The following is a 72,089-nucleotide window of genomic DNA, read 5'->3' as shown; positions in this document are numbered from 1 at the left end:
TGAGCTCTGCTGTACAGCGACTGCAAGAGGCCGATACCGGGTCACATGTAATGAGAGCTGCAAGAATGCGTCCTTTATCTGTGCCCAGAGCTCCCCTTTATATGAACACGGAAACGGCATGAAGGAAAGTGAGGGTCGTATTCCCATCACTGGAACCTGAACCAAGAAGCACCCCTCCCTTCAGAGCACCCCTCCCTTCAGAGCACCCCTATCCTCAGAGCACCCCTATCCTCAGAGCACCCCTCCCTTCGGAGCACCCCTCCCCGCATAGCACCCCTCCCCTCACAGCACCTTTATCCTCATAGCACCCCTCCCCACATAGCACCCCTCTACTCACAGCACCCCTCTACTCATAGCAACCCTCTACTCATAGCAACCCTCTACTCATAGCAACCCTCCCCTCATAGCACCCCTCTACTCACAGCACCCTTATCCTCATAGCACCTCACCCCACATAGCACCCCTATCCTCATAGCAACCCTCTCCTCATAGCACCCCTCTCTAAGAACTCCTCTCCTCATAGTACCACTCCCTATCACAGCACCCCTCCCTTCATAGTACCCCTTTCCACATAGCACCCCCTTCTCATAGTGTCTCTCTTTTTATAGCACCCTTCTCCCCATAGCACCCCTTTCTTCATGACACCCCTTTCCTTATAGTAGCCTTTCTCATCATATATGATGGGATCAGAGGGGACCAAATGCGATGGGATCAGAGGTAGACCACATACCATGGGATCAGAGGAGACCACATACCATGGGATCAGAGGAGACCACATACCATGGGATCAGAGGAGACCACATACCATGGGATCAGAGGAGACCACATACCATGGGATCAGAGGAGACCACATACCATGGGATCAGAGGAGACCACATACCATGGGATCAGAGGTGACCACATACCATGGGATCAGAGGTGACCACATACCATGGGATCAGAGGTGACCACATACCATGGGATCAGAGGTGACCACATACCATGGGATCAGAGGAGACCACATACCATGGGATCAGAGGTGACCACATATGATGGGATCAGAGGAGACCACAGAAGATGGGATCAGAGGAGACCACATACATCAGGAAGAGACGGGCGGTCACTATAGTCAATTACAGAAATATAGACAATCAGCCCGAGACCAAACCTGATGTGTCCATAGACCCAGTGTCACCTACCTGAGGAGCCAGAGATGACGAGGGTGGCCTCCTGCACCATTCCCGTCCAAGCACCCCTGGTGGTGGAGACGCAGGTGCCAGGAAGCTAGAGTAGTGAGCTGAAGCTTGGAGACACAGGAGTCCCCCTAGTGGTAGTATGGAGTCAAGGCCTTGTTGAGCAGTAGCCAGGCAGACAGGTCCAGAAATAGGCAAGGATCAGTAACATGGCGGCAGCGAGGTACCAAGTCAGGAGGCGGAGCCCTGGTCAGAAATCCAAGCCAAGGCCCAGAAACAGGCAGGGGTCAGTAACGTGTTGGCAGCGAGGTACCAAGTCAGGAGGCGGAGCCGTGGTCAGATATCCAAGCCAAGGTCCAGAAACAGGCAGGGGTCAGTAACGTGCCGGCAGCGAGGTACCAAGTCAGGAGGCGGAGTCGTGGTCAGAAATCCAAGCCAAGGTCCAGAAACAGGCAGGGGTCAGTAACGTGTCGGCAGCGAGGTACTAAGTCAGGAGGCGGAGCCGTGGTCAGAAATCCAAGCCAAGGTCCAGAAACAGGCAGGGGTCAGTAACGTGCCGGCAGCGAGGTACGAAGTCAGGAGGCGGAGACGTGGTCAGAAATCCAAGCCAAGGTCCAGAAACAGGCAGGGGTCAGTACCGTGTCGGCAGCGAGGTACCAAGTCAGGAGGCGGAGACGTGGTCAGAAATCCAAGCCAAGGTCCAGAAACAGGCAGGGGTCAGTAACGTGCCGGCAGCGAGGTACCAACCAGGAGGCGGAGCCGAGGTCAGAAATCCAAGCCAAGGTCGGTAATAGAAGCAAGCAGCAGACATAACAGACAGGGGTGATCCAAGAGCGGTGTCAGGTGTAGCTGGAGAAGGAACAAAGTAAGCAGACCAGGAACCAGAGCTGAAGACAATCCTGAGACCAGGCAGACTCAGTTTAAATAGGCTGCTGAGCTCCACGATCTGTGGACATATCTGCACGTGCGTGTCCAAAATGTCTTGGTATGCTGACGCTTTAGGAGTTCCCTTCACTGGAACTAAGGGGCCAAGCCCAACCCCTGAAAAACACCCCCACACCATAATCCCCCCTCCACCAAATTAAACAAATGCACAAAGCAAGGTCCATAAAGACATGGATGAGCGAGTTTGGGGTGAAGGAACTTGACTGACCTGCACAGAGTCCTGACCTCAACCCGATGGAACACCTTTGGGATGAATTAGAGTGGAGACTTCGAGCCAGACCCTCTCATCCAACATCAGTGCCTGACCTCACAAATGTGCTTTTGGAAGAATGGTGAAACATTCCCATAGACACTCCTAAACCTTGTGGAAAGCCTTCCCAGAAGAGTTAAAGCTGTTATAGCTGCAAAGGGTGGAGCCAACTCAATATTGAACCCTACGGACTAAGACTGGGGCGCCATTAAAGTTCATGTGTGTGTAAAGGCGTCCCAATACTTTTGACAATACTGGAAGAATGGTGAAACATTCCCATAGACACTCCTAAACCTTGTGGACGGCCTTTCCAGAAGAGTTGAAGCTGTTATATCTGCAAAGGGCGGAGCCAACTCAATATTGAACCCTATGGACTAAGACTGGGATGCCATTAACCACTTAAGCCCCGGAGGATTTGGCTGCTCAAAGACCAGGGCCTATTTTGCGATTCGGCACTGCGTTACTTTGACAATTGCGCGGTCGTGCGACGCTGTACCCAAATGGAATTGACGTCCTTTTTTTCCCCACAAATAGAGATTTCTTTTGGTGGTATTTTTACTTTTTGCGCTATAAAAAAAGAAGAGCGACAATTTTGAAAAAATAACTATTTTTCACATTTTTTTATAGGAAATTCCCCCCCAAAAAATGTAAAAATCAAAATTTTTTAACATTTTAGGCCAATTTGTTTTCTACTACATATGTTTGGTAAAAAAAAAAAAAAATCACAATAAGCGTATTTTGATTGGTTTGCGCAAAAGTTATTGCGTTTACTAAGGGAATGATTTATGTAATTTTTATTGTTTTTTTTTTTTTAACGAGTAATGGCGGCGATCTGCAATTTTTTTTGCAGGACTGTGACATTGCGGCGGACAGATCGGACCCTTGACTGACATTTTTGACACTTTTGGGGGTACCAGTGACATTACTACAGTAATCAGTGCTAAAAATATGCACTGTTACTGTAAAAATGACACTGGCAGGGAAGGGGTTAACTTTATTAGAGATACAGGGGTTAAGTGTGTCCCTAGGGGTGTGATTCTAACTGTGGGGGGGGGCGTGGCTAGTGATGTAACCACAGAGATATATGATCCTATATAGCAGGATGGTATGATCTCTGCAGTTACACCAGGGAGAATGACAGGCGGCTTTGTTTACATCACCGCCTGCCTTTCTCCCTCTCCAGCGGGAGATCGCGAGTGACCGGCGGGACATCGGAGCCACCAGTCACTCACGTGGGGATGTCCCTGAACGAGGGTGGGCAGGAGCACGCCTCCGGCGGCGCGCGCTCGCCCCCTACAGGCTTCTGGGTGAGTGACGTACCGGTACGTCGCTTTGCCCAGGAGGGGCTGACCGCCGCAGTAAATGTACTTGCAGCGGTCGGCAAGTGGTTAAAGATTATTCGATGAAATGTCTCCATAGAGCGGTACTGTGGACATTATTCGATCGATGTCAGGCTAGGATCAGAAACAGTTCAGATGTGTTGATATACAAAGAGTTCAATAAACAAGAGCACATACCATGAGCAGGTCTGAGCAGAGCAGGTCAGCTGGCACTTGTAGTTCACCGCTGCAGATGTAGGAGGTTGGTTGGTACTTGTGGTTCACCGCTGCAGATGTAGGAGGTTGGCTGGCACTTGTAGTTCACCGCTGCAGATGTAGGAGGTTGGCTGGTACTTGTGGTACACTGCTGCAGATGTAGGTTGGCTGGTACTTGTGGTACACCGCTGCAGATGTAGGAGGTTGGCTGGTACTTGTGGTACACTGCTGCAGATGTAGGTTGGCTGGTACTTGTGGTACACCGCTGCAGATGTAGGAGGTTGGCTGATACTTGTGGTACACTGCTGTAGATGTAGCAGGATGTTGGCTAGTACTTGTGGTTCACCGCTGCAGATGTAGGTTGGCTGGTACTTGTGGTACACTGCTGCAGATGTAGGAGGTTGGCTGGTACTTGTGGTACACTGCTGCAGATGTAGGTTGGCTGGTACTTGTGGTACACCGCTGCAGATGTAGGAGGTTGGCTGATACTTGTGGTACACTGCTGTAGATGTAGCAGGATGTTGGCTAGTACTTGTGGTTCACCGCTGCAGATGTAGGTTGGCTGGTACTTGTGGTACACCACTGTAGATGTAGGAGGTTGGCTGATACTTGTGGTACACCGCTGCAGATGTAGGAGGTTGGCTGATACTTGTGGTACACTGCTGTAGATGTAGCAGGATGTTGGCTAGTACTTGTGGTTCACCGCTGCAGATGTAGGTTGGCTGGTACTTGTGGTACACCACTGTAGATGTAGGAGGTTGGCTGATACTTGTGGTACACTGCTGTAGATGTAGCAGGATGTTGGCTAGTACTTGTGGTTCACCGCTGCAGATGTAGGTTGGCTGGTACACCACTGTAGATGTAGGAGGTTGGCTGGTACTTGTGGTACACCGCTGCAGATGTAGGAGGTTGGCTGGTACTTGTGGTACACTGCTGTAGATGTAGGTTGGCTGGTACACCACTGTAGATGTAGGAGGTTGGCTGGTACTTGTGGTACACCGCTGCAGATGTAGGAGGTTGGCTGGTACTTGTGGTACACCACTGCAGATGTAGGTTGGCTGGTACTTGTGGTACACCGCTGCAGATGTAGCAGGAGGTTGGCTGGTACTTGTGGTACACCGCTGCAGATGTAACATGAGGTTCAGGGCAGACAAGTAGTAATGCTGAGTCTGGCACTATAGTAGAATCAGGTGAAGCGTAGTCTAGACAAGCCGGGTCATACACAGGAAGATCCAAGTCCAAACAATACAGAATCAGAAGGGAGCAAAGCCGGGTCCAAACCAGCCGGGTCATACATGATATATACAGAGCAGATATTATCCGGGTCATACACCATATAGACAGAGCAGATATCAGTTGGGTCATACATGATATATACAGAGCAGATATTATCCGGGTCATACACCATATAGACAGAGCAGAGCTTAGCTGGGCCCAGCAGGTGCACACAAGGTAACGACCCTATCACTAGCACTGCAGGTGTGCTGATTCAGGTGATTTAAAGGTGAGCTGGCCAATCACAGGCAAAGGCTGTGTCAGGTGAGGTTCGCTGGGTCTTAACCACTTAAGGACTGGGCGGCTGGGCCTATTTCTGAAATTTGTGTTAAAATCATTTTTTTTTTGCTACAAAATTACTTGGAACCCCCAAACATTATATATTTCCCTAGAGAATAAAATGGAGATCATTGCGATATTTTTTTTTATCACACCGTATTTGCGCAGCGGTCTTCCAAACACAATTTTTTTGGAAAAAATTCACTTTTTTGAATTAGATACCCAACATGTCACGCTCTAAAATTCCGCACACTCGTGGAATGGCAACAAACTTTGTTACTTAAAAATCTCCATAGGCGACACTTTAACCGCTTGCCGACCGCCTACAGTGTATTAAATTGCGGCAGTCAGCCCTTCCTGGGCAAACCGACGTAGTACTACGTCGCTCGCCCTGGAGCCTGTAGGGGGCGAGTGCGCGCTCGTTCACTGACATCCCCGCGCGCTCCGATGTCCGCCGGTCACTCGCGATCTGCCGCAGGAGAGGGAGAAAGGCAGACGTCTGATGTAAACAAAGCCGTCTGTCATTCTCCCTGATGTAACTGCAGAGATCATACGGTCCTGCTATGTAGGATCGCATGTCTCTGTGGTTACATCACAAGCCACGCCCCTTGACAGTTAGAAGCACGCCCCTAGGGACACACTTAACCCCTTGATCACCAATAAAGTTAACCCCTTCCCTGCCAGTGTCATTTTTACAGTAACAGTGCATATATATATAGCACTGATTACTGCAGTAATGTCACTGGTAACCCCAAAAGTGTCAGAAATGTCAGTCAGGGGTCCGATCTGTCCGCCGCAATGTCGCAGTCCCGCAAAAAAAAAAAAAAAAATCGCAGATCGCCGCCATTACTCGTTAAAAAAAAAAAACACCAAAAATGACAAAAATCTTTCCCTTAGTTAGTAAACGCAATAACTTTTGCGCAAACCAATCAAAATACGCTTATCGTGATTTTTTTTTACCAAACATATGTAGCAGAAAACAAATTGGCCTAAAATGTAAAAAAAAACGGAAAATTGATATCAAATACTTACCGTAATTTTCCTTTCCTGATGGACTCCATGGCAGCATACGTTCGGGTAGGCCCCGCCTCCTCTCCTACCTCATAGGACCCCACTCCCATAAATCTTTGCTCCCTTTCAGCATCAGTGTTCTGTAACTAGCCTACTCAGGAATTGGGAGGGAACTCCGGCTGCCATGGACTCCATCAGGAAAGGAAAATTACGGTAAGTATTTGGTAACAATTTTCCGTTTTCCTGACAGACTCCATGGCAGCATGCGTACGGGAAATAACTCGCTATACACTCCCGGGTGGGAAGATGCTGAACAAAGAAAACTTTAATTGGCACTGTCAACTGACAAGACTTGAACGCCAAAATTAACGGAAGATAAAGCAGCAGGTTCAATACAATAATGGGAAAGGAAGGTATTGACGGATGACCAGGATGCTGCTTTGCAGATCACATCAGGCGCGACGTGTTTGGAAGCTGCCCAAGACGTAGCGATGCTTCTTGTAGAATGAGCCGTAATCGCCTCTGGAGGAGCCAAGCCCTTTGCTCTATACGCCTGGATAGCCTGGACGATCCACGCAGCCACCGCTCTAGAAGAGGCACGCATTCCTTTCTTTTTGCCATGGAGAAGAACAAAAAGGAAATCCGATTGGCGTAAGGAGGATGTGGACTCCAAGTATTGACTTAGAGTGTTGCCCACATCTAGAGGATGGACTGAAGATTCCTCATCAGTTCTGAAGGTGGGAAGGACTACCTCAGAGTTTTCGTGGAAGACAGAGGCCACTTTTGGATTTGACCGCAGCATAGGGATTAGGACCACTCTGTCCTGAAAGAAGGTCAGAAAAGGCTCTTTGCAACCTAAATTATGTATCTCAGAGACCCTCTTAGCGGAGGTAATGGCCACCAAAAACGCTGTCTTCAACGTAAGCTCCTTGATTGACATGGAGGCAACTTCCTTTGAAGTGAAAAAGTCAAAAACTAATGGAAGATCCCATTTTGGGAATCTCGGCCTTCTCTCAGGCCTGAGCCTGACTGCGCCCTTGAAAAATTGTTGAATCAGATGATGACTTGCCCACTGAATTCCGGTGAAGGCTGAGATGGCAGAGACTTGCACCCGGAGAGAACTAACCGAGAGGGACAGATCCAGACCAGATTGCAAGAAACTCAGAATTTGCTGAATAGTAGGTGTACCTACTGGACCTGACCTCTGGGCTTGATGACTCATGAACCTAGCCCAGATCCTTTCATATACCCTGTTGGTGCTAGCTCTTCTTGAACTCATAAGAGTCGGGATCACCTCTTCTGGGCATCCGAGAGCCTCCAACCTCCCCCTCTCAAGAACCAAGCCCTGAGGTGCAGACGCGCAGGGCATGGATGCAGAGTAGGACCCTGAGAAAGAAGGTCCGTCCTGAGAGGTAGAGGGATTGGATCCCTGAAGCTGAGAAGGGACAGCAGGGGAAACCAGGGCCTGTTGGGCCAGAAGGGAATTATTGCTATGATTTCTACTTCCTCCATCTTCAGTCTCCGCAGGAATTGGAGTACTATTGGTACTGGTGGAAAAGCATAAGCAGACTGGAAGTTACATCTGCCTGTGAGGGCATCCACTCCGAAGGCTCGAGGATCTCTGAACCTCGTGTAGTACTTCCGAAGCTTCTTGTTGCGTGGACTCGCAAACAGATCCTCTTCTGGCGAAATCCCCAGGGACAGGACCCAATTGAACACCTCCTGATGGAGGGACCACTCGTTGTTGTCTAGTTGGAATCGGGATAGGAAGTCTGCTTCCACATTCAACACTCCCGGAACAAAGACCGCTGAAAAATTGGCCAGATGATGCTGGGCCCATGTCATAATCGGCTCTGTTTCTTGGAGGAGAGACATACTGCGTGTACCTCCCTGCCTCTTGACGTATGCCACTGCCGTGGTGTTGTCCATCCTTAGCAGCACTGCGGCCCCTTGCGTTAGATGGTGAAAAGCCTGAAGGGCTTTGAGGGCAGCTCGTAGTTCTAGGATGTTGGACACCACTCCGTGACCGGGAAAATTCCATCTGCCTTGTGCCACTTCTGACAGACAGTGGGCTCCCCAACCGGTACCGCTGGCATCGGAGGTTATCGTAATCCAGGAGATTGGAGCAATTGAGTGGCAGTTGGTTAGATTCGCACGGCGTAACCACCAGGGAAGGCACCCCTTCATGAATGGGGTCAGGTGAATAACTTGTGACAAGTTCTCCGTCGTCCATTGTTGGAGAAAACCCTTCTGGAAGGGTCTCAGTTTCCACAGAGCCCACTTCACCATGGGTGAAGTAGCTACGAGCGTCCCTACTACCTTTAGACACTGACGAGCAGTGAGACGGGAGGCAGCGAGAGCGAGAGCCACCCTGCTCTGAACTACTGGGATTTTCTCTTCGGGCAGAGAAATGGTGCACTTCACCGTGTTGAATAGTGCTCCGAGAAACACCAGAGACTGCGTTGGCACCAGATGGCTCTTTTCTAGATTTAGAATCCACCCGAATTCCTGGAGCGTAGAGATCACCTGCTCCAGATGTGAGAGTAACTGAAGTCTGTCCTGGGACAGAAGAAGGAGATCGTCCAGGTAATGATGCAATCTGACACCTCTGGTCCTGATGAGAGCCACAACCGCCAACAAGGTCTTGGAGAATGTGCGAGGCGAAGTTGAGAGTCCGAAGGGAAGACACGTAAATTGCATGTGAGCATGACCTACAGCAAACCGGAGGAACTGATGGTACTCTTTTGCCACAGGAACGTGGAAGTACGCATCTTTTAGGTCTATCGATGCCAACCAGTCTCCTGGGAGAAACGAATGTTGTATTGTGACTAGGGACTCCATTTTGAATCTTTCTCGATGGATAGATCTGTTGAGATATGTGAGATCTATTACCGGGCGCCAGGTGCCGTTCTTTTTCTGGACAAGGAAGAGAGGTGAATAGACTCCCAAACCTCTTTCCGCTTCGGGAACTGGCACAACGGCTCGCTGAGCCAGTAAGGTGTCCACATAAGCGAGAAGAACCTTCTTTTTTTCTGCTGAAGGAGGAAGTGAGGTTGCGACGAACCTGGGTTTGGGAACGTTGTTGTCAGGAAAGGAATCACCATTCAACAGCAATAGATCGCCGGATGCAGAGCAGGTGTGTCACCACGCCCATCTCCCCAGCCCTGGCCCTATATAAGACGCTCTTCCGGTGTGCTCAGTGCTGGTTTATCGTCAGCTCCTGTACCCGTGACCTGTCCGTTTACCTGTGTTCCTGTTTTGACCCGGCTTGCTTCTTTGACCTGTCTGCATCTTCTCCCTTGATCGACCTTGGCTTACCTGACCACTCTTTGCTCTGACACCCCTGCTGGATCTCCTGTGTACCGACCTTGGCTTGGATCTCACGGACTCTCTCTTGTCTTGCCCCTTTGCTACCTTCCACTTGGCTCATTACTTCCGGACTGATTAACTGTGTATGACCCTCGGCCTGGCATTAACCTTGTGTCTTTTTCCACTGAGCACCTTTAGATCTCCTGGAAGCGGTCCTGGGTGTCCATACCATACCATCCATCCATCCGGATTTCACCAGCATCCAGTGCTCCTTGGGACGTGTCATCTCCTGTCTCACCTCCAGGGGTGATCCGCACCGAGCTGCAAGGGAAGCCCTCTCAGCACTTCGGCCTCAACCAAGGTACCTGACAGCATAAACCAGCCATGTCAGAGGCCGACAGAGGTGCTTCCCCGCTCGAGGCTTTATGCCAACAGGTTTCAGCCCTAACCCAAGCCGTACAAAGACTGCAAGATGGCTACTTCCAACTGGAAGGTCGGGTAGTAAACCTAGCCGGCTCATCTCTTCCGAATGATCCTAATCAGCCTGCCACTAGCTCTTTACCGGCTCCTTCTCAACCGGATCAAGCTAGCTCCGCCCATTCAGCTTCAGCTCCGCCACCAGAGCCACGGGTGCCCACGCCTGAACGCTTCCGTGGGGAGCGAAGGAAATTTAGGGCTTTCAAAAATGCCTGTTTATTATATTTGGCTCTTCAGCCCAGGACCTTCTCCTCGGAATCCATTAAAGTGGGGTTTATAATCTCCTTATTAGCTGAAGAACCCCAGACTTGGGCACACAACCTCCTTGAACAGAAGAGTCCTACCTTGAACTCAGTAAGCTCCTTTTTTGAGGCCATGGCCCAGCTATATGAAGATCCTCAGCGCACGGTCACAGCAGAGTCTGCTTTACATGCCTTACAGCAGAATAAACGCCCGGCCGAGGACTACACTGTAGACTTCCGTAGATGGGCAGCCGACACGGACTGGAATGAGGCGGCATTGAAATACCAGTACCGTCATGGCCTCTCTGAAGCTCTAAAAGATGAGCTTGCTCGGATAGAGACACCTGCATCCCTGGAAGACTTGATCTCTCTAGCCATCCAAATGGACAGGCGTCTGCGGGAACGACGCTCAGAACGCCTCCAGGGGGCCCGAGCTTCTTGGGTGATGCCTAAGGTCCCGTTTGCCGCCTCTCCTCCCCCTGCACCAGCTATGAATGCCTCTGCGGACGGTGAACCCATGCAGATTGGACTAATTCGTTCCTCCCTAACACCCGAAGAGAGACAACGTCGCCGCCAGGCTAACCTCTGTCTATACTGTGGAGCCTCCGGCCACTTCCTCCGCAACTGCCCCGTGAGGCCCAGTAAGTGCTATTCACGGTCTGTCTTGAACTGTCAGGTCTCTGAGCCATCCCCTGCTCACCTTATCCTTCCTATCTCCTTACAGGTAGCAGAAGAGAAGATCCAGCTCACGGCAATTGTTGACTCCGGAGCTTGCAGTTGTTTTCTGGATTGTACACTAGCAAGGAAACTGGGGGTCCCCCTACAAATTAAGGAGCAACGGCTTCAAGTCTTTCTGGCCGACGGGTCCCTGCCTAGTTCCGGACCTGTGACCAGAGAAACCTATCCGGTACTCACTACCACAAACTCGGGCCATCAAGAGCTCCTCCGCTTTGATGTCTTGTCCTCTCCCTTATTCCCGGTTATCCTAGGCCTTCCATGGCTCCAGGCTCATAACCCACAAATTGACTGGGTGAAGAAGAGGATTTCCTTCTCGTCCAAATATTGCCTGGACCATTGCTTTCCCCCTGGACCCAACGCTCCTGCCACATGTCTGGCCGTTCAGCCAGCCCTAGACCTTCCTGAAGACATTCCCGCAGCCTATCAGGACTTTAGGGATGTATTCGACAAAAAAAAGGCTGATGCTCTACCCCCTCACAGGCCGTACGACTGCCCCATTGAGCTTCTTCCAGGAGCCGAGATCCCTTTTGGAAGAATATTTCCCTTATCTGAGAAGGAATTAGAAACTCTTCGGACTTATGTCAACGAGAACCTGGAAAAGGGGTTCATCCGGCCCTCGTCCTCCCCAGCTGGCGCTGGAATCTTCTTTGTTGAGAAAAAAGATGGCACGTTAAGACCCTGTGTTGATTACCGGGAACTCAACAAAGTTACCATCAAAAATCGTTATCCTCTCCCCTTGATTCCAGAATTGTTCCAGCGCTTCCGGTCTGCCCGGGTCTTTACCAAATTAGACCTCCGAGGAGCGTACAACCTTATTCGCATCCGAGAAGGGGATGAGTGGAAAACGGCGTTTAGAACCCGTTTCGGCCACTTCGAATATCTGGTCATGCCCTTCGGGCTATGTAATGCCCCGGCCACATTTCAACATCTAGTCAATGACATTTTTCGAGAGTTCCTGGACAACTTCTTAATCGTGTACCTAGATGACATCTTGGTCTTCTCCTCCACTCTGGAACTCCACCGGATTCATGTCAAAAAAGTATTAACCACCTTAAGGAAACATGGGCTCTATGTGAAACTGGAAAAATGTGAATTTGAGAGGAAGTCCATCCAGTTCCTAGGGCTTATTATTTCAACTGAGGGTGTCTCTATGGATCCACAAAAAGTAAAAGCCATTTTGGAGTGGCCAGCCCCCACTGATAAGAAGGGAGTTCAGCGATTTGTGGGCTTCGCTAACTTCTACAGAAGATTCATAAAGGGATTCTCAACAATTATCGCACCCATCACCCAACTAACGCGCCAGCAGATTCGCTTCCGCTGGTCACCGGAGGCTCAGTCAGCTTTTGATAAATTAAAAAGCCTGTTTGTGACCGCACCTATTCTTCAACACCCCGACCCGGTCTTACCTTATATTCTCGAAGTGGATGCTTCGGAAGTAGCCACAGGGGCTATTCTGTCCCAGCGACAAGGCCCGAAGACCCTGCTACACCCAGTAGCTTTCTTCTCTCGGAAAATGTCACCCCCAGAGAAGAACTACGATGTGGGGGATCGGGAACTTCTGGCTATTAAATGTGCTCTAGAAGAATGGAGGTACCTGCTTGAAGGCGCGGCACACCCTATCATGATATTCACGGATCACAAGAATCTAGAGTATCTCAGGACTGCTAGACGCCTAAGACCTCGGCAAGCCCGGTGGGCTCTATTCTTTTCACGCTTTAATTTCCATATTACCTACAGACCAGGATCTAAGAATGGAAAGGCAGACGCCCTGTCCCGAATGTTTCCGGATACTCCCAGCACGACGGAGCCCAATACCATCCTATCAGCTCAAAACTTTTTTCTAATTCACACTGACCTACAGTCCACAATTCAGCAAGCCTCTACTCAATGTACTGAACTCGAAGCCGGTTCTCTAAATAAACGGGAAGGATTCCTCTGGCACCAGGGAAAAATTTTTGTTCCTACACAAGTGAGATTGTTGGTCCTTAAAACCTTTCACGACCACAAACTCGCTGGACATTTCGGGGTAAAAAAGACCTACGAACTTATCCAACGCCGCTTCTGGTGGCCTAAGCTACATCAGGACTGCAGAAGCTATGTAAATTCCTGCATCACGTGCCAACGTAACAAAGGGGCTAAAGTCAAATCATGGGGCCTGTTAAGACCATTGCCGATTCCCGAGCAGCCCTGGAAAGGTCTGTCTATGGACTTTATAGTTGAGCTACCACCCTCAGAGGGGTTTTCCACCATCTTGGTAGTCGTGGACCGACTCTCAAAAATGGCTCACTTCTTGCCCATGAGGGGCACTCCCTCCGCCCTGGAAACAGCCAACACATTTATCAAAGAGGTGGTCAGGCTACATGGACTTCCAAATAATATAGTGTCAGACCGAGGTGTTCAATTCACCTCTAGATTTTGGAAGGAGCTCTGCAAGTCCTTGTCGGTTGAAGTGTCCCTGTCATCTGCTTACCATCCACAAAGTAATGGGCAAACAGAGAGAACCAATCAAACCCTGGAACAGTACCTCCGATGTTTTTGCACCAGCTCTCAGGACGACTGGACCTCCCTGCTTCCATGCGCAGAATTTGCCTACAATAATTCCATACACGCCGCAACCAACCAAACCCCGTTTTGGGCTAATTATGGCTTTCATCCTTCTTTTTTGCCTAACTTGGATCAGGAAATAACGGTTCCCGCAGTCCATGATCGGCTAGCAGCCATTAAAACTAATTTCCAGTTGTTACGAGACAATATTCATAAAGCACAACAGGACTATAAGAAATTCTTTGACCTCAAACGGAGGGAGAACCCAGTGTACAAAGTTGGAGATCGAGTTTGGCTCTCTTCAATTAATTTGAAATTATCCTGCCCATCCAAGAAATTGGGGCCAAGATTCATCGGTCCTTTTCAGGTCAAGAGAGTGGTGAATCCTGTGGCCTTTGAATTGGCCTTGCCCGGCTCTTTCAAAATTCATCCAGTATTTCATGCCTCGCTACTTAAGCCAGCGGTACCAAGCCCCTTCCCGGGAAGAGAAGAGGTACCACCTCCTCCAGTTTCAGTAGAAGGGGAGCCTGAATTTGAGGTTGAGAATATCTTGGATTGTCGACAAAGAGGCAACCGTACTCAATACTTGATTAAATGGAAAGGATATCCTCCGGAGGACAATTCATGGGAACCATTGAGTAACATCCACGCCCCTAAACTTTTGAGAGAATTTCACAAAAAATTTCCAGAAAAACATGGTCGTTGGGCATCCAGAGGCTGCCCCTCAGGGGGGGGCACTGTCAGGAAAGGAATCACCATTCAACAGCAATAGATCGCCGGATGCAGAGCAGGTGTGTCACCACGCCCATCTCCCCAGCCCTGGCCCTATATAAGACGCTCTTCCGGTGTGCTCAGTGCTGGTTTATCGTCAGCTCCTGTACCCGTGACCTGTCCGTTTACCTGTGTTCCTGTTTTGACCCGGCTTGCTTCTTTGACCTGTCTGCATCTTCTCCCTTGATCGACCTTGGCTTACCTGACCACTCTTTGCTCTGACACCCCTGCTGGATCTCCTGTGTACCGACCTTGGCTTGGATCTCACGGACTCTCTCTTGTCTTGCCCCTTTGCTACCTTCCACTTGGCTCATTACTTCCGGACTGATTAACTGTGTATGACCCTCGGCCTGGCATTAACCTTGTGTCTTTTTCCACTGAGCACCTTTAGATCTCCTGGAAGCGGTCCTGGGTGTCCATACCATACCATCCATCCATCCGGATTTCACCAGCATCCAGTGCTCCTTGGGACGTGTCATCTCCTGTCTCACCTCCAGGGGTGATCCGCACCGAGCTGCAAGGGAAGCCCTCTCAGCACTTCGGCCTCAACCAAGGTACCTGACAGTTGTCGAATGCCCACGAGTGCCCCTGGGACACGATATTTAAAACCCAGGGATCCTGGATCGAGGCCGCCCAGACATCCCGAAATTGGAGCAACCTGGCCCCTACCGGGAAGGCCTGGACGGGCCCAACCTCAAAAGGATTTGGTGGCCTCCCGGTCACCAGACGAAGAGCCTTTTGAGCCTTTCTGGAAGGTGGATTGCCTTGACTTCCAACCTCTTCCGTAGGACTTGCCTGGTCTGTAGCTGCGCGCTTCCCTAGAACGATTAGTGTTTTGTCTTCTTGGGAAAGAGCGCTTCTGAGCGCCTGGGCGTTTATCCTGAGGGAGGAACCCAGATTTTCCACCCGTGGCCCGAGTTATGGCTGCATCCAATTTGTTCCCAAAGAGGGAAGAACCCTCAAAGGGAATCCGGCACCATGCCTGTTTGGAAGCAGCATCGGCAACCCGAGGACGAAGCCAAAGGGCAAGTTTAGCCGTAACAGAAGCCAGCATAACTCGGGCCAAAAGGCGAATGGTGTCTAAAGACGCCTCCCCCAAGAAGCCCGCGGCCATCTTCAGCTCCTGGATTGGGGAGCTCTGGAGCACTTCCTCCGAGACTCCTCCAAGAGTGCCCTCCAAGGCATTGATCCAGACTTCCATGGCTTTTGAAATTGTAGCCAAAGCCAAAGCTGGCTTACAGGCCATGCCGGCTGAAAGGTATGCTCGTTTAAGGTCAGCGTCGATCCTCCTATCCAACGGATCCCTAAAAGAGGCTGTAGCCTCCATTGGAAGGGTGACATGCTTAACCAAACGCATCACAGCTGCATCCACACTTGGGGAAGATTCCAGGCGCTTCACCTCTTCTTGTTTAAATGGATACAACTTCGCCATCTTTGTGGTCAGGGAATTTTTCCTTTCCACTTTGCTCCACTTTTCGGAAATTATATCTCCCAGCTCCCCTAGAAATGGAAAGTTCAAGCGTTCTTTGCATAACTGCTTGAAATATTTTCGTTGCTTCGGGGAGGAGACAGCCGGATCTTTCCAGTCAAGGGCTTCTCTCACCGCCTTCACTAGAGGGGAGACAAGGGTAAACTCAAACCCTGAACCGGAGTCATCTGAATCAGATTCGGACTCTGACGGAAGGATAGAAGGATGGCTGGGCTGGGAAAACTCAAAAGGATCCTGAACCAGAAGATCTCTTTCCGGAGAGCGGGATGGCCCTGCAGAAGTACTTGGCTTCTGTAACTTGGCTTCTGTAAGTCTTTGAGGACTCTGCGCACAACCTCCTCAATATGTTGGTCCGACTTCTCCCTTTCACCCGTGGCTTGGGCATAACAGGGTTTACACAGAGAGGAACCATCTGTTACTATGGTACCACATCCCCAGCATTTCTTTCCGTGCAGGTGCTCCGAACGGCCATGATGTGTTGAACTAGAAGATTTGCCATCACGTCCCCTATTATGGGGGGAGCTGCGTCTGGACCTAGATGAGGAGTGCCGGTGATGCGACTTTGAATGTCTGTCATCGCTGCGTGCGCTAGGCTGCTGATCAGACCTGGAAGAGCTGGAGAGAGACACATATAGCGATATATAAGAGAGAACACACAGACCTCCCCCCCCCCCCCTAAATGCCCAGCACATACCTGGTATGAGCGGGCTGGCCACTAGGGGGCGGAGATGCGTCCATGATCCTTACAACAGAAGGGGCAAAAAAACTCTTCTGCAGCTAAATATAAAAAAGTATATTGTGCTAAGCCTTTCCCCATGCAGAGCCCAAAAACCGCCAATATGTATTCTGAATAGAATCTTACCTTTAAAACGCCAGTCAGAGTCTGGGGGAGGCTGCATATACGTGCCGACCTTCCCACCAGCTCTGACATATCAAAGGCTTTAAATACGACGCCTCCCGCGCATGCGCACACGTCACCCCCGCGCATGCGCACTGAATCCTGTGCCCGGCGGCTACCGCGCATGCGCAGAAGCGCCGCGCAACCCGGAAGTGGCGGCCGCGGTCGCGGCCGCGGCCAGACCGGGAGCCGACCGGACAACTGCTAGCAAGACATCAACAATGGCGGACTTCTAGAGGGGAACCCGGCCACACAACAGTACCAAAACACACAGAGATGCAGTAAGTCAAAAGCCTAACAACACCCTGTCACATATGTTTAGCAGGTAAATAAAGCATTAAGGGAAAGAGAAAATAAAAAGGGTCCCATAACAGGGCTTACCACCCTGCCCAGAGCAGAGAAGGGTCCCAGAGGCGCACCACCGGTCTGTATCTTCGGGCAAAATTAGGCCACCCGCGGCAGCTGGGCTCTCTCGGCCAGACCACAGAGCTCCTGCTGAGGGTCTCTTCTATTGCCCCCTCCATACCCTGCTAATAGCCAGGGCTTAGCGGAGGCTCCACGACCCATTCTGCTTCAAGGTATAGGACCGAAATAGTAGGAACATAACACCGTATGTATGAGGAGGACGAAAAAGGAACACTGATGCTGAAAGGGAGCAAAGATTTATGGGAGTGGGGTCCTATGAGGTAGGAGAGGAGGCGGGCCTACCCGAACGTATGCTGCCATGGAGTCTGTCAGGAAATTTTGATTTTTACATTTTTATGGGGGGGGGGGGGGGGGAATTTCATATAAAAAAAATGTGAAAAATATTGTTATTTTTTCAGAATTGTCGCGCTTTTTTTGTTTATAGCGCATGAATAAAAAAATCGCAGAGGTGATCAAATACCAACAAAAGAAAGCTCTGTTTGTGGGAAAAAAAGGACGTCAAATTTGTTTAGGTACGGCGTCACACGACCGCGCAATTGTCCGTTAAAGTCACGCAGTGCCGAAACGCAAAATAGGCCCTGGTCAGGAAGGGGGTAAAATCTTCTGGGGCTTAAGTGGTTAAAGTTAATGTGCGTGTATATGCAGGCGTCCCAATACCTTTGGTAATAGAGTGTATGAGGGAAGGGGGTGAGCACAGTGATGATTGTCCTAATATGGCTGTGTGGTCATATTTAGGCAGTGATGTCACCCCCTGTCCCCGCCCCTTTGCTTACATTACTGAGGATTCCAGGCCATACAAACAAATGGCTTGGTGAGATCAGTGATTGGTATGGACACAGACACCCGCTGCTTCCTCAGCAACCATTGACAACAGCCTGTCATGTTTATCCATGCTGAAGAGTTGAAGCTGTTATAGCTGCAAAGGGTGGGCCAACTCAATATTGAACCCTAAGGACTAAGACTGGGATGCCATTAAAGATCATGTGTGTGTAAAGCAGGGGTCTTCTAACTATGGCCCTCCAGTTGTTCAGGAACTACAATTCCCATCATGCTCAGTCATGTCTGTGGAGTTTACAATGCCTCATGGGATGTGTAGTTCTGTCACAACCCACCTGGGGTCTTGCAGTGGAGAGGGAACCCAGTTGCAGTGGAACAGCACTCCCTTACAATCACGACCCTCAGGAGTCCCTGGAAGTGGGAACAGGGCCCCGTAGGGTCTGTGGTGGCACGGAGGCCTTTAATGAAGAGAAGGAGGTAAGGTCGACAACTCTGGAGTCAGGTCTGGCAGGCAATCAAGGAGTATCCACCTGAGGGAGAAAGGATCAGGAACCAGGAACACAGGCAATGCAATTAGCAGACACACAGGAGCAAGGAAAATAACCAAGCACTGACTGGAAGGTGTGCTTGGTTTATATAGGGAGCCAGGATCACATGACCTGACCACCTCCCACCAGTAGGTGGGGCTGCCAGGGGCTATAAAGGGAGGTCAGAGACCCAGCGCCATCTTGGTTTGCTTCATAGAACCTGATCTTACCAGATCTTCAACTCTCCTCTCTCCCTCTGTGTAAAACACTGTAACCGCATGGCGACCGCCATCTTGCCATGACAGTGTGCCGCTGCAGGTCTCAGAGGTGAGGGGAGGAGAAGGAGCCACCGCAGACCCAGAGGGGGTGTCTCTGCGACCGGCAAGCACCGAGACTCTGTTGCGAGAACGCCGCAGGCGCCCAGACGCAGGTGAGTACGCGGCAGTGCCGTGACAAGTTCCACAACAGCTGGAGGGCCGTAGTTTGAGGATCCCTGGTGTACTTTTTGGACGATTCTGGAAGAATGGTGAAACATTCCCATAGACACTCCTAAACCTTGGGGACGGCCTTCCCAGAAGAGTTGAAGCTGTTATAGCTGCAAAAGTTGGGCCAACTCAATATTGAACCCTACGGACTAAGACTGGGATGCCATTAATGTTCATGTGTGTGTAAAGGCAGGCGTCCCAATACTTTTGACAATACTTTTTGACTATTCTGGAAGAATGGTGAAACATTCCCATAAAAACACTCCTAAACCTTATGGACGGCCTTCCCAAGAGAGTTGAAGCTGTTATAGCTGCAAAGGGTGGGCCAACCCAATATTGAACCCTACGGACTAAGACTGGGATGCCATTAAAGTTCATGTGTGTGTAAAGCAGGGGTCTTCTAACTATGGCCCTCCAGTTGTTCAGGAACTACAATTCCCATCATGCTCAGTCATGTCTGTGGAGTTTACAATGCCTCATGGGATGTGTAGTTCCACAACAGCTGGAGGGCCGTAGTTTGAGGATCCCTGGTGTACTTTTTGGACAATTCTGGAAGAATGGTGAAACATTCCCATAGACACTCCTAAACCTTGTGGACGGCCTTCCCAGAAGAGTTGAAGCTGTTATAGCTGCAAAAGTTGGGCTAACTCAATATTGAACCCTACGGACTAAGACTGGGATGCCATTAATGTTCATGTGTGTGTAAAGGCAGGCGTCCCAATACTTTTGACAATACTTTTTGACTATTCTGGAAGAATGGTGAAACATTCCCATAAAAACACTCCTAAACCTTATGGACGGCCTTCCCAAGAGAGTTTAAGGTGTTATAGCTGCAAAGGGTGGGCCAACCCAATATTGAACCCTACGGACTAAGACTGGGATGCCTTTAAAGTTCATGTGTGTGTAAAGGCAGGCGTCCCAATACTTTCCACGATTTGGGAAGAATGGTCAAACATTCCCATAGACACTCTCCTAAACCTTGTGGACGGCCTTCCCAGAAGCTGTTATAGCTGCAAAGGGCGGGCCAACTCAATATAAAGGCAGGCGTCCCAATACTTTTGGTAATATAGTGTAATAGAGAAGTGTAAGAACTGGCCCGGTAGGCAAGTGGTTAAAACAAAACAATGGATTTAATAAAAGCCTTTGATGTCCTTAAAAAATTAAAAAAATATAACTTTAGTCAAGTTTTTTTTTAGCAAACTCCATGTGCGCAGCTCAAAAAAAGATTTGGCTCTGTAAGATAAAGTGAGCTTCACCAATAATAGGTTACATTTTTTTTTAAATTTTGGGTTTTCACTTTAATTTTTTTTTTTTTTATAAATTGTTTTTCAGGTTAATGGTCTGACGCTTGGCCTACTTTACACAGGAAACCCTCTGAGGGGCTCAGCGGCGCTCTCCACAGGAAGACGTGTGAGAATTAGAAAGGCGAGAGGGGTTAGACGTGAGTTCCTAACCATCACTCGCCATATTTCATGCTTCGCTGCCGCGTGTTCCAGGCCCAGCAGATATTCGCTTTCTATAATGCGTCTCTCAGAAGTCAGCCTGTGATGTTAAGAAGCGGTGATTTGCTATTTGCATTGGCCTCCGGCGCTCCTGTCATGTTCTCCACAATAAAAGGAGAGTATTAGGAGTATAAGATTAGCGAGACAGGTCAGAAATAAATAAAATACAATGTAATAGAATACGGAAGAGGCATCGAATGATTGGGAAGTGTTTGCCGGATGCACGCATTACGCCGGACTTCTCTACAAATTTTAGGAGCAAAATCCGGTAATGATTAACATAGAGAATCTGTCAGCTACGTCTTCATAACAACGCCACTGGCTGGAAGGCCGAAGGAAATTCATAACAATAGATATCCATTATTTACAAGTTAGCAAAATTTACAATTCAAAAACAGTGAATGTTCCATAAAATCACGTCCCGGAGAAATAAAGTGTAAGAATTGGGTGTGAATAAAAATTGTGAATTCTGCTGAGGATTTGCAGGTCTGGTGTTGGAAAACAATGAAATTCACAACTTTCATTTTCCAAATGTCTTCTATTGGGCTGCAAAATGTGAATACTTGATGAGGAACTAAACTCTACATCACTGTTCAGTAGCCCTGTGTCCTTCATCACCACCATCCAGTAGCCCTGTGTCCTTCACCACTACCATCCAGTAGCCCTGTGTCCTTCATCACCACCATCCAGTAGCCCTGTGTCCTTCACCACTACCATCCAGTAGCTCTGTGTCTTTCACCACTACCATCCAGTAGCCCTGTGTCCTTCACCACCACCATCCAGTAGCCCTGTGTCCTTCACCACTACCATCCAGTAGTCCTGTGTCCTTCACCACCACCATCCAGTAGCCCTGTGTCCTTCACCACTACCATCCAGTAGCTCTGTGTCCTTCACCACTACCATCCAGTAGCCCTGTGTCCTTCATCACCACCATCCAGTAGCCCTGTGTCCTTCACCACTACCATCCAGTAGCTCTGTGTCCTTCACCACTACCATCCAGTAGCCCTGTGTCCTTCATCACCACCATCCAGTAGCTCTGTGTCCTTCACCACTACCATCCAGTAGCCCTGTGTCCTTCACTACCACCATCCAGTAGCCCTGTGTCCTTCACCACCACCATCCAGTAGCCCTGTGTCCTTCACTACTACCATCCAGTAGTCCTGTGTCCTTCACCACCACCATCCAGTAGCCCTGTGTCCTTCACCACTACCATCCAGTAGCTCTGTGTCCTTCACCACTACCATTCAGTTGTCCTGTGTCCTTCACCACTACCATCCAGTAGCCCTGTGTCCTTCACCACCACCATCCAGTTGCCCTGTGTCCTTCACCACCACCATCCTGTTGCCCTGTGTCCTTCACCACCACCATCCAGTAGCCCTGTGTCCTTCACCACTACCATCCAGTAGCCCTGTGTCCTTCACCACTACCATCCAGTAGCCCTGTGTCCTTCACCACTACCATCCAGTAGCCCTGTGTCCTTCACCACCACCATCCAGTAGCCCTGTGTCCTTCACCACTACCATGCAGTAGCTCTATGTCCTTCACCACCACCATCCAGTAGCCCTGTGTCCTTCACCACTACCACCAAGTAGCCCTGTGTCCTTCACCACCGCCATTCAGTAGCCCTGTGTCCTTCACCACCACCATGCAGTAGCCCTGTGTCCTTTACTGTTACCATTCAGTGGCCCTGTGCCCTTCACTATCACCGTTCAGTAGCCCTATGTCCTTCACCATCACCATTCAGTAGCCCTGTGTCCTTCACAATCACAGTTAAGTATCCCTGTGTCCTTCACCATCACCGATCAGTAGCCCTGTGGCTTTCACCATCATCGTTCAGTAGCCCTGTGCCCTTCACCATCACAGTTCAGTAGCCCTGTGTCCTTCACCATTACCATTCAGTAGCTCTGTGTCCTTCACTATTACCGTTCAGTAGCCCTGTGTCCTTCACCATCACCATTCAGTAGCCTTGTGTCCTTCAGCATCACTGTTCAGTAGCCCTGTGTCCTTCAGCATCACTGTTCAGTAGCCCTGTGTCCTTCACCACCACGGTTCAGTAGTCCTGTGTCCTTCACCACCACGGTTCAGTAGTCCTGTGTTCTTCACCATCACTGTTCAGTAGCCCTGTGTCCTTCACCATCACTGTTCAGTAGCCCTGTGTCCTTCACCACCACGGTTCAGTAGTCCTGTGTCCTTCACCACCACCATCCAGTAGCCCTGTGTCCTTCACCGCCACGGTTCAGTAGTCCTCTGTCCTTCACCATCACTGTTCACTGTTCAGTAGTCCTCTGTCCTTCTCCACCACCTTTCAGTAGCCCTGCGTCTTTTACCATCAAAGTTCAGCAGCCCTGTGTCCTTCGCTAGCACCGTTCAGTAACCCTGTGTCTTTCACCATCAATGTTCAGTAGCCCTGTGTCCACCACCATTATTCAGTAGCCCTGTGTCCTTCACCATCACCTTTCAGTAGCCCTGTGTCCTTCACCATCACCTTTCAGTAGCCCTGTGTCTTTCATTATCAATGTTCAGTAGCCCTGTGTCCTTCGTTATCGCCGTTCAGTAACTGTGTCCTTCACCACCATTATTCAGTAGCCCTGTGTCCTTCACCACCACCATTGAGTAGCCCCGAGCCCTTCACCACAATTATCCAGTAGCCATGTGTCCTTCACCATTACTATTCAGCATCCTCTACTGTTCAGTTCCATCAAATGCTCCACTATCACCATTTAATAACCTTGTGCCCCCTGCTTTTTTTAAAAAAAAATGTAATAACACCATGACCTCCACCATCAATGTTCAACATCACCACCATGTCCCCTACCTTCTGCACAGTTTATTAGCACTATATCTATCACCATCACTGTTCAACCACAATGTGCCTGTACCCACTCAATGATTTAGTCTTGCCATGTCCTCCGCCTTCACTGTTTAACAACACCATATTACCTCCTCTATGATTTAGTAGTACCATGTCTTCCACCACCATCTTACAATGGCGCAGTCTCTACTGCCAGCTCTATGATTTAATAGTACCATGTCCTTCACCATCACTGCTCAACCACACTGTGTCCCTGCCTCCTCAATGATTTTGTAGCACCATGTCTTCCACCAGCTCTGTTCAACTTCACTGTCCCCCCCACATCTTCTTCCATTTTGTAGTACCGTGTCCTCCACCAACACTGTTCATCAACATCAAGTCCCTTGCCTATTCTACGGTTTAATAACACCATGTCCTCCACCACCACAATTCAACAACACCATGCTTCCCAACTTCTTTACATTTTATTAGCACCACCTCCAACATTTGTATTAGCATGTTCACCTCTCCTCTACATATCCTGTACAGAGCCTTGGCTTCAACCCTACTGAAGACCTTTAGAATGAATTGGAATGTCGGTGATGAACCAGGTCTTCTCATCCACCATCAGTACCTGACCTCACAAATGGGCACACATTCCCACAGTCACCCTCCAAAATCTTGTGGAAAGTCTTCCCAGAAGAGGATGTTATAGCCACAAAAGGGGACAACTCCATAATAATGGTTATGGGAGGAGGGGCCACCTCCATATTAATGGCTGGGATTTTGGAATGGGATATCCAACAAGCTGATATAGTTAGAGGAGCCTCAACCCTACAGAACACCTTTGGGATGAATTGGAACCCCGATTGTGAGCCAGGTCCTCTCATTCAACATCAGTACCTGACCTCAGAAATGGGTACAAATTCCCAAATCTTAAAGATGCCTTCCCAGACGAGCGGAGAATGGGAGCAACTCCACATAAATGGCCATGATTTTGGAATGGAATGTCCAAAAAGCTGTGTGATGGTCAGGTCAAAAGCTTCGTCCATATAATGTATTTTTAAAGTAAAACTGACCTAGATATTACCCCTCCCCCTGGGTCACTTACCATATGGCCCATTTAACCACTTGCCAACCGCCGCACGACTATTTACGGCGGCAGTCAGCCCCTCACAGGCAAAGTAAAGTAGGACTACGTCACTCGCCTGTGAGGCTCTAGGGGGTGAGCGCGCGCCGCCGGAGGTGCGCAAAAGCTTCGTCCATATAATGTATTTTTAAAGTAAAACTGACCTAGATATTACCCCTCCCCCTGGGTCACTTACCATATGGCCCATTTAACCACTTGCCAACCGCCGCACGACTATTTACGGCGGCAGTCAGCCCCTCACAGGCAAAGTAAAGTAGGACTACGTCACTCGCCTGTGAGGCTCTAGGGGGTGAGCGCGCGCCGCCGGAGGTGCGCAAAAGCTTCGTCCATATAATGTATTTTTAAAGTAAAACTGACCTAGATATTACCCCTCCCCCTGGGTCACTTACCATATGGCCCATTTAACCACTAGCTGACCGCCGCACGACTATTTACGGCGGCGGTCAGCCCCTCACAGGCAAAGTGATGTAATACTACGTCGCTCGCCTTTGAGGCTCTAGGGGGCGAGCGCGCCGCCGGAGGTGCGCTCCCGCCCCCGCTCGTTCTCTGACATCCACGCGCGAGTGACCAGCGGTTCCAATGTCCGCCAGCCACTCGCGATCTCCCGCTGGAGAGGGAAAAAGGCAGGCGGCTGATGTAAACACAACCAACTGTCATTCTCCCTGATGTAACTGCAGAGATCATACGATCCTGCTATGTAGGATCGTATGTCTCTGTGGTTACATCACAAGCCACGCCCCTTTACAGTTAGAAGCACGCCCCTAGGGACACACTTAACCCCTCCTTCCCCAATAAAGTTAGCCCCTTCCCTGTCAGTGTCATTAGTACAGTGACAGTGCATATTTTTAGCACTGATTACTGTAGTAATGTCACTGGTCCCCCCCAAAAGTGTCAAAAATGTCAGTCAGGGGTCCGATCTGTCCGCCGCAATGTCGCAGTCCCGCAAAAAAAAAAAATTGCAGATTGACGCCATTACTCTTACATTTACTAACCCTTAGTTAGTAAATACAATAACTTTTGCGCAAACCAATCAAAATACGCTTATTGCGATTTTTTTTTACCAAACATATGTAGCAGAAAACAAATTGGCCAAAAATGTTAAAAAATTTTGATTTTTACATTTTTTGGGGGGGGAATTTCATATAAAAAAAAATGTGAAAAATATTGTTATTTTTTCAGAATTGTCGCTCTTTTTTTGTTTATATCGCAAAAAGTAAAAATCGCAGAGGTGATCAAATACCACCAAAAGAAAGCTCTGTTTGTGGGGAAAAAAGGACGTCAAATTCATTTGGGTACAGAGTCGCACGACCGTGCAATTGTCCGTTAAAATAATGCAGTGCTGAATCGCAAAATAGAGCCTGGTCAGGAAGGGGGTAAAATCTTCCGGGGCTTAAGGGGTTAAAGTCACATGGCATTAAATCACAAACATATAACGTTACTGATGTGACATTCAATTTGCACAAATCAATACAAACGTAAAAAAGAAACATTTCAGCCACATAAAGCAGGTTTTGTGCGGACGATATCCCGGTGACACCCGGCCGATCTTTCATTCAGATCTTCCAGCACTTCTGATAAGCCAGACACTCTTTCCTCTCGATGTGCAGCGCATAGTAAGTGAGAGGTGGCACAAAAGCTGCAAAAACGGCTTCAGCGACGGATAAATCATGAGTGGCGGAGTTTTGTGTCTGGAAGAAAATTAGCTTCTGATGACAGCTCCTAATTAAAAACAATATATCTCCCAATGTCCCCATCGCCCAGCAGAAGGGAAAACACCCAGAAAAACCTCGGAGCAGTAAAAATCTGATTTATAAATGATCCCAGAATGCAAACATAAAAAAATATAAAGGGAACGGTGACATTGGGCATTTTCTCTTGACCAAAACACTAACCCTAATGGTAACCCCAGCACTAACCCTAATGGTAACTTTAGCACTAGTCAAAATAACAACCCCAACACTTTGCCTAATGGTAACCCTAGCACTAACCCTAATGGTAACCCTAGCACTAACCCTAATGGTAACCCCAGCACTAACCCTAATGGTAACCCTAGCACTAACCCTAATGGTAACCCCAGCACTAACCCTAATGGTAACCCTAGCACTAACCCTAATGGTAACCCCAGCACTAACCCTAATGGTAACCCCAGCACTAACCCTAATGGTAACCCTAGCACTAACCCTAATGGTAACCCTTGCACTAACCCTAATGGTAACCCTAGCACTAACCCTAATGGTAACCCTAGCACTAAAACCCTAATGGTAACTTTAGCACTAGTCATAATAATAACCCCAACACTTTGCCTAATGGTAACCCTAGCATTAACCCTAATGATAACCCTAGTGCTAAACCTAATGGTAACCCTAATAATAACCCTAACTTGATTGGTAACCCTAGCACTAATCCTAATGGTAAACCTAGCGCTAACCCTAATGATAACCCTAAACGGTAACCATAGCACTAACCCTAATGGTAACCTTAGTACTAGTCATAATAATAACCCTAACACTATACCTTATGATAACCCCAGCACTAACCTTAATGATAACCCTAAAACTAACCTTAATGGTAACCCTAGCACTAACCCTAATAACCCTAGCACTAACCCTAATGGTAACCCTAATGATAACCCAAGCACTAACTTGATTGGTAACCCTAGCACTAATCCTAATGGTAACCCCATCAGTAACCCTAATGGTAACCCTAGCACTAACCCTAATGGTAACCCTAGCAGTAACCCTAATGATAACCCTAAATCGTAACCCTAGCAGTAACCCTAATGGTAACCTTAGTACTAGTCATAATAATAACCCTAACACTATACCTTATGATAAACCTAGCACTAACCTTAATGGTAATCCTAATGGTAACCCTAATGATAACACTAGCACTAACTTGATTGGTAACCGTAGCACTAATCCTAATGGTAACCCTAGCAGTAACCCTAATGGTAACCCTAATGGTAATCCTTGCACTAAACCCTAATAATAACCTTAGTACTAGTCATAATATTAACCCTAACACTATGCCTAATGATAACCCTAGCACTAACCCTAATGGTAACCCTAGCACTAACTCAATTGGTAACCCTAGCACTTACCCTAATGGTAAACCTAATGATAACCCTAATGGTAACCCTAATGATAACTCTTGCACTAACTCGATTGGTAACCCTAGCACTAACTCGATTGGTGATCCTAGCGCTAACCCTAATTGTAACCCTAGCACTAAATCTAATAGTAACCCTAGCACTAACCCTAATGATAACCCTTATGATAACCCTAGCGCTAAACCTAATAGTAACCCTAGCGCTAACCCTTATGATAACCCTAGCACTAACTCGATTGGTAACCCTAGCGCTAATCCTAATGGTAAACCTAGTGCTAAACCTAATGATAATCTTAATGGTAACCCTAGCACTAACATTTATTGTAACCTTAGTACTAGTCATAATAATAACCATAACACTATGCCCAATGATAACCCCAGCACTAACCCTAATAGTAACCCTAGGACTAAACCTAATGATAACCCTAGCACTAACTTAATTGGTAACCCTAATCTTAACCCTAGCAGTAACCCTATTGATAAACCTATCACCAACCTTAATGGTAACCCTAGCACTAACCCTAATGATAACCCTAGCACTAACCCTAATGATAACCCTAGCACTAATCCTAATGGTAACCCTTGCACTAACCCTAATGATAACCCTAGCACTAATCCTAATGATAACCCTAGCACTAACCCTAATGATAACCCTAGCACTAATCCTAATGGTAACCCTTGCACTAACCCTAATGATAACCCTAGCACTAATCCTAATGATAACCCTAGCACTAATCCTAATGGTAACCCTTGCACTAACCCTAATGATAACCCCAGCACTAATCCTAATGATAACCCTAGCACTAACCCTAATGATAACCCTAGCACTAATCCTAATGGTAACCCTTGCACTAACCCTAATGATAACCCCAGCACTAACCCTAATGATAACCCTAGCACTAATCCTAATGATAACCCTAGCACTAATCCTAATGGTAACCCTTGCACTAACCCTAATGATAACCCTAGCACTAATCCTAATGGTAACCCTAGCACTAACCCTAATGATAACCCTAGCACTAACCCTAATGATAACCCTAGCACTCACCCTAATGATAACCCTAGCACTCACCCTAATGGTAACCCCAGCACTCACCCTAATGGTAACCCCAGCACTCACCCTAATGGTAACCCCAGCACTAACCCTTATGGTAACCCCAGCACTAACCCTAATGGTAACCCCAACCCTAACAGTATGCCTTGTGTTTTTCTCAATGAATTACAAGATGTTCTCTGATTGGATGAGGTGGAAAGGAGGGGCAGTGATGTCACGATCTCCACCTCTTCCCGTATACTTTACTCATATTTTCTGGCTCAGTCTATAACAACATTCTTTTGTCCTCTCATGGAGGAAGACAGAAATAATAAACTACCAAATAAAAATGAAGACAATTTTCTCCATCTGGTCCCATTTTTCCAACTCAAAGAAGGGGCCATCACCGTCCAAGCGTGTCCTTTCACCCTGAGGCCTGAGTGTGGTCATGTGTACACGGGGAAGGGTGTTCTTATTTTTGGGATATGTAATGGAATAAGACATGTGAGGTCCTTCTGTTGTAGGAAGAGATTATTGTGCTACAAAATAACATGCAAACTAAAGAGTGTGCTGCATTGCTCTGTACCAGGCTGCCATCCAGTGGTCGCATTGTAATATTACATCCTAGATAATAATGTACTTGTATTGTAATGTATTGTATATCCTGGAGGCCAGATTGTAATTTGAATTGCTGAACCGGCTTCTATTAGTCCAGTCACTGAACACACTGATAGCTTCTGCATAATGCAGTGCGCCTCCGTACTCCTATAATACTTGAGATATGCCTGGAGTTTATCTGTGGAGGTTCTTATTTATCCACAGCTAGTTCTAATCACAGTCACCTGGACTTGTTCTATAATGTAGAAGACGTTCATAGTTCATCTCAGTGTCTTCCTCGGTTCCAATGAGTGTCAGGAACATACCCCAGTATCTCTATCTGCAGTGGACCAGTTCCATAAAGACCTGGTTTGACCAGTTTGGACCAGTTCCATAAAGACATAGGTTGACCAGTTTGGACCAGTTCCAAAAAAGACATGGTTTGACCAGTTTGGTGTGGAGGACCTGACCTCATCCCTACTAAACACCTTTGGTATAATGTAAAACTCTGATTTCCAGCGCCCATTGTGGGGCCCAATATGTGAGCCAGGTCTTCCTATCCAGCATCAGTAACTGATCTCTCACATGGCCCCAAATTCCTACAGACACCCTCCAATGTCTTGTGGACCCCATACTATGGGTCATGGATAGGAGGGCAACTCCTTATTAATGGCCATGGGTGAGACAACTTGATATTAATAGCCATGATGGGGAAAACTCCATATTAATGGCCATAGTGGGGGACAATGCAATATTAATGGCCATGGTGGGGGACAATGCAATATTAATGGCCATGGTGGGGGACAACTCCATATTAATGGCCATAGTGGGGGACAATGCGATATTAATGGCCATGGTGGGGGACAACTCCATATTAATGGCCATAGTGGGGGACAATGCGATATTAATGGCAATGGTGGGGGACAATGCGATATTAATGGCAATGGTGGGGGACAACTCCATTTTAATGGCCATAGTGGAGGACAACTCTATATTGATGGCCATAGTGGGGGACAATGCGATATTAATGGCAATGGTGGGGGACAACTCCATATTAATGGCCATAGTGGAGGACAACTCTATATTGATGGCCATAGTGGGGGACAATGCGATATTAATGGCAATGGTGGGGGACAACTCCATATTAATGGCCATAGTGGGGGACAACTCCTTATTAATGGCCATGGTGGAAACAACTCCATATTAATGGCCATAGTGGGGGACAACTCCTTATTAATGGCATGGGTGAGACCACTTCATATTATTTGCAATGATGGGAAAAACTCCATATTAATGGTCATTTTGGGACAACTCCATATTAATGGCCATAGTGGGGGACAATGCCATATTAATAGCCATGGTGGGAACAACTCCATATTGATGTCCATATTAGGGGACAACTCCATAATAATGATCATGATGGGGACAACTCCATATTAATCGTCATGTGAAGGTAACTCCATAATTACAATGGGGAGGGAACTCCATATTATTAGCCATGGGGAAGGAGACAACCCCTTAATAATAGTCATGATCAGGGTAACCCCATATTAATGATCATGGAGGGCAAATCCATAATAATGACAATGGGGGGGGGGGGCTCTATATTATTGGCCATGGGGGGAGAGGACAACCCCGTATTAATAGTCATGATCAATGGCAACCCCGTATTAATTGGCCATGGGTGGGAAAACTCCATATTAATGGTCATGATGGGTGCAACTCCATAATAATGACAATGGGGTGGGAACTCCATATTATTGGCAATGCGAGGAGAGGACAACCCTATATTAATGGTTAAGATAAGGGGCAACTCCATAATAATGACAATGGGGTGGAAAATCCATATCATTGGCCATGCGGAGAGAGGACAACCCTATATTAATGGTTATGATCAGGGGCAACTCCATAATGACAATGGGGTGGGAACTCTATATTATTGACCATGTGGGGAGAGGACAATTCCATATTAATGGTCATGATCAGGGGCAACTCCATATTAATGGTCATGGAGGGTAACTCCATATTATTGGCCATGGGGGGGAGAAGACTATTATTAATGGTTATGATTGGGGAAACTCCATTAAAATGACAATGGGGGGGGGAGCCCCATATTATTAGCCATGGGTGGGACAACTCCATATTAATGGTCATGATGGGTGCAACTCCATAATAATGACAATGGGGTGGGAACTCCATATTATTTGCCATGCGGGGAGAGGACAACCCTATATAAATGGTTATGATCGGGGACAACTCCATAATAATGACAAAGGGGGGGGGGGGCATTTTTTTTGGCCATGGATGGGACAGCTCCATATTAATGTCCATGATGGGAGCAACTCCATAATGACAATGGGGAGGGAACTCCATATTATTGGCCATGCGGGGAGATGACAACCCCATATTAATGGTCATGATCAGGGACAACTCCATAATAATGGTCATGGAGGGCAACTCCATAATAATGACAATGGGGGGACTCTATATTATTGACCATGCGGGGAGAGGATATTAATGATCCATGATGGGAGCACCTCCATAATGACAATGGGGAGGGAACTCTATATTATTGGCCATGCGGGGAGAGGACAACCCCATATTAATGGTTATGATTGGGGCAACTCCATATTAATGATCATGAAGGGCAACTCCAAATTAATGACAATCGGGGGACCCCTTATTATTGGCCATGGGGGGGGGGACAGGACAACCCCATAATAATGGTTGTTATTATGGGCAACTCCATTTTAATGATCATGGAGGAAAGCTCTATATTAATAATGGTGATGGGGTGAACTCCATATTATTGGCCATAGGGGGAGAAGACAACCCAATATTAATGGTTATGATTGGGGCAACTCCATAAAAATGACAATGGGGGGGGGGGGCCCATATTATTGGCCATGGATGGGACAACTCCATATTAATGGTCATGATGGGTGCAACTCCATAATGACAATGGGGGGGGGGGGACCCCATATCATTGGCCATGCGAGGAGAGGACAACCCCATATTAATGGTTATGATCAGGGGCAACTCCATATTAATGGTCATGGAGGAAAGCTCTATATTAATAATGGTGATGGGGTGAACTCCATATTATTGGCCATGGGAGGAGAGGACAACCCCCCATGGTTTTGGAATGGGATGGCCAACAAGCTCATACAGGTGTGACGGTCCGGGGTTCACAGACTTTTGGCCATCTAATCTATGTTGTAGTCACTCTTTAATGAATAGAACAGCTTTATGTTTTCAGAGAATATTACTTGTTGTCGATTTGTTGGCCCATTTATTCCCATTTTACTGTCAGATAAAGAAATAAAAAAAAGATAAAAATGAAATAAAAAGTATGAAAAAATTCTATTTGGCGCTTAGGAAAGTTTTATACCCCGGCGTTGGTTGTCAGCTGTAGATTCAATTATGTATGGAGAGGAACGCTGGTAGTAATCTGTAGAGCGGCTGTCAGCCATAATGGCGGATGGTTAATGGTGTGTTCTTTGTGTAACTACAGGCAATTCTTCTTAACTGTGTATGAAATGAATGCCAGTGAAAAATATACGGCCGGGGCCGCCGCGCTTCGAGTCTCTACTCATTATTCAGCCTTAAGGAGAGAGTATTGTATCATAACACATGATGACAATGAGCTGCGCCGGGGCCCCGGGGACAACGGCATATTGTATCTGTTAGTGACAAGACGCAGGCTGGGCGAACGGCTGGAATACATGAATTTATTCGGGAAAATGTCACGCATTTATAATCATAAAAAACATACAAATTATTCAACAGAAAAGCGCATTCAAATACAGCCGTATGAGCAACAAAATGTATTTTACTGATAGAATTATCCAGACGCTGCTTGGATCTATCAATAGTTAAAGCCCAAACTTCCCCCCCCCCACTCTACCTTGAATATGCAACGTGATGACATCACAGCTGAGTTGTGAGGGCAGGCGCTGTACTCAGGGGGTGTGGCCATGACTCCCCGCACTCCCAGCCTTCCCTCAGTCTTCTGGGCTGTCATTCAATCTAGAGGACTGAGGACATCTTGTGGAGAAGAAGAGGTATTGCAAGGGATAACTCTGGTTTTAAACAAACATTGCAGCCAGAGCTGCCTTAACCCCTTCCTGCCGACCGTCTTCTGGCCCTTCAAGGGTTCTAAATGCCGGGAGGTGGAAGAGGGCATTCACTATATTGTCAAAAATATTGGGACGCCTGCCTTTACACACACATGACCTTTAATGGCATCCCAGTCTTAGTCCGTAGGGTTCAATATTGGGTTGGCCCACCCTTTGCAGCTATAACAGCTTCAACTCTTCTGGGAAGGCCGTCCACAAGGTTTAGGAGTGTCTATGGCAGGGGTCTTCAAACTATGGTCCTCCAGTTGTTCAGGAACTAAAATTCCCATCATGCCTAGTCATGTCTGTGAATATCAGAGATTTACAACGCCTCATGGGATGTGTAGTTCCACAACAGCTGGAGGGCCGTAGTTTGAGGATCCCTGGTCTATGGGAATGTTTGACCATTCTTCAAGAAGCACATTTGTGAGGTCAGGCACTGATGTTGGACAAAAAGGCTTGGCTCACAGTCTCCGCTCTAATTCATCCCAAAAGGTGGTCTATCAGGTTGAGGTCAGGACTCTGTGCAGGCCAGTCAAGTTCCTTCACCCCAAACTCGCTGATCCATGTCTTTATGGACCTTGCTTTGTGCACTGGTCCAAATCATTTGGTGGAGGGGGGATTATGGTGTGGGGGAGGGGGATTATAGTGTGGGGAGGGGGATTATGGAGTGGGGGATGTTTTTTAGGGGTGAGGCTTGCCCCCTTAGTTCCAGTGAGGGGAACTCTTAAGGCGTCAGCATACCAAGACATTTTGGACAACTTCATGTCCCCAACTTTGTGGGAACAGTTTGGGGATGGCCCCTTCCTGTTCCAACTATCGGCATGAGGTCAGGGCTCTGTGCAAGTTCTTCCACCCCAAACTCGCTCATCCATGTCTTTATGGACCTTGCATTGTGCACTGGTGTGCAGTCATGTTGGAACAGGAAGGGGCCATCCCCAAACTCCTCCCACAAAGATGGGCGATTGAAATTGTCCAAAATGTCTTGGTATGCTGAAGCCTTGAGAGTTTCGTTCACTGGAACTAAGGGGCCAAGCCCAACCCCTGAAAGACAACCCTACAACATAATCCCGCCCCCCACACCATAATCCCGCCTCCACCAAATGAATTGTACCAGTGCACAAAGCAAGGTCCATAAAGACATGGATGAGCGAGTTTAGGGTGGAGGAACTTGACTGGCCTGCACCTCAACCCAATAGAACACCTTTGGGATTAATTAGAGCGGAGACTGTGAGCCAATCCCTTCTCGTCCAACATCAGTGCCTGACCTCACAAATGTGCTTCTGGAAGAATGGTGAAACATTCCCATAGACACTCCTAGACCTTGTGGACGGCCTTCCCAGAAGAGTTGAAGCTGTTATAGCTGCAAAGGGCGGAGCCAACTCAATATTGAACCCTACGGACTAAGACTGGGATGCCATTAAAGTTCATGTGTGTGTAAAGCCAGGCTGTTAGGTACCTGTTAGGTAAAGTCCGAAGTGGAGTTTGAGTGCTGAGGATTCAGGCGAAAACGTAGTCAGAGATCAGACCGGCAACAGATCGGGCAAAGCGGCATCCAACCGTAATCCAAAGAATGGTCAGGCAGGCAGAAGTCATACACAACCTGGCAGTGAAGTACAGATTCGGCAGGCTGAAGAGGGGTCAAGAATACAGGCAAAAGTTCATACACGAAAGTCTATCAAAGAGCAAGCAGTACACCCAGGAAGATATTCCAAACAAACGGGCACGAGTAAATTGTACATTGTTCACAGCTGGGTAAATTGTACATTGTTTGCAGCTGGCAGCAGGTGGAGCTAGTGAGTCCAAAAGTAAAGCATCAGGCTGGAAAATCACTGCAAAAACTCCAGAGCTTCTTTGTGGCACAACAGATAAGGCTGCAAGCTATGGAACAGGGAACCTCCTGGTTCAAGGACACCCAGGTACATGATGCAGGTGTCCCAATACTTTTGGTAATATTGTGTGTGTGTGTGTGTGTATATATACAAAAGTTTATTTATTTTCTATATATTTTAAAGGCACTTAAAGAAGTAAAAAAAATGAAAATATAGTTTTTTTTCCAGTTTGACCCGCAATCACTATGTGTTACTATAGAGAATTTCATTCTGCACTTTGTGTGCCCAAATCCTAAATTTTCTTTGTTTTTTTTCTGTAATTTTTGCGTATGTATATTTAACACTAAAAAAGACAAACAAATGAAATGAAAGAAAACACAAAACAATTGTGAGAACAATAAAAATGAGAAAAATATATGAAAAGGTTTACATTGGGTGTCCCCCATTTATCTGTGAAGAGCTGCCCAACCCAAGGCAATAGAGATTTGTTCCTTCAGGCTAAACGTTGGTTGTCCAGCAATGGCTCAGCTCTTAGATCAGCTGTTAGACTGACTGCAGGATACCAGCACTGTCCAAGCCCCTTAACCAGTGATAAAGATGTGAACTCTGGGATGTACCAGGTACAACCTACGTCCTTAGCTGGTTAGGGCAGCCTTTCTAAAACATTCCACCCCCAGAGGAACCCCTAAAATAATTCCAGGTCTCAGGGGAACCTTTGCTGAAACCAATTCATTGGAGGTCAGTGAGAGAAACATCCCTTACATTGGTGGTCAGTGGGAAGAATGTCCCTTACATTGGTGGTCAGTGGGAAGAATGTCCCTTACATTGGTGATCAGTGGGAAGAATGTCCCTTACATTGGTGGTCGTGGGAAGAATGTCCCTTACATTGGTGGTCAGTGGGAAGAATGTCCCTTACATTGGTGGTCAGTGGGAAGAATGTCCCCTACATTGGTGGTCAGTGGGAAGAATGTCCCTTACATTGGTGGTTGTGGGAAGAATGTCCCTTACATTGGTGGTCAGTGGGAAGAATGCAACCCTTTATAGACAGATAAATTGATCATTAATATCATGCAGTTGGCCCTGGAACTGTGCAGGCATTATTAAATGGGAATCCAACCAGCCACAGCTCAAGGAACGCCTAGCAACCTCTAGAGCAGGGATCTTAAAACTATGGCCCTCCAGTTGTTCAGGAACTACAATTCCCTTCATGCCTAGTCAGGTCTGTGAATGTCAGAATTTTACAATGCCTCATGGGATGTGTAGTTCGGCAACAGCTGGAGTGCCGTAGTTTGAGGAACTCTACTCTAGAGGAATCCTACTTGAGTTTGAGATGAAGGTCTAGAATGTCCCAGGTAAGTCCTATGTACTTAACTGCTTAAGGAGTTTATGATGAAGGACTCTGCAATGTACCAGGTACATCCTAGGTCCTTAATTAGTTAAGGGGCTTAAAATGAAGAGTAGCTGACACCAGGAGTGTACTTGGTGAACATCACATTTTAGAAAAGGTCTCGTATATTAAATAAGTTGGAGATGCTTTATGGCATACAAAAGTGAGTCAGTCAGTATTAACATTTAGGGAATCTTAAGGAATAATCCTAGATGAGTCATCCCAGACTATGGAACTATGGTTTACCAAGTATGTTTATAAAGACAATTTCAACACAGTTTACTAGACATTCGAATGATCGACACAGCCTCAGATTTCTTCAAGATCACCACTGGCTCATCTCATTGTTCTGACTGAAGAGCTCTCAGTTGTCTGGTGAGGTGGACGTAAGGCTCTTCCCATCTGGTCCAGTACATTCGGGGTCCTCGGTGACAATGCAAAATGTTTCGGTGTAATTGAGTTTCATATTCTCTACGGCTTCCTTGGAAACTCCAACCCACTTCTGAGAGGAGAAAAAGATAACCTTTTACTGACCTGTTCTGTGATCGTTTTTCAATTGTCAGGAGATAATGAGCACATGTGATTGCTTAAAGTGAAAACAAGGCCTAAATAGCGTCTATAGGAAACCATTCTGCAATAATGTTCCTTCAAGTATTAGCAGATGTGGAGTCCCTGTCCACAGCTTGGGTTCCACAGTGATGCAGGAACCAGTTTTAGGGCACACAGAGGTACTCATTGGGACCACAAACTGCCCGCCACAGTATTTTTACCCTAGACACATTTAAGGACATGACAGATTAACTTTAGATACAATGTCTACTCCTCGTATACAGAAAGTCCATAACTCATGTCAGTTTGTTGACTTTCAAAACTTATCTCAATTTGTTGACTTCCATAACTCATCTCAATTTGTTGACTTCCATAACTCCTTTCAATCCGTTAGACTTCCATAACCCATCTCAATCTGTAACACTTCCGTAACTCATCTCAGTTTGTTGACTTCCATAACTCATCTCAATCTGTTAGATTTCTAAAACTCATCTCAATCTGTTAGACTTCCATAACTCCTCACAATTTTGTTAGGCTTTCATGACTCATCTCAGTTTGTTGACTTCCATAACTCCTTTCAATCCGTTAGACTTCCATAACTCATCTCAATCTGTAACACTTCCGTAACTCATCTCAATTTGTTGACTTCCATAACTCCTCACAATTTGTTGACTTCCATAACTCCTTTCAATCTGTTAGACTTCAATAACTCCTTTCAATCTGTTAGGCCCCGTTCACATTGCCGCGACCCGACTTGGGGGGGCCACCTCCGAGGTCGCGGTGCGAGCAGCGCGCCGCGACCTCGGAGCGGCCGCCACGGACTTCATAACATTGAAGTCTATGGCGGTCGCCTCCGGGTCGCCCCAAAGAAGCTCCGGACCCTTTTTCTAAGTCGGAGCGACTTGTGTCGCTCCTATTAGAACGGGTCCGCAGCTTCCCTATGGAAGGCGACCTACGGCGACATGTGAGGCGACCAGGTCGCCTCACAGGTCGCCTTAGTGTGAACGGGGACTTAGACTTCCGTAACTCATCTCAATTTGTTGACTTCCATAACTCATCCCAATTTTGGGCAAACTTTTTTTTACTTAGTATAACAAAACAAATGACCTGATGGGTATGGCATAGTTACCTGTGTAACCCTCATTTCAGGAAAAGCTACTGACCCACCTACACCCCCAAGGAACAAAAGCTCACTCAACCCTATCCAAGACCTGATCCACCACCTCCTCATACCCACACATCATCCTGGGCTGATAGCCCCATCTTACTACCACATCCTGTTGCCACTATCTACATTCTTCCCAGCAACACTCAACCTTCATTGGAGCCTCAAACACCTGACATTTAACAACCAACCATGAAATAATAGTTCTGTCTAAACACCCGCCTACCTTTTCTAGTCACTCTACTTTGCTTAAGAACCTGAACTGGTCCTGAACTGCGTACCTGAACATTGCAACCGTTGATGAGATCTTCCAATTTATTCGCTGGGTTTGGAATCTGAGGGACAAGGATCACCCAGATCCTGCATGGAAACAAAATGAGTAATTAGTGCAGCCAGCAAACACAAAGGATTGCAGAGAACTGAATATAGAGACGTCATGGAGGTATCTGGGTTTTTTTTTATCAGATTTGTAAATAATTTTTAGACTTGAATCAGAAGGACCCAGATATGTCAGTGAATTGATGCGGTGGTGGAACATTGGAGTCTGATGCAGATCTTTTTGGGGAAGCTTTTATATGCATGATGGACCCAGAACCTGACCCCTGGGGTAATGTCTAAGGGTTTCTAGAGGAAGTGAGTGCCAAGACATTGTTTATGGTCCAGATATAGTTTATTGGTCACAGTAATTGTGTACAAAAATACAATATGATTCATGTGTTCAAAGGACCCCATCATCAGGGCCCCAACAAAGCCACTGATTACCAAGTAAGTGCTGAGATGATGATTATGGGGCTTTGTTTACCAACAAACGGTAAGGATTATCACTGGGATTAGGAGTAGGAGAAACAGTATTAAGGGTTGACTTAGCTTATCAACAAAGCCACTGATTGCCATGTAAGTGCTGAGATGATGATCACTTGGCTTTGTTTATCAATAAAAGGTAAAGGTTCTCGTTAGAGTATGGTTGAGAGGAGTGTTGGATTTAGTTGGCTTTGTTTATTAGCAAAGCGACTAGTTACAATGTAAGCGCTGAGATGATGATCGCTGGGCTTTATGTATCAGCAATGGGTAAGAGGTATCCTTACGGGTAGGGGTAGGGTTAGGGTTGGCTTTGTTTACCATGTAAGTGTTAAGATAATGATTGTGCAGCTTTGTTTATTAACAAACAGTAAGGATTATCATTTAAACTAGGAGTAGGGGGGAGGAGACTCATGCAGATAGAGGAAGGGGGGAGGAGACTCATGCAGATAGCAGAGGAAGGAGAAGGAGGGGGAGGAGATTCATGCAGATAGCAGAGGAAGGAGAAGGAGGGGGAGGAGATTCATGCAGATAGCAGAGGAAGGAGGGGGAGGAGACTCATGCAGATAGGAGAGGAAGGAGGGGGAGGAGACTCATGCAGATAGCAGAGGAAGGGGGGAGGAGACTCATGCAGATAGCAGAGGAAGGAGGAGACTCATGCAGATAGCAGAGGAAGGAGAGGGAGGAGACTCATGCAGATAGCAGAGGAAGGAAGGGGAGGAGACTCATGCAGATATCAGAGAAAGGAAGGGGAGGAGACTCATGCAGATAGCAGAGGAAGGAGAAGGAGGGGGAGGAGATTCATGCAGATAGTAGAGGAGGAGAGAGGGGGAGTAGACTCATGCAGATAGCAGAGGAAGGAGGGGGAGGGGAGGAGTCTCCTACAGACAGCAGGGGAAGGAGGCAGCAGACAGAAATGACACTCATGGCTCTAGACTGAGACAAGTACACACTATAGAGGGATGTGCTTTGTTCAGATTTCCTGTCTGAGGTTTTACATCTACTTTAATAATGTCATTATCATGTTGATGAGGGGCGGGACCAGGGAAGGAGAAGTATAAGCAGAATAAACCTCAGCTTTTACTACTCTCATAGTAACTGGTGTTAGTGACACTCACCTCTCTTGTCCAATCACAGCCAAGAATATCACCACCAATAGCAGAGTCAGCCCAACTGGGATGGCTGCATGCATGAACTTAGATGTTGGCTTTGTCGGCGGTTGCTGGTCTGAAAGCGGAAATGTTGGAAAATCCGATAAATAAAATGTAGAAAATATAAAATGTGTCTCTTATGAGATCAAGGGCGGAATGTGTCTGTCAGGAAGTACAGCTCTGTGTCTATAATACATCAATAATGACTGAAACGCATTGCTGCGATAAGCTGTGTTAGTGCGTCATTCTGAATGACCCCCAAAACAAGGCAATGGAGTTCCAAAGCACATACATTTCTGTGCACCAAAACGCATGGTAACACACCACCGAAAAAATGCAAAAACCATCATAATGAAATGAATGGTAATAATTATAGTAATAATAATAACAATAGTTAATATACTAAGGATAATAATACAATTATTAATAAAAATAGCAACGATAAGAATAATAATAGTAATAGTCAGACTCGGTTCACACTGACGCGACTTAGTCCCCTGACAAATCGCTCTCCATTCAGTGCAACGGAAACCATTCTAATCAGAGCGATTCAAATCGCCCCGACTTAGAAAAAGGTTCCTGCACTACTTGGGGGGCCACTTCGGAGCGGCTTGTAGTGACTTCTATTAAAGAAGTTGTTTGCAAGCCGTGCTGAGGTTGTGTTGTACGGGGCGGCTTCAGAGCCGCCCCAATGTGAACCACACCTAATAGTAATGATAATAATAATCATATAATATTAATGTTATTAATAGTAATTATAAGAGTATTAATAATAATAATAATAATAATTGTAATGATAATAATAACAACATTAAAAATAGTAATGAAAATAGTAATATATTATTAAAAATAATAATGATAGTAATTATAATAGTAATAATAAAATTAATAATAATGATAATATCAATAATAATAACATTAAAATTGGCAATTATAAGAATAATAGTAATGATAATAATAATTATAATAAACATCATCATCATCATAAAATAAATAAAAATATAATATTAATAATTGTATTAATAGTGATAAGAGTTATGATAACAATAATTGTCATAATAATAATTATAATAATAATATTTATAATAGCAGTAATAATAATAATCAAAATAGTATTAATAATAATGATAACAATGGTAACCATAAAATTAATAATATTAATAATGATAAAATCAATAATAATAATAAAATTATTAATGATAATAATACCAGTAATAGCAATGAAAATATCAATCATCTTCATTGTAAAATAAGCAATAATATAATGTTAAAAATATTAATAATAATGATAACAATAGTAATCATAAAAATAATGATAATAGCAATATTAATAATAAAAATAGTAGTAGTAATAATAATAATAATAAAAATAGTAATAATAATGTACTTACCACAGACGGTGGCGTTTCTGGCCCAGGTGACGCCGTCACTCCACTCGCTCCACATGAGTGAATTGGCACAGCTGCCTATCTGACTTTTCACTTGGAAGGTATAATTCTGGCAAGTGTCAAAGCTCGGCAAGGAGGACTTCGTCTGTGAAGCGTCCTTCTCCTGGGGGAAGGGGCAAAAGTGTGGAAATTTATGCCATGAAAGAAATATATATGAAGCTCATTCACACGGGCAGCCAGGGAGTGGTAAAAACGGGTGGTTGAGCCACAGTTTTACCAACAGGGGCATGTCCAATTTTTTTTGTACACTGTGGTGCATTGCCAGCCCATTTCAAAATGAAAGGGTTACCTTAGTGCATGGTAATGCCGGAGATTTCCTGTAAATGTGTGCTGGGGAATCGTTGAGAATGAATTGCACCGCAATGCACATACACAATATTACCAAAAGTATTGGGACGCTGGCCTTTACACACACATGAACTTTAATGGCATCCCAGTCTTAGTCCGTAGGGTTCAATTTTGAGTTGGCTCCGCCCTTTGCAGCTATAACAGCTTCAACTCTTCTGGGAAGGCTGTCCACAAGGTTTAGGAGTGTCTATGGGAATGTTTGACCGTCACTGGGAATGAGGGACAGATACTTGGGGGATGCTGAGAGAATGGTTTGGATGGCTTCAGATGGGAGAGAGATATTTGTCAATGGTGTCTCTCAAGAAATGTGGAGATTTGATCCCACTTTACACTGTGAGACCTGTTACCATGGAGTCTGTGACACCTAGATGTGTATTCCATGTGTTTCAATGTAGTAGACGTTCAGACTGTCATTGGCAGTCTTGTCCTATTGTCTGTTTTGAGATGGGATGTGTATTGTGTTAAGTCTGCCTGTTCCATTGTTAAATGTTAATGACCTCACATTGTTCTTTCCAGATGGCTAGATAATTAGTTCAGGTTTATTCTGTTTCTGTATACAATTTCATCTGCATCAGATAATGTAATCAGGCAGAGGGCAGGGATTGCGTACACTGTATGGGAGTGACTGAGTGTAAAACTCTGTTTTTATTGGATTGTGAATTTCATGGCCTGTTCCCCACAAAGTCCACCTGGGCGGTAACCTTGTGGGGGAAAACTGTATAAAAGAGCAGCTGTACCAGAGTTCTACTTCACCATCAATCTAGAGTCCTGTCTCTTAGTGGGGGAATCTGTTATAAGGGATTGCTATGCTCTTCATACTCCCTTGAATAATCACTAAGCTCTTGTAAGAGCTTGTTCCTGTTCCTGTGCCTGCTTCACTCTCTGGGGAAAGAGAGGTTCGCCCACTGGAACCTGGAGCATTGTCGTAGGTCCAGGGTGGGTAGGAGACAGCGAGACCCCGACCAAGCTGCGGCAGTTTGTGGGGTCTGAGGTGGTTATGGTGTCTGGTGGAGTACTTGGAGCCCTCGGGAAGCACTAGGAGCATCCGTCAATGGAGGTTCCCAGTCAGGGTGCCGGTTGATCTGTTACATTGGTGGCAGCAGTGGGATCAAATCTCCACATTTCCTGAGAGACACCATTGACAAATATCACTCTCCCATCTGAAGCCATCCAACCCATTCTCTCAGCGTCCCCCAAGTAACTGTCCCTCATTCCCAGTGACGGTGAACACCAGGGGCAGACTGGAAACTTTCGGCCCAGGGGGCAAGTACAAACCAGAGGCCCATGGTGCATCGACTCGGCCCCCGTCCTCCTCCTTACCCCTATTCCAGGCTGAAGCCCTACTCTAGGTACTCTCTACTCACCGACTGAATCCGGGTTCCCAACCTGGCCATCAGGGGTCGGTTAGGGGGAGCTGGGACAGCTCAGTTGGGGCTGGCCAGGGGAGGAAAGTCTCCAGTGGGGCATGGAACCGGCCTTTGCTCAGACGTTTTACACCATCTATGCTGGGGTGGGGATGCCTGGCCTCTGGCCTTGTCTTCAACCCGCACTCAGAAGGTCAGTGGTGGGGACTTTTTACTTCTCTTCACCAGGAATCCTTTAGGCATGTCTGGGGCAAAGGCGGTGCAACATTTTTAAAGGACATCAGAGCGGCCCAGGGGGCAATTTCCCCCCTGGCCCAGTCCTCCTCTGGTGAACACCATCACATATACACTATAGGATTATAAAAGATCTGGGACACCTTTGGGTGCCCCAAGTAAAGTAGTAACGCAGCGCGTATAGCGCCTGGTGGTGAACAGTGGGTGGGGCCAAAATGCCACAAAATTAACCCAGTGATGCCGAACTTGCCCCCAGACGGCCACCCACAGCTCCCGGGAGGCAACAGTGTGACTATCTTGGTTACTTGGGGAGACACAGCCTGGTCTGAAGAATGTGTCCGGGTTTCAGGCCGACTATAACCCAAACACATGATTCAAAACCTGCACTATCTGGGTGAATCCTGGACAGGTGGCAACCCTAGGTGCAGGCAGCCACTGTATATGTAGGTGCCATATTACTAAGGCTGGACTGACACCTTTCTGTGATGTCCCCTATAGTCACCTATTCACCTGACACCTTTCTGTGATGTCCCCCCATCAGTGTCCCCCATAGTGTCTGATGTGTGTGCAGCAAATGCATTGGAGTGAATGGGCCCCCTAATGATTGGCCCCGCAATGCAGATGTTGGCAGGGTGTGGAGATGCGGGGCGTACAGCCTGAGGAGTCCCACACACATCGCTATGAACGGGTCAGAGGAGATTGTATGGAACCGCTAACATCTGCATGTGTCTTACCGTCCAACTGTCACTGGCCGTAGACCGATGTCTGACCCGGTAAATCACGCAGTGCGGCGGAATTGTACCGTACGACTGTTCCCATCTAAGGATCAACTCCAAATTGTTTGTAGTTTCTGTGCTCAGGTTATGAGGAGGATCCATCTTCACTGCAAGGAAAAAGACACGTGAAACAAATGCTGAAAAAAAACCCGGAACTCTTGCTTTCACTCCTCCTGCCTGCAGCAGACTGATGACATCATCTCAGCCTAGGTAAATTCACTGGGGGAAGGGAGACTTAGGAAATTGTTCCTCCTGCCTGCAGCAGACTGATGACATCATCTCAGCCTAGGTAAAATCACTGGGGGAAGGGAGACTGGGGAAATGGTTCCTGATGACATCATCTCAGCCTAGGTAAAGTCGCTGGGGGAAGGGAGACTTAGGAAATTGTTCCTCCTGCCTGCAGCAGACTGATGACATCATCTCAGGCTAGATAAAGTCACTGAACAGAAATGATTAACTTTTGGCACATAACACAAACCTTGGGGATTGGGGGAATTTGTACGAGGAGGGGGAATTTGTGCTAGAAGGGGGAGGGGGGGTTGGGGGAATTGGTGCTAGGAGAGGGGATTTGGGGGATTTGTGCTAGAAGGGAGATTGGGGGGATTTTTGCTAGAAGGGAGATTGGGGGGATTTGTTCTAGGAGAGGGGATTTGGGGGATTGGTGCTAGGAGAGGGGATTTGTGCATGGAGGGGGGATTGGGGGGGATTTGTGCATGGAGGGGGTTGGGGGGATTTGTGCTAGGAGGGGGATTGGGTGAATTTGTGCTAGGAGAGGGGATTCGGGGGATTTGTGTGAGGAGGGGGGATTTGGGGGGGGGGGGGGTTGTGCTAGGAGAGGGGATTTGGGGATTTGTGTGAGGAGGGGGGATTTGGGGGAGGGGGGTTGTGCTATGAGCAGCGGCAAGACAATATTTTGTCACCCCCTAGGGGGGCAGGGATGACGCCATGTTTTATCACACCAGGTGACCTACTGATGCTACTGAGGGGTGGGTGCAAGTAGCTTGTCTTGCCTAGGGTGCAAAATAGTCTATCACCGGCCCTGTCCTTATCCCGGTTAGTACAAACATAACATGTTCCATATACTTAGCACTCAACATGTACAGAATTATTCCCATCAGCCCATCCTGCACCAGCGATCCCACCATAGATCTCTGAGATCCCACGTTTCCCATTCCAGCACATATATCTGTTACATTGTATCTTGTATGATGAGGACTCACCATAGTCCTGATGCTTCTGAAACTTCTTCTGTATTGGAGACCCGGAGGCACCGCCGCTCAGCTCCACAATGAACCCCTCGTAGGAGTCGGAGATGGAGAGTTTGCACCCGATGTTTATATGATTGACAGCCAGGTATTCCGGACACGGAACAGCTCGGGATCCCATGTTGTCCTCCCTAAATAATACAAAGTGCAGAGAATGGGTCTCGGGGGGAGGGGAAGGATCTTTCTGCAACAGTAAAAATGCTGCTCTTACTTCTTCTGGCATTTTCCTCGTTACGCACATAAAAGGTTTTCATTTTATTTTTTTGGGCAAGCTTTTAAAGAGGACCTGTTCTGTGGAAGCTCTGCCCACAAATGATAAGCAGAGGGCAAAGGTCCAATCACCAGTCTTCCCTGCAGCTGATCCTTATCTCAGTTTTTGACTTACTGTCCCATCACTCCTTGTGAAGAAGAGGAAGAAATGGAAACCGTGACAGATTTTATCTTCCTAGGCTCCAAGATCACGGCAGATGGTGACCACAGCCATGAAATGAAGAGACGCTTGCTTCTTGGGAGGAGAGCAATGGCAAACCTAGACAACATTATAAAAAGCAGGGACCTCACCCTCCCGACAAAGTGCAGTATAGTCAAAGCTATGCTATTCCCAATAGTAACCTGCAGCGCCTTGAAAAATTCTAATTTATCCCAAAGGATAAAGGCGTCAGCATACCAAACATTTTGGACAATTTCATGCTCCCAACTTTGTGGGAAGAGTTTGGGGATGGCCCCTCCCTGTTCCAACATGACTGCATACCAGTGCACAAAGCAAGGTCCATAAAGACATGGAGGAGCGAGTTTGGGGTGGAGGAACTTGACTGACCTCGCAGTCTCCACTATAATTCATCCTAAAGGTGTTCTATCAGGTAGAGGTCAGGACTCTGTGCAGGCCAATCAAGTTCCTCTACCCCAAACTCGCTCATTGTCGTGGAAATTAAAAGGGCTTGTACTGAAAAGTACAATTGTATTGCTCTTTTGCATAAGGATTTACCAAGCATTCGGCGATAAAGAAAGGAACAGACGCGCTGGGTCATTTCAATGCCATCTGCCAGGTCTCTCTCCATTGGATATGTATGTGTGTGCATTTGTGTAAGAGCAAGTGTTTGTGTGTGAGAGTTTATGTGTCTCTTCATGGATGAATGATGTGTGAGCTTGTGAGTGTGTGTGTATGTCTGTGAGTGTGTGTGTGTGTGTGTGTGAGTGTGTGTGCCGTCCTCTGTGTCCTCTGTGTTCTGTCTCCCAGGGCAGGCTTGTTTTATTTACAGAAAGGGAGTTACAGGGAGTGGCTTCAAAGCCACCAATCACAAACATGTATACATTCAAAAAACACAATAGAAGCTGTGGAGTAGATGCCCATAGATGGACAAGAGTGAACAAAAGACTAAACTGCCAGAAGAAGCACATGGCTTTTCATCGTTCATTCATGTCAATCCATAAACATGAGTCCATTACTTGTTGGTGGGTCTTCATCAAACATGATTCATGTATAAACCATTTTTGATAGTGACCATTCTATTTGTTCCAGTTGATGAGGCTTTATCTGCATAAGATAATAGCAGCAGCCCCCCCCCCCCCCCCCCGTCACACCGATCGAATGCGACTATAAGGAGCAGTCTATTAATCTTGGTAAAATAAGAATTTCCGTATCACAGACATATCTCAGCAGCACAGGGCCCCGAACTGCAGACATAGATCTATGCGATGGACTCTCTTTGCTGCAAATATTGTGCCATCTCATCCAATGGAAGATTTTCACCAGCAAGTCTTTCCTGCAATGACAGTTAAAGCGATAATCACTGTAAATAGCGATTATCGGTAAAACTCGACACTGGGAGACATTATGACTATTTAAACTAAAATCAAAATTTCCACAACACTCATCCATGTCTTTATGAACCTTGCTTTGTGCACTGGTGTGCAATCATGTTGGAACAGGGAGGGGCCATCCCCAAACTCCTCCCACAAAAATTTTTATGGGGGGGAGCCAAAATTTTGAGTTGCCAAGCGACAGCCAAGAATCCTTAAGGATTTAGAGAAGATCTGTAAAGAAGAGTGGAGCAAAATCCCTCCTGAGATGTGTGCAAACCTGGTCACCAACTACAAGAAACGTCTGACCTCTGTGCTCCCATCTACAAGAAACGTCTGACCTCTGTGCTTCCAACAAGGGTTTCTCCACCAACTACTAAGGGGATCAAATACTTATTTTACTCCCTGAACTGCAACTCCATTTATAACATTTGTATCATTTTTGGTTGATATTCTGTCTCTATCATATAAAATACACCTATGATAAAAATTATTCACCCCCCATTTCTCTGTAATCTGCAGGGATCAAATCATTATTTTCCCCTCTGTATTTTTCATTTTCTTTATGTCATTCATTAATGAGCCGATGTGTGAGTTTCTCTTCTCTTTCTATGTATATTCGTTGTAACCTCCTAGCTATCATGAGGTCTATGCTGGGAATCCCCTTCTTCTTCTTCAGCTCTCTGACAAACCCACGTGAGTCAGGAGAACCCCAACCCATCTATCTGCTTCATTACTCTGTGGGCTCTGATTCTGCTCGGCCATTGCTTTGGGGGGTTTCCAGGTCTTGGTCGGCTGTTGTTGTTTTCTGTTAGATCTGTGGGGTGACTGTCGCTGTATACGCTGCTATTACAGCCAAGAAAAACAAGAAGTTCCGATCTAAGCACAAAAACATATTTTCTCTTGCAGTTTTACATCAGCAGAGGAGAAATCTCGCAAATGTCATCATGACAGGCGTATACCCTCACCGGCCACTTTATTAGGTACACCTTGCTAGTAGCGGGTTGGACCCCCTTTTGCCTTCATTCCAACCTTATTCAAGACATGGGCCAGAGGCTCGGCGTATTCTGACGGAACACCATAGTTCCCCACTGTCCCTGATTTTGAGGGACCATCCCCGATTTGGACCAAAGTCCCTCTGTCCCTCTTTCCTCCTCATTTGTCCATCATTTTTGGTTTGATCTATATCACGTGTCAAACTCAAGGCCCGCGGGCCAAATCCGGCCCTCTGGGCCATTTAATGTGGCCCTCCGGCCCTCCTCCAGCCCCTGTGCTTTCTACTTTCCAGCAATGCCTCCAGCTTCCTCCCAGCAGCAGCAGCACATGTTAAGGGTGGTGCACTGTAATGTAAGGGAGGATGGAGGACTCAACTACTGATGGACGCTCCTGACGTCTTAAGAAAGGGTAGGGGATGCTCTGAACATCTAGTCTTATATAATTGAGGGCAATATAATTGAGGGCAATTATATTGCTGATTCGGCCCTAAATTAAATTGAGTTTGCCACCCCTGATCTATATAGTTGTGTACAAAATGCATTATTTGTCAATGCAAAAGGGTTTCCAAGTGTAGCACTGCCCCCTGCTGGATATTACACTTTCGGGTCCCCCTGGGTTACCGTTAGCAACTCTGGTATTCACAATTTAACACTTTACTTCTTGGCTCAGTCAGTAATCAGCCCAGGGGTATGTAGTTGTTTTTGGTGTTTTATTTTAAATAGGGATGGGAGAAGGGAATAGTGGGATACTCCAAATTAACTATTCACAGGATTTGAGGACTCCTGTCTGATGATGCAGCCAGGCTGCTGATTCACCCTGCCACTAGGTAAATTTCCAGATGACTTGATGAACTAAATTCTCTTCGGCATACCCTCCTAGTATCCCCATTCAGTTGACACACTGACACCCTTCCTCTGACTATCCTACTCCTGGGTGGCCCCCCTCAGGTCAGGCCCCTTGACACGATCCCCTGTACTCACTATACTTTTTTAAAGGGTCTCCAGTGTCTCTATCCCCCTTTAGTCAGCTCTAATGGACCTCTGGGTTCAGTTCCGTTCCTTTGAGCCCCAGGCCAACCGCCTGCGACCACGTGCCACCACTACAGAGGAGGAGGCAGCCACCTCCCTCCCTCCGGGACTCTGCTCTCCAGCCAATGACCATGCAGCACATGTGCTCCTGGCTTTTATACAGTATGCCATAATGCACTGAGACTCTACCAATCACCAGGACTGTATCAAAGTCTGTGTACCCTTTGGACAGGTTTCCTCCCACTGTCCAACATGCCTCCCTATTGAACCAGTGTGAAACACTCGCTAGACCCGATGAATCGCATACTGAGCTCACTGAGCAGATCTCACTCACAGATCCTGTTCTCTGGTAGGCAGAAAGCAATATAGATTTCCCTGCTGCTCCTCTGATAGGCAGACAGAGCCCAAACTATACTCTCCCTCTAGCACAGGCATGTCCAACCTGCGGCCTGGGGGCCGCATGCGGCCCAGAACCACAGGCATTGCGGCCCACTGCCCCCTGACAATTTTTTATTTTTTTTTGCTAGGGAGGAAGGAAGACGAGTCAGGGGCATGGCCACAGAGGTTTCCAACTAACTGTAGGCAGTGGCTACCTCGGAGGGGATCATCCACTAGTTGTGTTAAATTAGTGCTGGGGGGGCACGGCAGCGCGGGAAGGGCGCAGCAGCGTTTTATTACTTATATACCTTAACTATAGTATATATTTTATATGCGGCCCGAGAAAATTTCTCTACACTCAATGTGGCCCAGAGAAGCCAAAAGGTTGGACACCCATGCTCTAGCACCTACCTAGAGTGCTAAAAAGTGCCAAAAGTTCTAAATTGCTGCATTTGTAAATTTCGAAAGCCAGTAAAAAGCATCGGTAGAGGTAAAATATAAAGCACTCGTGGGTTTCCCCAATCATTTTTTCTATATATTTCTCCTTTAAGGGGGCATGGCAAGGGGGGTGTGTCCTATGCCTACATACTGTTAATAATAGGTGTCCCTCGTTCCCATCTCAAAAAGTTGGGAGATGTGGAACACCGCAACCTGGATGGGGTAAGTATGGAAACGGCGGATGGGGGGGGGTTGTCGCTCCCCCCCCCCCCAAAAAAAAATAAGATGGAGCACAAGCCACCACTGCTGCATACCTTGGGTGTAACGAGTGGTTATTTGAGTTACTGTTGCTTTCCTATCATCTGGAAGCAGTCTGCCCATTCTCCTCTGACCTCAGCAATGCATTTTCCTCCACACAACAGAATTTTCCCACCATTCTCTGTAATCCCGAGAAATGGTTGTGTGTGAAAATCCCAGAAATCCTCAGACCAGCCCGTCTGCCACCAACAACCATGCCACGTTCACAGTCACTTCAATCCTCTTTCTTCCCCATTCTGATGCTCAGCAAGTCGTCTTCACCACGTCTAGATGCCTAAATGCATTGAGTTACTGCCATGTGATTGGCTGATTAGCAATTTGTGTTACCAAGCCATTGGACAAGTGTACCTAATAAAGTGGCTCTCTAACTCTGTAGCTGAAGTCCTGCACCCTATATAAATGTTGTCTCCAAGCCTAAAGTTGAAAATAAATGTAGTAGTTTAGAGTATATAATAAATGTGTATATAGGCTGAGCCAAAAATGTGAATTAAGATTACTAAATAGATTGCCACATGTAAATTTACAAAGAAATAAATAAATGAACAGCAACGGAAAATACAACGAATGTCCAATGTATCAGTAAGTCCCATTTAGATAATAGTTGTTTAACCATTTCCTGCATGGCCTATAGCAGATTGAAGGCCGAGGGGGACTTTCATCCGGGTGGACATCATATGATGTGAATTGTGGATTACCAGCCCCTGGAGGAAATCTAGAGCAACTGCCAATTATACATTACCCTCTGGTGAGTGTGGAGTCAAAGGGGTGTGATTTTGGTGATTGGATTCATGGAGTATCAAGACATTCATTATCATCTCGTGGATGTCACCCTCCTAGAGATATTTTCACCTGGGTATATTGGACTTGATATGGTCACAACTCACTATTGGGTGTTTATAAGTAATGTGCATAATATTGATAGAGCGCTACTGGAGTGTTTTTTAAGTTTTAGGCTGTTGACACCAATGTTTTATTATGGTTGATTTTATTATGGCACTTTTCCACTGCAAGTACCGGCTCAGCTCCACTCGGCCCTGCTTGGCTCTGTTTGGTTTTCCACTGTATTGTACCGCATGGTACGGTGTTGGCAGGGCCGGTGCTACCACTAAGCGAACTAGGCAGCCGCCTAGGGCGCACTGCCACCTAGGGCACAGCCATGGCCAGTGCCACATTCCTCTCCTGTCATCTCCTCATCCCCAGAGGATGTCATCTCTAGAGAGGGGGGCAGTGTGTATAGGAAGGTGGGTGTAGGGTTAAAGGGGAGGGGGGGCATTATGTGCAGGAAGGGGGGCAATGTGTACAGTTTTTTTGGGGGTGGGGGGTGCAAGTAGCTGGTCTTGCCTAGGGCGCAAAATAGTCTAGCACTAGCCCTGGGTGTTGGAACGGTTTGGTACGGTTTGCTTTTCCACTAAAGTAAAGTGGGTGGGATAATAATGATTCTCTGACCAATCAGTGGCTAGTAGTGACAAACAGTCAAGGCTGCATGCAAAGGATTGTGGGATATGGCACTGGTACGGCCCTCTTGGAACCACGACCGAGGTGGTACTGTTTAAGCGAGCTGTACCGTTCGGTTCCATGTAGTGGAAAAGCGCCGCCGTACCGTACCGAACCGTTCCTACACCGTACCATGTGGTACCATGCAGTGGAAAGGCACAAAAGCGAGCCGAACCGTCCGGTTCCATGCAGTGGAAAAGCGCTGCTGTACCGTACCGTACCGAACCGTTCCAACACTGTACCATGCAGTACCATGCAGTGGAAAAGCACAAAAGCGTGCCGAACCGTTCGGTTCCATGCAGTGGAAAAGCGCCGCCGTACCGTACCAAACCGTTCCAACACTGTACCATGCGGTACCATGCAGTGGAAAAGCACAAAAGCGTGCCGAACCGTTCGGTTCCATGCAGTGGAAAAGCGCCGCCGTACCGTACCAAACCGTTCCAACACTGTACCATGCAGTACCATGCAGTGGAAAAGCGCCGCCGTACCGTACCGAACCGTTCCAACACTGTACCATGCGGTACCATGCAGTGGAAAAGCACAAAAGCGAGCCGAACCGTTCGGTTCCATGCAGTGGAAAAGCGCAAATATAGTAGCGACCCATGTAGGAAAAAGTACTGCCACATTGAATTAGCTTCCTCCCTGTGTGCGCTCAATGGTGTGTCCCAAGCATTGGGTCATATTTTGAGGTTTTGTTTAGTACTTTTGGCGAAGCGGTCTATATACACATTTATTAGGTTTTCGTATGTGGAATTTAGACACATTTTGAAGACTATAATTACAGTCATCTGTGTTCCCCTTTTTTTTTTGTTGGCCTGTGGTGCAGAATCTTCATTGTTATCTAATGTTGGAAAGGTCGAAGTCTCATCAGTATGTAGCATCCTCCTTGCTAGGTTGCTAGGTCTGGTAAGGCACATTTAGTTCTTTGGCTGTCTTGTAATCAGTTCAGCCACGTGTGATTGCTTTGGGCTTCTCTGGGTTCTACAGGCTGCAGGTCAGTGGCGGCTGGTACTCCATGGACCGGGGGGGGGGGGGCGGCCGGCGGACCACACCATACACCCCCCCCCCCAGACCACACCAGCCCACACACCATACCCCCTCCCCCAAGTCACTGGCTCACTCACCATGTGGAGGGCAGGCAGGCAGCAGCAGGGGCGGCGGTGGCAGCTTCCCCTCAGTCTCCTGCGTTTCCTCCCTCCTCCTCCTCCTCCTTGGCCAATGACATGGCTTCTCCTTTCGGACAATCAGGAAACGGGTCCCAGGACCCGCTTCCTGATTGGCCAGTCGGAGGATCTGTGTGACAATAGCGAATGTTCATTCGCTATTGTCACACAACTGGGTGGGCTCGGGGCACAGTGCCCTGCCCCCCGAGCCCACCCTTTTTTGAAGCCTGTTAGAGCCTCTGGCTCTAATCACGTGCTTAAAAAAAAAAAAAAAAAACCCCATAGCAATCCATGCGTCTGGCACCCTGCATGTGGATTAGGGGGCCGGATGCATGGATAGGGGTGGCGGCGCCCCTACGCCCCTAATGGAAACGGACCGCCACTGCTGCAGGTGATTGCTTCTCCCTGTTTTCTGGAGATTTCAAGAATCTAGTGAGTGGGAAGGTCAAACAGGCAGCCTTATTATTTATGCAGCCCCAGCCAATCCCTGTGGAGGTATGCCCAGATGGTGGTTAAAGGATGCAGGAGCAGTTTGGAAGCACAGAGAGAGAGAGTTTGTAACGGAATCTCGACCCACACTGTGCTTGTATGTTTCCATCAGAATACTGCTTCCTCCAGTCTGAACATAAATATCAAATATTGCAGCCGCCCCCATACAAAGCTAGCCGGAACTTAGCTTGTATAGATCTGGAACAACAACTTTTATTGAACAGACTCACACACAATATATATCACACAGGAGAACTTCCCCCTCCTGATCAAATTACCCCACCGGGTCAGGTGCCTGATTACATTATTATATGCAAATTAAATTGTATACATAAATATAATTAATATATCTAAGGAACAACCAACAAAAACAGTATTCTACTTTTCCCCTCAGCAACTAATAGATGACAGTGTGTTAATTAACTTGTGTTAATTAACTAGCAGACCAGTTGTCATCGAGCTCACAAAGCACAATACACATTATTATAAGTGTAAACACATCCCCACAGTAGACAATAGGTGAGTTAATCAGCCCAATCAACAATGTGTGGAAGACAGGTGGTTGAGCTGATGATATTAGCACCTGCTATGAGTCTGACTGTGTGGAGCATTCCCCTATTGGCAAAAGGCAGCTAGTACTTTAACATGGATACTAGGCCTGGAGTCCCAGAGTCTTCATATATTCCTTCAGGTATATTGTTGATAAATATTACTATCCCATTTGAAGTAATCCAAACCATATTCTCAGTGTCCATTAAGTAGATGTCCATCATTTTCCCGACCACCCTGTGCCCCTAATAGACACAGGGGGACTTACACATAAGAGGGGCCTAGGGAGCTGAGACAGGGATTTCTCAACCTCTATAAGGTAAGCTGGGTTCCACGGGCCCCCCAAGAAAAGTGACTCCTGTCAAAGAGTTCTTTTCCGTGGAGGAGAGGTTCCCAGCCAGGTCGTCTGCCTGCCCTTCGTGGCCATCCTCCTGAGGGCCCAGCCTGATCATCGAGGTCCCAGCTGTGCATAGCTGGGGGGGGGGGGAATCTATCCAGCCACAAGCCCTGTAAGAGCTAAAGAGGGATGCCACTGAGGATCTGCCTGCTGGAGACATTCCAAGACTTTTGGTCGAGGGAGGCACTGAGTACAGACCTAAGGGGAATGGATCTCTATAACTGTTGCTTTGGCTAACCCCTGCTGCACAGAGTATAAGCCTTTCTGGCCTAGGACATTGCCACAGGTGCCCCAGTGCTGTCCACTTCATGTCCTACCAATAAGGGGACTGAGGTAAGAAGCTGCTACAGGGGAGAGTGACCTCTTTGTTCATGTTGGTGTTTGGGAGTATCCCCACATCTACCTGAACCCCACTCAAGCTAACTTGCAATAAACGATTACAAAGGGAACCCCCATTTTATTGTGCCGGAAGTGTGAAAGCTGCTGCTGCCTGGCTGCGGTCTCACTAGAGGGAAGAGAACCTGAGGCACAAAATAAGCGGGGGTAGCGCTACAGGTATATAGAAAGGCATCCAAACCTAAGAACAAAAACCTGAAGTATGAACTCAGTGACCACATCCCATCTGTCGGAGGTGGCCGTTTAGTCCATTCTTCAGGTTTTCATCCTTAGGTTTGGAAATATTTCTATATATTGATGGGACTCCAACTTTTTGAACTTTAGGCTTGGAGGAAGCATTTATATTGTTTTTTCCACCCTAAGTCTAACCATACACTGCTCAACATCTCTCATTCAGCCCAAAGAGCTAAAAAAGAGAAATCAATCTACTCCCCCATCCACCTCTAAACATCATGGATGGAGGGACCTCCTCTGTCAGCTATTAGCCCTCTTTTTGTCTATCCCAATATGCTGCAATGTCTGGGTACCACCTCTATGCTATCATGTCAACGCTGAGCCAATTTTACACCGGAGCCCAGGTCTCTTCCTTCGTGCTTTATACTTTCCGGAAACTCTATATGTTCATGATCTTCCAGTCCAGGGGCCTCCAAACCTCCTAAACAAGGGACCGGACCAGTTTGTTGTCCTTCAGACTTTGGGGGGGGGGGGGGGTCGTACTGTGGCCAGCAGCAGCGGTTATTTTCCTGGCATCAGTGGACGTAAACTTCTACATTTGGTATTATGGGGAGGAATAGTGCTCCATCATTGGTATCATTGGGAGGAATAGTGCTCCATCATTGGTATCATTGGGAGGAATTGTGCTCCATCATTGGTATCATTGGGAGGAATTGTGCTCCATCATTGGTATCATTGGGAGGAACTGTGCTCCATCATTGGTATCATTGGGAGGAACGGTGCTCCATCATTGGTATCATTGGGAGGAATAGTGCTCCATCATTGGTATCATTGGGAGGAATTGTGCTCCATCATTGGTATCATTGGGAGGAATTGTGCTCCATCATTGGTATCATTGGGAGGAACTGTGCTCCATCATTGGTATCATTGGGAGGAATGGTGCTCCATCATTGGTATCATTGGGAGGAATGGTGCTCCATCATTGGTATCATTGGGAGGAATGGTGCTCCATCATTGGTATCATTGGGAGGAATGGTGCTCCATCATTGGTATCATTGGGAGGAATGGTGCTCCATCATTGGTATCATTGGGAGGAATGGTGCTCCATCATTGGTATCATTGGGAGGAATAGTGCTCCATCATTGGTATCATTGGGAGGAATTGTGCTCCATCATTGGTATCATTGGGAGGAATTGTGCTCCATCATTGGTATCATTGGGAGGAATTGTGCTCCATCATTGGTATCATTGGGAGGAATGGTGCTCCATCATTGGTATCATTGGGAGGAATTGTGCTCCATCATTGGTATCATTGGGAGGAATGGTGCTCCATCATTGGTATCATTGGGAGGAATAGTGCTCCATCATTGGTATCATTGGGAGGAATTGTGCTCCATCATTGGTATCATTGGGAGGAATAGTGCTCCATCATTGGTATTATTGGGAGGAATAGTGCTCCATCATTGGTATCATTGGGAGGAATTGTGCTCCATCATTGGTATCATTGGGAGAAATTGTGCTCCATCATTGGTATCATTGGGAGGAATAGTGCTCCATCATTGGTATCATTGGGAGGAATAGTGCTCCATCATTGGTATCATTGGGAGGAATAGTGCTCCATCATTGGTATCATTGGGAGGAATTGTGCCCCATTATTGGTATCATTGGGAGGAATTGTGCTCCATCATTGGTATCATTGGGAGGAATAGTGCTCCATCATTGGTATCATTGGGAGGAATAGTGCTCCATCATTGGTATCATTGGGAGGAATAGTGCTCCATCATTGGTATCATTGGGAGGAATTGTGCCCCATTATTGGTGTCAGTGGAAGAACTGTTGCCCCATCTTTGGTGTCAGTTGGCAGAATACTGTCTCATATTAGTGAGAGGAATAGTGCCTCAAGGGCTGGATAAGGGCAGGCAAATGGCCACAGTTTGGAGACCACTGTTCTAGTCTGAGGATTTGATCTTTTTTGATCTTCGATTGGTCTTTTACCACCAATGTTCTACTGGGACCTTTTGCCACCCTGCATGCCCAATTACATTCTTGGACCTGTTCTTGTGCCAAAAATCACCTTTTTTTAAGCTGAGAACATGATGATATATATTAAGGAACTGAACCCTTACACTAACCCCAAAGCTAACCCCTAACCTTTTTTATTCCAACCGCCCATGTCAGCCCTAAAAATGGTGATCACTTGCATTTATTAGAAAAATAAATTGTCTACATGGTGAAATTTCGAAGCCAATTTCTGGACTTTCCATAGGTTCATAGCGAAACCCTTATTATCTTCCATCTATTATTGTCACCAATTTCCTTTATTGTATACTGACTATGATGACAGTTCCATTTTGTACTAAATTGTTCTACTCAATGTTTTTTTTTTTTGTTATTTCGAATCTTAATAAAAAAAAAATTGACAGAAATTTTAAGCCAATTTAGACAAAATTTTAGAAAATGTGATATCAATTTTGGCAAAATCATTCTGCCCATCCCTACACAGCACACATAAGAAGAAGGGATGGGGATGCAGCCAATCCCCATGATACACCAGGGAGATCCGCCTTCACTTCCTGTCCTGTAGACACAACAGGAAGTAGGAAGATACGCTCTTAGATGGATGCCCCACGAACAAGTGTACCCATTGGAAAATTTTGAAATTTCCGTCTTGGTGACAATAGTTACCAGGACAAATAGAGTGAAGCTCTCCGGCCGAGATGCAGTCATCAATACCGGGCAGAGGGTCTAACCCAGGGGTCTTCAAACTATGGCCCTCCAGTTATTCAGGAACTACAATTCCCATCATGCCCTGTCATGTCTGTGAATGTCAAAGTTTTACAATGCCTCATGGGATGTGTAGTTCCGCAACAGCTGGAGGGCCGTAGTTTGAGTATCCCTGGTCTAACCCATCCACACTCCAAAAAAAGTTTTGGCTTTGGATACAATTTAACTATTTAATACTCAAAGATATTTGAGCTGGACATTAAAGAGTGCTGGTCATGGAAGGGTAAATAACTCACCTGTAGATGAATGTATAGTTCTCAGTCGGGGGGTGTGGACGGTTCCAGGTACAAGTCAGGACTTTTACCGTATTCATAACGCACTCCACCTCTGCATAACAAAGACCTCATGTGATTTACGATATGAAATTTCAGTATAATACAGAGATGACAATCAAAGCTATTAGAGGCACTTTTCATGTCTAAGCAATGATTCATATTTCTTTACGATATTTCATTTAATTTATTTTTATAAAAAGAAGAAAAGGTTACAAACATTTGGATCGTCTTTACACAATGCCATAGGAGTACAAACGACTCCTGGACACAAAACCTACAATAAGTGTCATAAAAAGGGCATCTTTCTAATACCCCACCATTGTACCTATATGAACTAGTCGGACCTCCTATTTCAAAACCACAACCATTGTTATGGAGTTGTCCTCCATGGCCATTATAATGGAGTCCTCCCCCCCAAACCATGGCCACTAATATGGAGTCCGCCTACCCACCATGGTCATTAGAGTGAAGTTATCCCCTCTCCCTTTATGACAGTTAACACGGAGTCCCCCCAAGCCAATTAATATAGAGTTGCCTACCTCCACCTATGGCCATTAATATGGAAATGTCCCCCTCTCTTTAAGGCCATTAATATAGAGTTTCTCCCCTCTCTCCTTGACCATTAACATGGAGTTGCCCCCTCCTCCCATGACCATTAACATGGAGTTGCCCCCTCCTCCCATGACCATTAACATGGAGTTGCCTCCTCCTCCCATGACCATTAACTGGAGTTGCCCCCTCCTCCCATGACCATTAACAGGGAGTTGCCTCCTTCTCCCATGACCATTAACATGGAGTTGCCCCTCCTCCCATGACCATTAACATGGAGTTGCCCCCTCCTCCCATGACCATTAACAGGGAGTTGCCTCCTCCTCCCATGACCATTAACATGGAGTTGCACCCCCCCCCTTCCATGACCATTAACATGGAGTTTCCCCCTCCTCCCATATCCATTAACATGGAGTTTCCCCCTCCTCCCATAACCATTAACATGGAGTTGCCCCCCCCTCCCATGACCATTAACAGGGAGTTGCCTCCTTCTCCCATGACCATTAACATGGAGTTGCCCCTCCTCCCATGACCATTAACATGGAGTTGCCCCCTCCTCCCATGACCATTAACAGGGAGTTGCCTCCTCCTCCCATGACCATTAACATGGAGTTGCACCCCCCCCCTCCCATGACCATTAACATGGAGTTTCCCCCTCCTCCCATATCCATTAACATGGAGTTTCCCCCTCCTCCCATAACCATTAACATGGAGTTGCCCCCCCCCCTCCCATGACCATTAACATGGAGTTGCCCCCCCCCCCCCTCCCATGACCATTAACATGGAGTTTCCCCCTCCTTCCATGTCCATTAATATAGAGTTTCCCCCTCATGGCCATTATTATAGAGTTATCCCCTTCTCTCCATGACAATTAATATGGAGTCACCCCCCCTCCCCAATGGCCATTAATATAGGAGTCATCCCCCTCTCTCTGTGGCCATTAATATGGAGTTACCCCTCACCCCCTCATTGCCAATAATATAGAGTTGTCTGCCTCCATTTATGGCCATTAATATGGAGTAGTCCCCCAACCTCCATTGCCATTTATATTTTATATAGAGTTATCCCCCCCCCCACATGGCCATTAATATAGAGTTATCCCCCCCCCCACATGGCCATTAATATAGAGTTATCCCCCCCATAGACATTAATATAGAGTTGTCTGCCTCCACCCATGGCCGTTAATTTGGAAATGTCTTCCTCTCTCCATGGTCATTAGAATTATCCCCTTCTCTCCATGACAATTGATATGGATTCAACTCTCCCCCATCATGGCCATGTATATGAAGTTGCCCCCCTCTCTCCATGACGACCACTTATATAGACGTATCCCCTTCTCTTCATGGCCATTAATACAGAGTTGCTCCCCCCCATGGCCATTAATATGGAGTTAACCCCCCTCCCCCCATGGCCATCAATGAAGAGTTGCCTGCCTCCCCTCATGCCCAGTAATATAGAGGTATCCCCCTTTCTCTATGGCCATTAATATGGAGTCACCCCCCACCCCTCCCCCCATGGCCACCAATATAGAATTGCCTTACCTCCCCTCATGGCCATTAATATAGACTTGTCTACCTCCACCCATGGCCTTTAATTTTGAATTGTCCTCCTCCTATATGATCAATAATATCAAGCTGCCCCCCTCCCCTATAACCAATAATATGGAGTTCCCCCCCCCCCCCCATGGCCTTTAATACGAACTGAATTCAGACCTTGAGGCTACATGGCTTGTTTCCGCAGAGGGAGCAGATTTAGTACATAGGGCACTTCCAGTGTTTCTGGGGGCCTACAGAAGTCACCCCCTTCAGTAAAGCGTAGTTTTAGGACCGTACATTATGTGAGGAGAAATGGGGGGGGGGGGGGGTATAGTTGAATCTCGATTAAAGTATCATTTAAACTCCCAACCATCCACATTGACTGTTGTCCAACATAGTAAAACCTTTTCAAGCCATCTACCCAATAATACTGTAACCCTATAACAAATCTATGGCATTTACCTGCATTGCCGCTGCCTTGGACCGGACTGTTTAGGGCTGAGAGGATGAGAAGGAGAGAAAAAAGAGAAGGTCCCATCACTGGTGAGGCTTTCCACAGGCCACGAAATTTCCAGCTCATCTAATTGAGTATTTCTTCTCTTCTATAGCTGAACCCGCACACTGTGTGATAAATGAGGGGGTGTCCAGGACATAAATGAGGGGGTGTCCAGGACATACACAGCCTGGTAGATCTCCACAGACTTCATACATCCACCTCTACAATCGTACGACCACCAGGATCAACCTAAGAACGTTCCGCTGATCTGATCATTTCCAGCCTCGGTCAATGTCTCAGTAACACCTTCCTCTTATCATCTGATCTAAGTGATGGTTTGATGTTCTTCTTCCTTCGCCTCGCTCTTCCTGTCACTAAAAACACGTTCTTACTCATTTCCTGTTATTAGGCTTTCCGTTTCTTTTTGTAAAATTCTCAAGTAAAGAAATTGAACTTTAACATGGCAGAAGGCCAGAAACCGTCTCTCTCTCTATATACAGTGGGTACGGAAAGTATTCAGACCCCCTTAAATTTTTCACTCTTTGTTATATTGCAGCCATTTGCTAAAATCATTTAAGTTGATTCTTCTTCCTCATGAATGTACACATAGCACCCCATACTGACAGAAAAACACAGAATTGTTGACATTGTTGCAGATTTATTAAAAAAGAAAAACTGAAATATCACATGGTCCTAAGTATTCAGACCCTTTGCTCAGTATTTAGTAGAAGCCCCCTTTTGATCTAATACAGCCAGGAGTCTTTTTGGGAAAGATGCAACAAGTCTTTCACACCTGGATTTGGGGATCCTCTGCCATTCCTCCTTGCAGATCCTCTCCAGTTCTGTCAGGTTGGATGGTAAACGTTGGTGGACAGCCATTTTTAGGTCTCTCCAGAGATGCTCAATTGGGTTTAAGTCAGGGCTCTGGCTGGGCCATTCAAGAACAGTCACGGAGTTGTTGTGAAGCCACTCCTTCGTTATTTTAGCTGTGTGCTTAGGGTCATTGTCTTGTTGGAAGGTAAACCTTCGGCCCAGTCTGAGGTCCAGAGCACTCTGGAGAAGGTTTTTGTCCAGGATATCCCTGTACTTGGCCGCATTCATCTTTCCCTCGATTGCAACCAGTCGTCCTGTCCCTGCAGCTGAAAAACACCCCCACAGCATGATGCTGCCACCACCATGCTTCACTGTTGGGACTGTATTGGACAGGTGATGAGCAGTGCCTGGTTTTCTCCACACATACCGCTTAGAATTAAGGCCAAAAAGTTCTATTTTGGTCTCATCAGACCAGAGAATCTTATTTCTCACCATCTTGGAGTCCTTCAGGTGTTTTTTAGCAAACTCCATGCGGGCTTTCATGTGTCTTACACTGAGGAGAGGCTTCCGTCGGGCCACTCTGCCATAAAGCCCCGACTGGTGGAGGGCTGCAGTGATGGTTGACTTTCTACAACTTTCTCCCATCTCCTGACTGCATCTCTGGAGCTCAGCCACAGTGATCTTTGGGTTCTTCTTTACCTCTCTCACCAAGGCTCTTCTCCCCCGATAGCTCAGTTTGGCCGGACGGCCAGCTCTAGGAAGGGTTCTGGTCATCCCAAACGTCTTCCATTTGAGGATTATGGAGGCCACTGTGCTCTTAGGAACCTTAAGTGCAGCAGAAATCTCTTTGTAACCTTGGGCAGATCTGTGCCTTGCCACAATTCTGTCTCTGAGCTCTTCAGGCAGTTCCTTTGACCTCATGATTCTCATTTGCTCTGACATGCATTGTGATCTGGAAGGTCTTATATAGACAGGTGTGTGGCTTTCCTAATCAAGTCCAATCAGTATAATCAAACACAGCTGGACTCAAATGAAGGTGTAGAACCATCTCAAGGATGATCAGAAGAAATGGAAAGCACCTGAGTTAAATATATGAGTGTCACAGCAAAGGGTCTGAATACTTAGGACCATGTGATATTTCAGTTTTTCTTTTTTAATAAATCTGTAACAATGTCAACAATTCTGTGTTTTTCTGTCAGTATGGGGTGCTATGTGTACATTCATGAGGAAGAAGAATGGCTGCAATATAACAAAGAGTGAAAAATTTAAGGGGGTCTGAATACTTTCCGTACCCACTGTATATATGTAGCACCCTCCTAGAGATAGAGTATAGTTTTTGGCTCTGTCTGCCTATCAGAGGAGCAGAAGGCAATTCTATATTGCTTTCTGCCTACCAGAGAGCAGGATCTGGTAGTGAGGTCTGCTCAGTGTGTGATTCATTGAGTCTAGAGAGTGTTCCAATAGGGAGGCATGTTGGACAGTGGGAGGAAACTTGACCAATGGGTACATAGGTTTTGATACAGTTCTGGTGATTGGTAGAGACTGGCTGTCTCAGTGCATTCTGGGACACTGTATAAAAGCCAGGAGCACATGTGCTGTGGGGTCCCGGAGGGAGGGTGACGGCTGCCGCCTCCTCTGTAGCAGTGGCACATGGCATCAGGAGGTCGTCCTGAGGGCCAGAGCTGAACCCAGAGGTCCAGGAGAGCTGACTGAGGGGGAGATACTGGAAACAGTATTGTGAGTACAGGGGATCGTGTCAAGGGTCCTGACCTTAAGGGGGGGACCACGGAGTAGGATAGTCAGTGGACGGATGTCAGTGGTCAAGAAAGGGGATACTAGGAGATTGTCCTGAAGATACTGTTAGTTCATCAAGTCCCCCTAACTAAAATCTAGAGAAACCAATTGCCTTCAGAATTCACCTAATTAGTAAATAGAGTCCACCTGTGTGTCATTTAATCTCAGTATAAATACAGCTGTTCTGGGAAGCCCTCTGAGGTTTTTTAGAGAACCTTAGTGAACAAACAGAATCATGAAGGCCAAGGAACACACCAGACAGGTCAGGGATAAAGTTGTGGAGAAGTGTAAAGCAGGGTTAGGTTTTAAAAAAATATCCCAAGCTTTGACCATCTCACGGAGCGCTGTTCAATCCATCATGGGAAAATGGAAAGAGTATGGCACAACTGCAACCCTACCAAGACATGGCCGTTCACCTAAACTGATCGGCCGGGCAACCCTACCAAGACATGGCTGTCCACCTAAACTGACCGGCTGGGCCCCTACCAGGACATGGCCGTCCACCTAAACTGACCGGCCGGAAAACCCTACCAAGACATGGCCGTCCACCTAAACTGACCGGCCAGGCCCCTACCAAGACATGGCCGTCCACCTAAACTGACAGTCCGGGCAAGGAGAGACTTCATCAGCGATGCAGCCAAGAGAGACTGAGCCAGGCCTTCTTTGTCTAACATCAGTGCCTGACCTCACAAATGCGCTTCGGGAAGAATGGTCAAACATTCCCATAGACACACTCCTAAACCTTGTGGACGGCCTTCCCAGAAGAGTTGAAGCTGTTATAGCTGCAAAGGGTGGGCCAACTCAATATTGAACCCAACGGACTAAGACTGGGATGCCATTAAAGGTCATGTGCGTGTAAAGGCAGGCGTCCCAATACTCTTGGTAATATAGTGTGTATATATATATATATATATATATATACAGTATACGTATATATATATACAAAATGTCTGCACCTTCCCATAGACACACTCCTAAACCTTGTGGACAGCCTTCCCAGAAGAGTTGAAGCTGTTATAGCTGCAAAGGGTGGGCCAACTCAATATTGAACCCTACGGACTAAGACTGGGATGCCATTAAAGTTCATGTGTGTGTAAAGGCAGGCGTCCCAATACTTTGGTAATATAGTGTATATACAGTATATATATATATATATATATATATATATATATATATATACACAAAATGTCTGCACCTTCCCAATAAGAGATAAAAGGAAAGCAATCATCTTCAGAGCCGAGTCTTCATTTCTTCTTCTGATGGTTTATGAAGAGAAGCAGAAGTTCTGATAACAGGAAGGAGGTGAACGGAGGAGTGAAGGAAGCGATGTTATCAACCACCGCGCAGATCAAACGATGAAGAGAAGATGATACAAACAAATCCGAATATATCATCAGATAACTCAACGCGGCTTTTAATGTTGATTAACATTAATAAATAAAATGTAACAACTTTTCAGAATTGTTTTTAACCTTTTTAAGGAGGACACGTAATAAAAATTCTTGTAAAGTTTATTGTAGCATAAAATTGTTTTTGTGGTTTCTTCATTTTGTAATAAAAAGTATCAAATGTCAAATTTTAATTTGCCAGTCTTTATAGAATTTTTAAATTAATTCCATCTAATTAGATCAAAAACCTATCAAATCAAACCAGATGTATACTTTGTTGATAAATAACATTGAAGGGTCTCTTGTATCTACACTGAATAAAATTATAAAACGCGACACTTTTGTTTTTGCCCCCATTTTTCATGAGCTGAACTCAAAGATCTAAGACTTTTTCTATGTACACAAAAGGCCGATTTCTCTCCAATATTGTTCACAAATCGGTGTAAATCTGTGTTAGTGATCACTTCTCCTTTGCCGAGATAATCCGTCCACCTCACAGGTGTGGCATATCAAAATGCTGATTGGACAGCATGATTATTGCACAGGTGGGCCTTAGGCTGCCCACAATAAAAGGCCACTCTAAAATGTGTTGGCATGTTGGCAATTGGCATGCTGACTGCAGGAATGTCCACCAGAGCTGTTGCCCGTGAATTGAATGTTCATTTCTCTACCATAAGCCAAAGGCGTTTCAGAGAATTTGGCAGTACATCCAACCGGCCTCACAACCGCAGACCACGTGAAACCACACCAGCCCAGGACCTCCACATCCAGCATCTTCACCTCCAAGATGATCTGAGACCAGCCCGGGACCTCCACATCCAGCATCTTCACCTCCAACATGGTCTGAGACCAGCCTGGGACCTCCACATCCAGCATCTTCACCTCCAAGATGGTCTGAGACCAGCCTGGGACCTCCACATCCAGCATCTTCACCTCCAAGATGGTCTGAGACCAGCCCAGGACCTCCACATCCAGCATCTTCCCCTCCAAGATGATCTGAGACCAGCCCGGGACCTCCACATCCAGCATCTTCACCTCCAACATGGTCTGAGACCAGCCTGGGACCTCCACATCCAGCATCTTCACCTCCAAGATGGTCTGAGACCAGCCCAGGACCTCCACATCCAGCATCTTCACCTCCAACATGGTCTGAGACCAGCCTGGGACCTCCACATCCAGCATCTTCACCTCCAAGATGGTCTGAGACCAACCCAGGACCTTCACATCCAGCATCTTCCCCTCCAAGATGATCTGAGACCAGTCCGGGCCCTCCACATCCAGCATCTTCACCTCCAACATGGTCTGAGACCAGCCTGGGACCTCCACATCCAGCATCTTCACCTCCAACATGGTCTGAGACCAGCCTGGGACCTCCACATCCAGCATCTTCACCTCCAAGATGGTCTGAGACCATCCAGCATCTTCACCTCCAAGATGGTCTGAGACCAGCCCAGGACCTCCACATCCAGCATCTTCCCCTCCAAGATGATCTGAGACCAGCCCGGGACCTCCACATTCAGCATCTTCACCTCCAAGATGGGTCTGAGACCAGCCCGGGACCTCCACATCCAGCATCTTCACCTCCAAGATGGTCTGAGACCAGTCCAGGACCTCCACATCCAGCATCTTCACCTCCAAGATGGTCTGAGACCAGCCCAGGACCTCCACATCCAGCATCTTCACCTCCAACATGGTCTGAGACCAGCCTGGGACCTCCACATCCAGCATCTTTACCTCCAAGATGGTCTGAGACCAGCCTGGGACCTCCACATCCAGCATCTTCACCTCCAACATGGTCTGAGACCAGCCTGGGACCTCCACATCCAGCATCTTTACCTCCAAGATGGTCTGAGACCAGCCCAGGACCTCCACATCCAGCATCTTCACCTCCAAGATGGTCTGAGACCAGCCCAGGACCTCCACATCCAGCATCTTCACCTCCAAGATGGTCTGAGACCAGCCCAGGACCTCCACATCCAGCATCTTCACCTCCAACATGGTCTGAGACCAGCCCAGGACCTCCACATCCAGCATCTTCACCTCCAACATGGTCTGAGACCAGCCCAGGACCTCCACATCCAGCATCTTCACCTCCAACATGGTCTGAGACCAGCCACCCAGACAGCTGCTGCAACAATCGGTTTGCATAACCAAAGAACTTATGTACAAACTGTCAGAAACCGTCTCAGGGAAGCTCATCTGCATGCTCCTCATCCTCATGGGGGTCTCCACCTGACTGCAGTTCGTTGTCGTAACCTACTTGAGTGGCGAATGCTCACATTCGATGTCCTCTGGCACTTTAGAGAGGAGTTCTCTTCACGGATGAATCCCGGTTTTCTTAGATCTTTGAGTTTAGCTCATGAAAAATGGGGGCAAAAACAAGTGTGGCCTTCAGTATATCTAAGATTTTCAGAGGAAGGTCAGGAATTCTGGGGAGTATAAAATGATGAATTGTCCCATCCGGTCTCTTCATACGGAAAGATATAATTAGTATTGCACATCTTCATAATTATTTTCCGTGTCATAAATACTGGTTCGGGAAGCAGGAATATTTGGATTGGAGGGGGGTTTAACCATTCTGGGGTTTCCTGTCTGTGGATTTCGTCTTTGAAGGTGTTGTCGTGCCAAAGGAGCTGCAAATAAAGTTCAGCATTACAAAATCAGCAAATTTACACATTTCACATATAATATCTCCTTTTATGGCTGAAATGTATGCAATCAGTTTGGGGGAAAAGATCCCCGCCCCCCCCCACATCCTGGAGTCAGTTCACAAAGAGTTAAATATTGCATTTTTTTTTTTTTTGCTATTTTTAATCGTATTCGTTATTTTTTACTTTCCATTCAGTAGTAAAAAGAGAAGAATTAAAAGAATTACTAGAACAAGAAATCAGACAGGAGATCAGGAAAGTTACTAAAGAAAACTCCCAAGGAAACAATGAGATTGGGAAGAAACTTGCGAAGACTATTAAAAAAAAGAAAGCGATAAATTATATAGAGAAATTGAAAGATACTAAGGGGGAAACGGTATATTCAAAGAAATTTTCTAAAAAAAAAAAAAAAAACCTGTCTAATTTGTCTATTTGCTATATTTAGTACCTACTGTAATTTAGTATTATTTTTATGCTGTTTCCTGTCTCAGCCAATGAGGAGGGAGAGTCCCGGGTGCAACATTGATAGGCTCAGGTAAGTATTAGGGGGCTGGGGGGGGGGGGGTTGCTACATACAGAAGTTTTTTTTATGTTAATGCACAGAATACATTAGGATAAAAAAAAACCCTTCTGCCTTTAGAACCCCTATAACTTAAATATTAACACAATTTATTTTTCCGTGGGTGATTATGAGATCAGACTGCACCAGAGGGAGATTGTTCAGAGTCAAAGTATATAATATTACAAATTAGGAGGGGGGGGCAGAGTATACCGTACTATAAAAGTGATCAGAGTATATGTATTAATAAAGGGGGGGGCAGAGTATTTTGAATTATAAAAGGGGGGGCAGAGTATTTTGAATTATAAAAGAGGGGGGCAGAGTATTTTGAATTATAAAAGGGGGGTCAGAGTATGCCGTATTATAAAAGGGGGTTAGTGTATGACGTATTATAAAGGGGGGGGGGTCAGAGTATACTGTACAGATTATACCATATTATGAAAGTGGGGGTAAGAGTATACTGTATTATCAAAGGGGGGGGGTCAGAGTATACAATATTATAAAAGAGGGTCAGAATATAGTGTATTACAAAGGTGGGGTCAGAGTATATTGTATTAAGAAAAGGGGGTCAGAGTATGCTGTATTATAAATGGGGGGGGTCAGAGTATACCGTATAATTAAAGGGGGGCAGAGTATAATGTATCATTAAGGAGGCAGAGTATAATGTATTATTAAGGGGGGCAGAGTATAATGTATTATTAAGGGGGGGGGGGCAGAGTATATTGTATTGTAAAAAGGGAGGCCACAGTGCAATGTATTATAAAAGGGGGGGGGGGGGAGTAGAGTATACTGTATTAAAAAAGGGGGTCAGAGTGTACCAATTTATAAAAGGGGCAGTCAGAGTATATTGTGCTATAAAAGGGGGTCAGAGTATAATGTTTTAATAGGGGGAGGTCAGCGTATAGCATAACATAAAAGGTGGGGCAGAGTATAGCGTATACCGTACTATAAAAGGGGGGCAGAGTATAATTTATTATAAAAAGGGGGGGTCAGAGTATAATGTATTAATAAGAGGGAGGTCAGCGTATAGCATAACATAAAAGGGGGGGCAGAGTATAGAGTATACCGTATTAAAAAAAGGGGAGGGGGGCAAAGTATAATTTATTATAAAGTGGGGGGCAGAGTATAATTTATTATAAAACGAAGGGGGGCAGAGTATAATTTATTATAAAGTGGGGGGCAGAGTATAATTTATTATAAAAAGGAGGGGGGCATAGTATAATTTATTATAAAACGGAGGGGGGCAGAGTATAATTTATTATAAAACGGAGGGGGGCAGAGTATAATTTATTATAAAACGAAGGGGAGCAGAGTATAATTTATTATAAAACGAAGGGGGGCATAGTATAATTTATTATAAAACGAAGGGGGGCAGAGTATAATTTATTATAAAACGAAGGGGGGCATAGTATAATTTATTATAAAACGAAGGGGGGCAGGGTATAATTTATTATAAAACGAAGGGGAGCATAGTATAATTTATTATAAAACGGAGGGGGGCAGAGTATAATTTATTATAAAACGAAGGGGGGCAGAGTATAATTTATTATAAAACGAAGGGGGGCAGAGTATAATTTATTATAAAACGAAGGGGGGCAGAGAATAATTTATTATAAAACGGAGGGGGGCAGAGTATAATTTATTATAAAACGGAGGGGGGCAGAGTATAATTTATTATAAAACGAAGGGGGGCAGAGTATAATTTATTATAAAACGAAGGGGGGCAGAGTATAATTTATTATAAAACGAAGGGGGGCAGAGTATAATTTATTATAAAACGAAGGGGGGCAGAGTATAATTTATTATAAAACGAAGGGGGGCAGAGTATAATTTATTATAAAACGAAGGGGGGCAGAGTATAATTTATTATAAAACGAAGGGGGGCAGAGTATAATTTATTATAAAACGAAGGGGGGCAGAGTATAATTTATTATATAACGGAGGGGGGCATAGTATAATTTATTATAAAACGAAGGGGGGCAGAGTATAATTTATTATAAAACGAAGGGGGGCAGAGTATAATTTATTATATAACGGAGGGGGGCAGAGTATAATTTATTATAAAACGAAGGGGGGCAGAGTATAATTTATTATAAAACGAAGGGGGGCAGAGTATAATTTATTATAAAACGGAGGGGAGCAGAGTATAATTTATTATAAAACGGAGGGGGGCAGAGTATAATTTATTATAAAACGGAGGGGGGCAGAGTATAATTTATTATAAAACGAAGGGGGGCAGAGTATAATTTATTATAAAACGAAGGGGGGCAGAGTATAATTTATTATAAAACGAAGGGGGGCAGAGTATAATTTATTATAAAACGAAGGGGGGCAGAGTATAATTTATTATAAAACGAAGGGGGGCAGAGTATAATTTATTATAAAACGAAGGGGGGCAGAGTATAATTTATTATAAAACGAAGGGGGGCAGAGTATAATTTATTATATAACGGAGGGGGGCAGAGTATAATTTATTATAAAACGAAGGGGGGCAGAGTATAATTTATTATAAAACGAAGGGGGGCAGAGTATAATTTATTATATAACGGAGGGGGGCAGAGTATAATTTATTATAAAACGAAGGGGGGCAGAGTATAATTTATTATAAAACGGAGGGGAGCAGAGTATAATTTATTATAAAACGGAGGGGGGCAGAGTATAATTTATTATAAAACGAAGGGGGGCAGAGTATAATTTATTATAAAACGGAGGGGGGCAGAGTATAATGTTTTCTACTCACCATATATTGATGGATCGATGTAAATTGGGGTTCTTGCCTAGGAAGGGAAGTAAAATAGAGTCATGAATATTATTATATATATCACGGGGATTACCACCGACTACTACTGAGGAACTATATAATGTCAGTGAGGACTTTCCATGTTATAGAGAACTTCCGGAGAGGAGAATTCTTCCTAAGAAGAAAAAAGAGAATTTCTCCTGAGAACTAACAGTGCACTTACCATGCCTAGGCACCTCCAATATCAGTGCACCTCTTATGCCTAGGGACTCCTGATGTCAGTGCCCTTCCTTTGCCTAGGCACCTCCAATATCAGTGCACCTCCTGTGCCTAGGGACTCTTGATATCAGTGCACTTCCTCTGCCTAGGCACTCCTGATATCAGTGCACTTCCCGTGCCTAGGCACTCCAGATATCAATGCACTTCCTATGCCTGGGCACTCCTGATATCAGTGCACTTCCTATGCCTGGGCACTCCTGATATCAGTGCACTTCCTGTTGTCAGGCACTCCAGATATCACTACATGTCTGCATACTTCCTGTGCCTAGGCACTCCTATTCTGTATCCTCATTGTATTATATGTGCAGTGTGGGATCATCTAAGGCACTGCTGGCAGTCTCACCAGATTTGTTCTGTTCATTGTCCCCCTTGTTGGAAAGGAAGATGCACCTGAGAGACCCCCCCCCCCCCCACATAGCAGGTTCCCTGGGTTCTGATGTCACACAGACAAACATTTCAGTTTTTTTGGAGGTGAGGGTCCAAAAATCAGCACCCTCCTTCCCTTTAGGGAATAATTTCCATGATGGCGTGTTATTCTACTGATCTGTACATTATTATTTCACACTTACAGGAGGCCGGGGTGGAGGACGTTGAGGCATATTTGAGGTATATAAATGATTTTGGGGGGCTGGCCTGTTACCGGGGTGATTTGCCTGTAAGAAAAACAGAAAATATTTCAGACTGGAAATAAAGGAGGAACTCAGCTATGAGGGATGGAGGACCTCAATTATGGGGGCTGGAGGAGCTCAGCTATGAGGGATGGAGGACCTCAATTATGGGGGCTGGAGGAGCTCAGCTATGAGGGATGGAGGACCTCAATTATGGGGGATGGAGAAGCTCAGTT

General features: G+C 46.4%; 1 protein-coding gene across 1 annotated transcript; it reads right to left on the bottom strand.

The window, feature by feature from the left end:
* Positions 1-37,012: 37,012 nt before the first annotated feature.
* IL2RG (interleukin 2 receptor subunit gamma) lies at positions 37,013-61,164 on the bottom strand. The gene is made up of 8 exons (XM_082264720.1): positions 60,991-61,164; positions 58,406-58,496; positions 45,722-45,897; positions 44,460-44,608; positions 41,723-41,882; positions 40,299-40,407; positions 38,664-38,742; positions 37,013-37,170 (listed from the first exon to the last, which is right to left on the bottom strand). Exons 1-8 carry the CDS (start codon positions 61,106-61,108, stop codon positions 37,033-37,035), a joined length of 1,020 nt encoding a protein of 339 aa, XP_082120846.1. The 5' UTR covers positions 61,109-61,164; the 3' UTR covers positions 37,013-37,032.
* Between the last annotated feature and the right edge of the window lie 10,925 nt (positions 61,165-72,089).

The sequence above is a fragment of the Pelophylax lessonae genome (genome assembly GCF_965119305.1).
Source record: "Pelophylax lessonae genome assembly, chromosome: 7".
In the NCBI taxonomy this organism is placed as follows: domain Eukaryota; kingdom Metazoa; phylum Chordata; class Amphibia; order Anura; family Ranidae; genus Pelophylax; species Pelophylax lessonae.
This window is presented reverse-complemented; position numbering and strand designations above follow the sequence as displayed.

Excerpts from the sequence above, each read along its gene's own strand:
- IL2RG (XM_082264720.1), bottom strand. The coding sequence starts at position 61,108 with ATGAGCTGGAAATTTCGTGGCCTGTGGAAAGCCTCACCAGTGATGGGA. Across the intron at positions 41,883-44,459 it reads CGGCCAGTGACAGTTGGACG|GAGAAGGACGCTTCACAGAC; the intron begins GTAAGACACATG and ends CCCTTCCCCCAG. Across the intron at positions 37,171-38,663 it reads TCAACGGTTGCAATGTTCAG|AAGTGGGTTGGAGTTTCCAA; the intron begins GTACGCAGTTCA and ends TTCTCCTCTCAG.